Below are 60,948 nucleotides of genomic sequence, written 5' to 3'. Positions count from 1 at the left end.
AATTCTTCCTCTGTATATTTATTCAACTCAAATAATATTTTTTTTCACAATTGTTGTGCCAAATTTCAGTAGTAAGTCAGACTTTGTGCAGGTTTAACTATATTACGAGCAATTTGAAAATTCTAAACTTCTTCGCGGATGAAAGAGTGACCCAGAAAAATTAATAACGGGCTTCTATTATTACCAACGTTTTGTGTTCAAATAAAAGTCATCAATACCTTTTAGTGCCTGTCATGCCTGTCAACTTAAAACGAAGTGGGCAAGGATTTATATACATTGTTTATTTGGTCAATAATGCGCAAAAATCATACTGAAAACACGTACTGACGTAAAGCCATAAAATTTATCAATTTACGTTTGTTTACTTTGAAAAATGGTTACCATGAAAATCATTAATAATAGCTAATGTCTTCTTCGATGACTGAGGAAGTTTCGAGTCAAAAACTATAAAACGTTCCTCAAGGTTAAAATATAATTGTCCGTAGCCAAATATGATCTTAGTCCTATCGTTGATAATACATCCTTGGTTTAACACTGGATCGTGGAGAGACTTAAGGAATATGTTATTAAAAAATGGCTAATTTAGACCATTTAGTCGAAATTTACATCATTTTCAGCGGTTTTGCGAAGGGAAGAATAATGTTGCATAACACCTGGTACGTATTTTGTTGAATATTTTTCTTAATATTATCCTCTCAGCTCACCTCCCACAACAAGGAGCCCAAACAGGAACAAGGAAGTTCTCTTTACGTGTTAACTATTATTATGGCTTGAAGCCAATTTCTATTCCTTAAATTAAGAATCTACATTTCCCTGCATCTCCTCAACGTATTTCTGCTTCCTATAACTACATAGGGTTTTCTTCACTCTGGAAAGAGGGTTCAGGAAATTTTTTACGGTAATTTTCTTTTAAACAGCTCACATAACCAGTTTTAATATTTACTTTTCTTACTGCTTTGTTTATTCTCTGTAAACCTCTGCATGATTATTTATTTATGAGATACTTATGGCACCAGTAAGATGTATATTTCTCCCTTTACCTCAAAAACAGGCAAAATGTTTTAATTTGTTGCAATCGCACAAGAAATTCCTTTAAATGATAAATACGTTTTTGAACGATTGAGGGGTGATTATTTGTCTGAGGGCGAGCGTTATGTTTTGATCCATTTTCCCCTTTTGGTCGCTGAACTGAACTTCCAAATGTGTATAGAACAACAGCATTAAAATTGGAGTCAGCCAATTTGGCAAAGCCATCTTCGCTTTTATCTTTCTTTACAGCTATTAAAAACTAAGATAATCTAACGCGACGTAGAGGTGTAGTATTTTTCTTTAAAGCATTATAAACTGTATACTCACACTGCTGATGATGTTGTGTTTTCGCAAATTTCAGGCAACAGATTAAGGTGAAAATACTGTGATAAGAGGATAAAATAGAGCATCATTGACACAGTAGAAGTTAGGCGCTAGAGAACTTTTGCATCTTAAGGGTAAGAGACGAACATAGTTGATGCACTGCCAGGAACATTTCTATTCCTTAAGAATCTCCGTTTACTCGCATCTCCTAAATATATTTCTGAATCCTCGGACTTTATAAGAGAAGTTTTTCTCGACTCTCGAATTAATGTTTACTGAATTGTTGACGGCAAAGTTGCTTAAATGGACCACATAATCATAATTACTTTTTCTTTTTATACTATCTAAACCTCTGCATGATTATTTCTTTACCTGTTAACCATACAGCCAACGTGGCTAAAATTTTGAGCCGGTCAAAATGTTGAATTTGTTGCAATCGGACAAGAAATTCTTTTAAATGGTAAATGGGTTTCTGAAAACTTGAAGGGTGATTATTTGTTAAAAGGTTAATCTTATGTTTGGATCGATTTCTCCTTTTTGTCACCGAACTAATTAGTAAAACAAGGCCTGGAAAAAACACTTCTAAATGTGAGTACAACATCAGTATCTAAATAGTAATAAAATCAGTCTCTAAATTGCAAAACTACTGCTGCATTTTAAAACAAACCAAACCATATTACATCATATTGTGGTGATAAAGGGTTGGAAGACACACCAGAAATTCTTAGGTGGTATGATTTGCGAGCAACCTACATCATAAATTTAAGGAACGAGAGGATAAAAGAACTTGAACACGTTAGATGACAAAAAAGAACCTGTCACATTTGCAGCGTCATTAACTTAAATGAACTTCACAGTCGCCGAATTGTTCGTGCATATCTGAGTGGTAAGTAATTAAAAATGTTTTGTTTTTTAAACATTTTGTTGCATTTCCGTAGACTTTTTCTGCAATTTACTTGGCCTGATCCTGAACTTAAATTCGAATTGTAGCTTCATCTCTGCACTCAAGTTTGTATGTCGTTCTCGAATAATGGAATCTTGTTTACTATGAATAATTAAACTGCATCACAAATCATCAATATTAACTCGAAGTCCCCAGTCTAAAATTATACAACAGTGCACAAATGGAATAGACAATTTGTTAATTAATTTTCATTAAATTTTCCTTAACTTATGTACGAGTGTATTTAGTTAGGCAATGGACAATGGAAAAATGAGAGGGATACGTTATCAAAACTCAAAACTTTTCGTACTCCTAAAAGCTGATTTTAAATTAGCTTCCGTAAGTTTGAAATCAAAATTTACCAATTTAGCCTAAAAGCTAATAATTTATACCGATAAAATTTGATTTTCAAATTAATGATATAAGTATCTTCGCCATTGGTTGGCGAACATTGCAAACAGATTAACTTTAACTTCGGGCCTGAATTTTGTTGAATTCATTGCTTGCGAGGAGCCAGAATAGAAATGATGATGTTCTTTTTTCATGTTAATCATTATACATTGGCTTAACGCAAATAATCGGTATCGTATCATAGTTATAATACCTTGATGAAAGAAAGCATTTTTAACTCGGTAACAATCAGGTGATTGAGGACCGCATTTCTTATATTTATCAGCTCCAGAGTTGCGTAGAGTAAGTTTAATTTGCTTAAATCTCAAAATAGGTTTTGGAAAATTTTTAACTAACTACGGCTGCTTTGCAACAGACTAGACCATCAATTTTAGGATTTAGTTTTCAAATATCACCCATGATTGCTATCCATAGAAGACCTGTGTATTTGTTTTAACACGATGATGGTCGAATTCTACTTCGTTTCTACTTTCTCTCCGCGGTTTTGAGGTTTTTCGGTGCCTTGAAAGGGATCAAATGAAAAAAATGTGCCAAATGTCGTGCGGGTACTTGCTTTATTCTGTGCAGAAGGCTGGAGTAGTCTTTCAGGCCATAAGAAATAAAAAATTGAGAGCGTTCATGTAAGTTTGGACAAGGACGTAATCACGAGGGTAACTTTGGATAAGTGATTGGAGACAACTCTTCACTCCATTGTTGATAACTGAGTTGAGATAAAGGTGATTTGAAATAAATAGTAAGAGAATAAGTTCTAAATTGCTTGACCGATTGTACTTCGTTTCTGCTTTGAGAAGTGGAATCATCAGGACTTAATTATCTTCAAGCTGCACAGGTGTTGTCAGTCGGTTATAATTTGCGTCCACGAGGCGCCTTTCCTACAATAGAAACCTCATAAGGAGGTTGGGGCAATTTCCATTCTCTAAGCTGATAAAAAATTAATGTCCTTAATGCATCAACATGTCAAATTCATAATATTTGGTCACGACACCATAGTTAAAACAATTTTATCAAGGACTTATCAAGGACTTATCTCGGACTCAAGTTTCAAGGCGCAAAGGCTATGCATTAAGAAACCAAGTTTCTTGGCAACGATTTGACGCAAAGTGCCGATCTAATTTCTGGAGGGCTTTTCTTAATTGTTTCTACACATTATTCTGAAATGTTTGAGGGCACTCGTTATTGAGCAGAGGCGAATTATATATCTTTTAGGCTTAAAGGATTCTGAGAGCTGATAATCAAGTCTCCTTGACGTTGGTGAGTGCGGGGGTTCTAAGGGATAATTGCGTTTTTATCGTCTATTGTCGTTGATATAAGAAAAAAAGTTTGTTCTCTATGCTAATACAAAGATAATCGAACGTGCTTTATCCGTGTATTGATACATTAAATTTAAAATTCCAAGCGTTTACGCCCAAACATATGGTGGAAAATATTTTATTGAGGACTTCAAATGAGCCAGCTCTCATCTTCTACCAACGCACCCTAAATTGTTCATCACAGCTTGGCACATACATGTAGCTGCAAAATGACAAATATTGATAACACAATCATTTCAAAGGTTTTCAGTCCTCTTTCAGGACGCAACTCTAAACTGATATTGGTATGAGACCACATCCAACTGGGAAAGAAAAAGTCTGTTGTGTTTATGAATAAGATTCCAACCTTGTTATATTTGCTTTCTCGAACTGAATAAAAAAAATGAAACTAAAAAATTAAAAACAAATTGCATCCAAACAAACAATTGACAATATGATTTTTTGCCTCTAAAGAACAACTTAGAGAGCCGTGTAAACGGTACAGAAATCATGTGAAGAGTTCGGACGTGTTTAACGTTAAAGATAGAGTCGAAATACTAAAGTTAGAATAGAATGGATAACGGATGTTTTATCTCATTTATCTTGGCTTTTAGATGCCGAAACGTGTACAATGAAAGGCAGTTTTGTTTCCCATAGGACATGCCTTTTAGATCTCTGTGTGTGCACGCCCCGCGAGCTCGAGTCTGGGACATTTCGATTAGCTTGAATTGTGTGGTAATAACTTTCTTTTTGCTCATTGTATTTTAGTTTTTGCGAGATTTCAAGTATAATGAATATATTGAGATTGATAGACGCTTGGAGGTTACGTTTGTATAAAACATTTCTCCGAAGCGGCGTAGATAGAATCGATTAATGTCAGCGTCTGTCCCGTTACGGGAAGTGATTCTGCGAATCAGACGAGGAATTCCTTTAAGTAAAAAATATGTCATTCGTGAGCTTGGAAGTCCGCATTGGACTCAAGATCTCGGCCACAGTTTTTCCCAATACGGACCGATCTAGGGTGGTGAATAACATTTTTATTTTTTTCTCTTAAACTTAACAAAATTCTTCCCAAGAAGAGTGAATAAGGGTGGTGAATAACATTTTTATTTTTTTCTCTTAAACTTAACAAAATTCTTCCCAAAAGAAATTGAATGATTTGGGGCTTTAATTACAGCAAGATCTTCCATAAACTGAAAATTTTTGAGCGAGTGAATGGTAGTTAAAATAGAGGTACTGCAAATTAAAGAGAGCTGCTGCTTCACCGAAACGACAGTGTTTTCTTCAACTTACGGAAAGTATTATTCACTCTCATCGACGATTAATTAATTATTAATTAATAAGGAAAGTAAAAGTAAGTCAATTCGATTTTTTTGTTATTTTTTATTTTGAGGTTATTTTGTTCACTACGAACAAATTGTTTGAAAGAATTCAGATATTATAAGAATGAAAATTCCATCGATTAATTCGATTGTGACCAAAATACCAAATATCCCACGTTTTCATCTTTTTGTGATGGATTAAAATTAACTACAGACTGTTTTTAGGCCGCTTGTCAACTAATTCAACGAGGCTTTTGCTCATACAAATTCCTTTCCAATATTTTTCTGTCAACCGAAGTGATTTGAGAGAGTAAAAAGAAAGGATTAATAAGTTATTTATCGGCTTGAGGTAGTGACCGACGTCTTTGCTTAAAAATACTGCCCAGCCGGAAAAAAGAGATATGTTTATGTAAAGTGACAACGAAAGCAGAGATGTACTCGGCGACTCACGAAAGCGTTACCGTTGCCCGTGGGCAGAGACAGGAAAATACGGACCGCGCAAAGAACCAATATTGCAGGATTCGTTATCGTGGCCTCTGAGAAAAAAATGAACCAGTTTATTGAACAAGCGGCACTGAAAGACGAAAAGAGAATTTCAATTGATAGTCTCTTGGAAGTATTATATATTATAGGGCATAGTTTTGCTGTTTGGATCTATTTTCTACCTTTGAATACTGAACTGTTTTGCTAATAAGTAAAGAAAACGCACACACACATTCTTAGATTTATTTCTTTCCCGAAAAATGTGGATTATTAACAGCAATTATGGATTGCTTTTGGTGAGTTTTCAAGCAACAAATTTTAATCAAAATTTGCATATACTGTGATTGTTATGTCTTGAGTTTTTTTTGAAAGACACCTCTTTTTTTCCCTTTAAAGGTAGACTGTCGTGAGGCAGGAATATAACATCTTTTAGGGAATGATCCTCGATATTTTCAAATTCAATAAAAGCGAAGAGTTATGTATTGGCTATTCCGAAATTTGAGATTCCTTTTCTTGGCTTCTACCATGGAATTTGTCACAGCTAATGATCAATGCAAGACAGAAGTAAACATACAAGGAATGGCTCTCAAACGCTCTGTCTTTAAAAGATGGTCAGTGGCGACTCCTCACCTTTGCGATGTCAAATGTGGACAAGAGATCGCGTGCCAAAGTTATAACTACAATCGAAAATACCAAATATGTGAACTAAATAACCGCACCAAGGAGGCGAGACCAGAGAATTTCCTTTCAGCCCCCTCTTGGTTTTACATCAGGCGATTGAACGGCAGAGGTAAGAATTCAGAAGTCTATGTGTCCCGCTGATTTTTGTTTCTCTAGATTTTCTCCTCACTTAGCCAACCTTGTTCCCTTTCATCTATAATTGAGAAATAAGAATAGGACGAAAACAAAACTTTTATTTTTACTGCAGCTCCTTTGGGTTCTATTCCTGAGTTACCGGCGATATCCTGTCTCGAAATAAAGGCGAGTGAAGGTAAAAACACCATCAGCGGCAAGTACTGGCTGGATCCAACAGGAACTGGGAAGGCAATATTGATTAACTGTGATATGGCTAGCGGGGGTAGGTCTTTACGAGTTAACTTAATTTTATACCACAAATTATATTAATGTTATTTTTATTTTTATCACTAATATTTGTTTGGTTTGGTTATATTTATCAGCTCCAGAGTTGCGTAGAGTAAGTTTAATTTGCTTAAATCTCAAAATAGGTTTTGGAAAATTTTTAACTAACTACGGCTGCTTTGCAACAGACTAGACCATCAATTTTAGGATTTAGTTTTCAAATATCACCCATGATTGCTATCCATAGAAGACCTGTGTATTTGTTATTTTTATTTTTATCACTAATATTTGTTTGGTTAATATCAGTTCTAGCGTGGATACCCTATTCACTTCGTTTTATTTTATTCTTTGCCTTTATTCTAATTTTTAGATATGGATGAATGTAAATATAACATCAGTGACTGCGATGTGAATGCAAACTGCACTAATACGTACGTTTCTTACAAATGCACTTGTAAAGCGGGATACACTGGCGATGGACACTCATGTTCAGGTACACTTAATTTCGTCATCCAAGATGACCATGAATGTGTTTCTCCATCAACTGTTTTAGCTCACCGCTATGCGGAGTCTTCTCATGATGCTGAGTTCAGCTACCGATTAAAGCAAATTTATAGCGTTGACGTAGTTGATGAATGCAGGAATACATCAAGGTTATATCAAACACTTGCATTGGAGGCAAAAGGAAACATGCATAACGCTGTGTTTGTAGATATTTTTTTGGAGTGAAGCGATTCTAAAAACGTCTGTGACATTAATACGAAACAAACCAAAAAAAGTCATCGTCCACATCACTGCCAAGAAATCGCCACCATCATCCACCATCATCCACCATCATCACTTTGATCATCATCATTACAAACACTTTTGTTTACATATATATATCGATGAATGCAACGAAAAATCCATGTTTGTGACGTGAATGAAAAGTGCACTAATACCAATGGCTTTCATAACTACACTGCACGGATGGATTATTACTGGAATTTCCAATTCTTTAAAGTTCAAAGAATAGGCTGATCACTGCATAAGAATATACTTCTGTTCCTCGCGCAACTGCAGTTCTAAGGAATGCTAGATTGAGGATCGAAAAGCGTTGAGAATAGCTTAGACATCTGAAGCAACAAATTGTTTATAAAAGTGGAAATTGTGGGTTCCCATTTTTTTTATTACATGCACAGTATTTACTAAGTGAAAGATATGACTGCAACAGAAGTACTAGTTAGGTGACAGCTGAGTAACACTTGAGCCCAATTTTTCTTCTGCCCATTTTTTTTCTTTCTATTTAATTTCCTTTTTTACATCGCATGTACTTGTAGATGTCGATGAATGCAGCAATGGAGACCATGTTTGTGACGAGAATGCAAACTGCACCAACAGCAAAGGCTCTCACTTTTGTACCTGCATGGAGGGATATACTGGGAACGGAAAATCATGCCAAGGTACATTATTAAATTAGCACACGAGCTTTAGCCCATTTCCGAGTGTTACTTCTCTCCGACAAGGCAAATAGGCTCGCATTTGCACGACTCGCTAGAATAGCTCTAGCATCAAACAGAATAATTTTTCTCAAGTAAGCCATGCTTATTCCCGTGGATATCGCCACCATCTCCAGTTTCTATTTCGTGAATCAGAAACCTTTATTCTATTTTTTTATGATATATTTCAGGCAGTTACGCTACTGAGAAGCTAAGAGTCTTTGTGTGCATTTTAGCGGCAAAATAGTTTCTCACTTCCTCTGTGAAAGCGACTGGTACTGGTTGAGCTCCACGCTGGCGTCCAGATTTTGAACAAAGGAGTCGCCGTCAAACCAAAATTTACCATACATAATGTTAAAAACGAGGTTTCCTTTTCTTTATGCAAGTACCAGCCTTGATACAAAAACAGTTTTATACAAAACACTTGCCTCGATTCGCCATTTTGAAAGCTGTATGTTGATTCGTTGTCTTCCTCCTCAGCACATTTTGCAGTTTTTCCAAAATTTTCCGCGGGTTTTTTCTTTGCCTTTGGCAACTTTGCTCATTATTGTGTTGTCCTCTTTGACGTTCCACTTAGCGATCAAGATAAAAAAAAAAAAAAAAAAAAAACCTGTCTGCAATGGGTTTCTCTTCCTAGGAAATCTTGATCCATTGTCAGTGACGCTTGGAGGTTGCGTTGTCCTATTGGTATAGGAGGCGAGATAATCTCCTGGCGTGGGGCAACTTATTTGCGAACCCTTATGAGCTAAAATCTCGCATTTGAGTTTGGGAGGAATACAACCACTTTGAGCGAATTTATAGGGTTATATATGACCGATTTTTGTCAAATTTCGCCAAAATATCCGAGGAATAATTGATTGATGCCTGGTGAATGAGACTGTGCAGCCAATTAGCTCGTGCCGCAGCGTCTCATACCCGATAAATTCAAAAGAAGAACCTTGAGTCGTTTCACGCCTTACCTACTCCTGACTCTTCCTTTAAAGAAAAGTCGCTTAAATTTTATTTTCATTGTAAACTACATTTTTAAGCTTCCTTCTGAGATAGAGTTGCTAGGATTTTTAGTGAAACTTGCGCGTCAACGAATTTTTTCCCGAAGGACGCTCGCGAAGGTGGGAAGTAACCTTAATGCTAAGGACCTCTTAGGTAATGTTCCTGATTTTTAAAAGAACAATTTTGGTGGCTGATGCATTGATATTCTGTTTTAGATTTAACCTTATAACAATGATTGAAAAAAGCATGAATATAAAATCGCTCGTTTGGCTCTGAACCTGTGCACAGGATATGTAAGTGATTCTCCATGGCGCAACGTTTTGTTGACGCTTAAGATATATTTGCGTGAAAAAATGTTAAAAATTATTATCATCAAGTTTAAATAATCAAGATACTACGAGTGCCCTGATTGGTCAAAAAACAATCGTTGATTGCACTTGTAAATCCATGGAAAATTGAAGTTTATGTTACTACAGTAACTTTCACTTTCTATCGGTTTAAAAGAGTAGTAAACGTTTCCAGATGTTGGGAAACAATTCGAAAAATAAAGTAAATAAATCAACTCCAGCTCGGAATTACAAACTTTTCTTGTGTTCTCACAAAATCCCGCGTGGGTTATCTCGCCAGTAGACCGATAGAAAGAGCGATGAATAAAGGGGGTAAGGTTCTAAAGAAACTGTGGTACTGCGTCTGAGGTTTACGGTCAAGTCGCCCGAAAGTCATCTCGCCCGAAGTCATGTCGCCCGAAACCAGAGTCATGTTGCCCGAAATTCATAGTCATGTCGACCAAAATACTAGGTCATGTCGCCCGAAATTTCATCGAGTGTTTAAACTCGAAGAAAAGTAGCATCTTAAGCAAATTGCAGGGAATAAAGTCGTAAAATGTTGACTCGTGAAACTCAGGTTGTTCGTTTCGCTGTCGTCCGATATCACGGAGATAGTAATCCTAAAATAGAACACACCATCTTGAATACAGCACGTGCTCAAGAATCATCACATGGTTGCCAAGCAAGATTTTGACGTTTCGGTAAATTCAGACATGCATTAATACAAACACATTTATCGCTAGCAACTAAACCTAGTTACATGCGAGGACGTGTGGGTTGTCCAAGTGACACCCGCCCCTTGAAAACAAATTTAAATGCCCACTTAAGGTAAGTTCGTTATTAAAAAAAAAAAATACCTATTACATATCTGTCTTTTTCTTTATCGTGATAAAATAAACTATTCCTTTCAAACTGGAATAATAATAATAATAATAATAACAATAATAAAAATAAAATTAATATCATTACTTTCCTAAATGCAAGCAAAACTAAAGAAAACTAATCTGTACGAACTGGTCCATGTACTAAGCGAGAGCATGATTTAAGGAGTCGCCTACTTGAAATGTTATTCGCGGTGTAGCCCTCCCAGTAGCCAAAGATTCTTGCTTGAAGTGCGCGATATTTTTTACGCTGGATCCTTTGCATTTTTCTGACGTTGACGAGTCTAACTTGGACAGTGCACACAGAGGACTCTCGGTGGAGCAGCTGAATCAGTAGATAGAAATTAAAGGCGGATACTCTGGAGAAAGGTCTGCAAAGCAAAAATAAAACCGCATTTTTATCGTAAACTTGTTTAAGGAAAAAAACGTTTAAGATAAGACTTGGGCTAGAAAGGTTAAAATTATTTCAGGGACAAACAGTGGACTCAAAATTTCCGTACCTTGGGTGAAGTCAGTTCTTGTGCTCTCGGCAGCGGGGACCTGGTCACTTGGGTTCGATGCCGCAAGAGAACATGCAACGCACAACCAATCTATTCTTCCTCTGATTATTGCCAAACGGTAGATGGCTTGGTCGATAACAGTCCCGCTGATACGATGCTACCAAAAGCCGCAATCATCGCACTGAAGGGCTTGCTGGCTTGGTCGAACTTCATTTCCGCACTCGATACAGGGATGAAGGTTCATTGTATAATTGATTATCTTGGAATGAGGTGGCTGTTATTAATTTACCCTTTTATATATGGATCAAACTTTACATGCGACCGGCTGAGGAAACAAGGAACAACTGAACAAGTCGCGATAATTTACGCCGCGTCTGATCCTAAGGGGAATGATGCTAACACGCTTTGTTCGCGTGGTTAACAATAAACAAAAAAAAACCGCTGTAAAAGTTTCAGGTTGTTTTTTATACGACAAATCAAACTAAGAGAACTTGATGTATTTTTCTGATATATGCGAAAAATTCTGATAAATGAAAGTGTTCCGCTCATAATTATTAGAATCTGTAGAATGGGCAGTTAAGTTCATAGCAACGAACAACGGTGAAATGAACAGCGATATTTGAGTCTGTTTTACTTCATATTCGCATAGATTAGCGGACGAAAACATTTTACGAGTTTAATCCTTGCGATTGTTACTTTTCTTCAATCTGTACTGTAGAATGAGCAGTTCACTTCATAGCAACGATTAAGGCTGAAATGAACAGTGATATTTGAGTCTTTGTTTGACTTCATATTTGCATAGGTTAGCGGACGAAAACATTTTACGAGTTTATTCCTTGCGATTGTTACTTTTCTTCAAGATTAAACACTCTATAAAATTTCGGGCGACATGACTATGAATTTCGGGCAACATGACTCTGGTTCTGGGCGACATGACTTGGGGCGAGATGACTTTCGGGCGACTTTACCAGTTACTGCGTCGGTGGGAGAGTATAACAGAGTAATTTAGTATTATAAACTGAGTTGTCAACGTAAATTGGCCACCGTAAAGAGTTTTAAAGCTAACACTCGAAACGTCAGCTTCGTAATTCTTTACGGTGGCCAATTTACATTATCAACTCAGTTGATGAAACCAAATTATCTCACTAATCAGATTCATGACAAAAGCGAAAATATAATATTAAAAAAAGGGAATTCCAGTTGAGATACAAACAACTCAGGCTTTGATGGGCGATTAAAGTAAGAGAAAACAACTCTTTATAATGCTATCGTTTCATTTTAGCTCCTTTGTACATCATCATTGTCCAACGCAAATCCTTCTTTAAAATTTACTGAATGCATAGTTGTTCTTGTAAAACACAAGTCCTGTGTGGTTATTGTGGAACTGATTGACTGGAAAAATGTCAACAAAAATATGTAATTTTTGATACTACAATCTTTTTGTGATGTTCATTAAATTTAATAGCCGACCCATGTTACAGTTATCAAAATCTGGAATAGAAAGAGCAGTTACGTTGCAACGCAATTTGGTCCAGTGTTTTGTGATGACTTACTCCCCGAGGGATGTTTTCGTTCCGTTTGGGAACTGCAGGAACGAGCCAGTAATTTTCAGAGCCGTCAGCTTGATAAATTGAAATATTCGTAATGTATACACGTTTCAAACATCTCATTCGAAAAACACAAAGAAGAGAAATATTTGTTTTATTATTTACAATTATCAAAGGAATTATACGACTGAGAGTTCGCCCATTTTAAAGTGACAAACATGATAAATTGCAAATATATATATGGTTTCTCAGATATTGACGAATGTAAAGGAAATAATAATAATAATAATAATAAGGACTTTATTTATAGAGGGGGACACGTAACAGCTGAAAAGCTGACAAACCTGTGGCCCTCTAACTAGATTATACAGCATTACAAAATAATACTAATAAATAGATAAATATACAAATAATTACAAAATTCTATGATAGAAATAGCAGGATATATTAAAAATATTCAGAAAGATAAAATTAATTTATAAAAAATTAAAATTAGATAATGTGCTATTGCTTAATATTGTTTCAAAGTTGTCCAGGTTTCTATATGAGCTTATAAAATACTTTTTCACAGCTGTTTTGAATAGTTTTATACTAGGCTTATTTTTGATATTATGGGGAAGGCTGTTCCATAACTTAACTGCGTCAACACTGAATGCCTTGCCACCATCGTTATTTCTTAGGTATTTGGGACACACTAAATTTAAATTGCCATGTCTAGTAGACCTATTGTGTACAGAACTGTTCGTCTTGAGCAAGTCTCTGATGTAAATCGGAACATCGCCTTTAAGGCTCTTAAAAATCATTGTACACTTATTTAGTTTGATTTCATCAAAAAAAGGCAACCAGCCTAGTTTACTAAAGTTTATAACACTTCTAGAATAAGAGTCAACTCCAAGAATTACTCGGGCAGCCCTTTTCTGTAACCTTAGGAGACAGTGGAGTTCTTTAGCGTCGCAGATATTCCAAACCATGCTCCCATACATAAGGACGGGTTTAATCAAGGCGTTATAGTATAAGAGTCTTTCTTTTATTGTAAGGTATCTCTTTATCTTCTTCAATAAACCAATACGCTGAGAAAGCTTGGCCTTTAGACTAGAAATGTGGTCGCTAAATGTAAGATCTTGATCGAGTGTTACACCAAGCAATTTATAAGAAGTTACTTGTTCTATTTCGGCCCCATCAAGGGTTATTGACAGGTGATTGCCATCCGCTAATGATGAATGTAGCCTCTTTCCGGTGATAAGTAATGCATTGGTTTTAACGGCGTTTAGGACCATCCCATTTTCGCTAGACCATTTACTTAATTTATCCATGTATTCTTGAAGACGTCGTTCCAATTCCAAAGGTGCATTATCGATATTAGCGCTGGCTTTAAATGTGGTGTCATCCGCGTAAGCATGAATAGTTGAGTCCGATCCAACAGCTTCGGGAAGATCATTGACGAAAATTAAAAACAGTAGAGGTCCTAATATGCTACCTTGAGGAACTCCATTGGTTAGCGTAAGTTGTGACGAAGTCGAGTTATTTACAGTAACACACTGTTTGCGATTGAGTAGATAGCTCTGCAATAGCTTTACAACATTATCTGGAAATCTATATGATCTTAACTTTACCAGGAGAATGTCATGATTGATCAAGTCGAATGCCTTGCTATAGTCCACAAAAACTAAGCCGCTGACGTTGTTCTTATCAAGGTCAAGAAGGACTTGGTCCAGAAGAAACAACAAAGCAGTATCCGTGGAGTGGTTTTTACGGAACCCTGATTGGAAGCGGTATAAAAGTGAATTTTCTGTTAAGTAGGTGTTCACAGCATTGAAGATGTGTCTTTCAAAGACTTTAGAAAGAATAGGCAAAATGCTAATAGGACGATAGTTTTGAATATCTTGCTTGTTTCCTTGATTCTTGAAAAGAGGTTTAACCTTTGCTATTTTCCATTGTGAGGGAAATGTACAAGTTTCAATACAGTGATTTATAATTTTAGCTATGGAGCATGATATTTCAGGAGCTGCAATCCTTAGAACTCTGGCACCAAGCCCATCGATTCCCGTGGCTTTGTGTGTAGGTATACTTAGAAGATAATCGTTAACCTCACTAGGAGTTATTTGCGGAATAAGATTTTCAATTTGACTGTTAGATTTGTCTGGTGGACCAGGAAGAGCATCATAATGAAGTACAGGTGTCGACTTTATGAGACGTTTATATACATCAACGAAGAAGCGGTTAAAGCGTTCAGCGATTGAATGGTCATCCTTTATCAAGTTGTTGTTTTCGTCAGCAATAGGGACGGAGTCGTCGTTATTCTTTGTATCTTTAGATAGGTCTTTAATTAAAGACCAAAGTTTCTTTGGACATTTTTGATTTTTACTGAACTGAGTTTTAAAGTACTGTTCCTTCGCATTTCTTAGTTTCCTCGTCACTTTGTTTTTAACCAGTTTAAAAGCAGACCAATCTTGCTTATTTTGTGTTCTCCTGGCCCTCTTTAGAAGATTATCGCGTTTATTTATTTCGTTGTATAGATCATTAGTGAACCATTTTGGCTGATTGATTTTCTTCACACTCTTGGACTTTAAAGGTGCGTGATTATCAAGAATGTCATTAAAGATTTTGTACCAAGATTCAACAATGTCATCGGCATCTCGAAAAACAAAGGAGATATCCCAAGGGGCTTCTCTTAGGTCTCGCAGAAAGCACTCTTTGTTGATTTTGTCGATATTTCTGTATTTGATTTTGGAATGTTGTTTACGTTGTGCATCCATGGTTTTGTAGCACCTCAAGATGGTGACCGGAAGGTGATCGGAAAGTCCAGATTTACCTATGGATACTTCTCTAATTCTAGCAGGATGACTAGGATAAATATGGTCTAATCACGCATCAGAGGCAGGTCTTGTTACCCCATTTACCATCTGCGTTAGTCCAAGACTGTTCAGTGCCTTTGCGAGACAATGTTTTGAATAACAGTTGAAATCAATATAATCCAAATTAAAGTCTCCCAGAATAATCAATTCATTGTTTTGGAGATGGGCATTTTCAATATTTTTACCCAAGCTCTCATTATAATCTTTGTTGGCTGAAGGTGGACGGTAAACACCAGATATCAAAATCGGTCTCTTTGATTTATGAGGACAAATTTGAAGCCAGAGAGTTTCAAGATCATCCAGTTCCAAATCTCTTCGACGTAAAGCCATAACTTTCTCATTTACATACGCAAATATGCCGCCACCTTTCTTCCCGATTCGATCTTTTCTGTGTAATGTGTAGCCGGGTATCATGTAATAGCTGTCTGGAATTTTACTTGATCCGAACGTCTCAGTGAGAATTAAGACGTCGAGTTTAGCAGCACTGTTGTTGTTCGAGGTGAGCATTAGCGATAGTTCTTCCAATTTGGTGTCAGTCAGTCGTTGGATGTTCCAGTGGCAGACTGATAAACCTCTGAAGCCTGCAGGTGGTTGAAGATTATTAGGCCCTGGATTGACGGCAATATCGCCAGATAGAAGAATGCACAGACAAAATTGGCCAAGCTTGATGAACCGCAACAACGCGTGAAGCTTCAAATTCAATTCGCAAGGTGTGCATTTCGAAGGCTTTGACTTACAGTTGAACGTATGTGGAGCAGATATTTCCTTCCCAATGAAGAGTGTAACTGTAGAGCGATCGAATTCAGGTGTAATTGAAGTAAATTGGCCAAGTAAAACGCTGAAAATAGTCAATAGAAGCACGACTGCAAAAATATGTCTGCACGCCATGACTAATTTATTCATATCACTCTTGTCACATGAATGCTACCTGCACGAACACCGACGGATCCTATATTTGTGAATGCCACCCTATATTTTATGGAAATGGTCAAAGCTGCACAGGTGAATTTAATCTCTTTGCTATAATATTTAGAATATTCCTACTCGAACCTAGCCTGAGGCTGCTGAGGTGGCCACTGTCGGCCATATCATAAGTTTCTCATATGTAAACGATACTGGTTTGCCTTAAGTCTGCCTGGAGCTGTTCTTTAATGCGCTGACTAAGAAAGAAGGAGCTCAGATTCGGATCCTGCTGAATTCATTAGGATCTCCAATATCACTGTTTTAGCCTCTTGGAGTGATGATATCCTACACACGTACTACTTGACCCCTTAATTAATGCATAGTCATTTTTCTTGTTGAGTACAAATTTCATCTCTGATTGGCGAGCTGCAAGAATTATAACACATTAGAAAAGATCTTGAACCATCGATTTTAATACTCACAGTCCTTTTGCAAATTTCATTTCACCTCGTAGCCGATCCTTGCTATCATTATCAAAACCTGAGTGAAGCCAATAGAAAGATAACTTACGTAACACCTCACGGTTCAGGATTGTGTGACAAACAGCTCCCTGAGGGATGGTATCGTTTTGTGGGAGCTGCAGGAACAAAAATGCCAACAACGCGTGTGCCAGCATACAGATGTGGTACAGACTGGTCAGGCTGGTTGACAACTGCTCATCCTACAGTGGAAGATGGTGAAGTTCGAAGAAGAGTCTGCTTTAGCGATCGCTCTACTGGTTGCAAATACGATCTAAATATTGTTTTAAGAAACTGTGGATCCTACTTCATTTACAAACTTTACCCACCTGCTTGTCCCTCACGCTACTGTGGCATAGACTGAATGTGAAGCAAATATACTTGGTGTAGTAAGAGGTTTCAAAAATCGCTCCGTAGGTACATGTGTATAAGGTTTTTAACATGTGACATAGTTAACCTGTCATCTCTACAGTAAACATTATCAGCAGACTTTAACCTTGGTGGCAAACAGGTGTATAGTTCATTAGAATGATAATTCTCATCAGATAGCCTCTGTCATCGAAGAGAGTTGCCCGAAGGATCTTCATATAAAATCTGCAAGACACAAACTTCGAGCCCTTTATTTATATATTAGTTTTATTTCGTTTTTTTTATTATTTTTTATTACTTCTTTTGCTGTGATTATTAACCATGGTTATTTTAGCGTAAGTCAATGGAATACAAGCAGGCGCTATCTTACGATACAGGCGTAGGAAAAAAAAAACCACTCCTCACCCTCACCCCCAAAGATATGAGCTGGGTCACTATGTGGCTCAACTTCTTGAGTGTTGTAAATAGAAGGGTATCGTGCATGTTATCTCATTATTTCACAAAAACTGCGTATATCTTTGTAGATACATTTACTTAACACGGACTGCTTTCAGATGACTTTCATAACATAAACACGAGAGTGAATGTTAAGGGCAGTGTAGTCCATAGGCTAGAGTAGGTTCTCGTTACCACTCATCTGATAAAAGGTTTTGTGAAAGACTTCAAGCAAATTCGCTTGATAGCAATTGCGAAAGAGTAGCTTTCACAATTTTTTTTCGGTGGACTTAATATCAATAACGTGAGAAAAATAACAACAACAAGGAAATGTTCGGGAAAATGCATGAAACCAGAACCCAGTGAAGTAAAAACAGATCAATCAATCAAAACAGATTTTAACTTTAAATCACAACGATTCAGAAACAAATGGAGAAGGTTATTTAAAAAGATCGTAGCGTAAGGAACAGAGAAACGAGAACAAAGTAATTTTTTTTTTTTACAATTAACTAAATTAACTATATTTTTTTAATAATTAACCTGATATTGAACATCTTTCAAGTATCGTTAGAATTCAATTGTCAATTCTTAAAAAGTAAATAATAATTCAAAAAACCTTGCAAAAAGGCATTTCTTACAGTTTTTTGCCTTTGTTGATGCTAAGGGATGTAAATTAATTTGCCATAGCCGGATTCCATTATTTATTCTGTCGATGTCATCTGTTCGGCAAAAGGAAGTAAATAACGTTTTCGTTCACCACGAATGTGAGTGCACAAGCTGGCTTACTCTAATTAACAACAACAACAAAACAGAACAAACAATATGTAGTAAAATCAAAAATAAATTTAAACGTCTTTACACCGCACACCTCACACCTTTTCTTTAATACGTTACGGTTATTGTTATTATAGAGGTGAATTGCCAATCGGTTGGCATTCTATGACCAGAGATATTCTTAAGCTTTACTTTGAGCCTTACTGGTCAAATGAGAGTGACTTTACTCTGGGCTGAGAATTCATTACATTTTATCAAAATTAACACACCTGACATCTCCACAAATGTTCAAAAAAGCCGGCGGGGCAAGGAACAAAAGACCACGCCTCCCCTTAGCTCAAGGTGTAGACCCGCCACTGAAGATTCTTTAGGACTTGAAGTTATAGGACCTCACAATTCTAACTTAATTTAATGATTTTAAATAAAATTTTGTTCAAAACTTCCCTTCTATTGTTCAGTCGCATGTCACACTAAGACGATGTTAAAAAGATTGAGCAGCCCCGCGTAAAAAAGAACAAGCAACCTAGAAAAACATGAAAGCGAATATTCATTAGTATACAAGTTTTGTATTCAGATGATGGTCATTAATAGCTTTTAGGATCTGTCATGCCTCTCATTTTTAAATAAACTATATAACACCATACCATATTGTGACTAAGAAGGGATTGGAAGACACGCTAGAAATTCTCCAGTGATATAATTTGGGAGCAACCTACATCATAAATTTAAGTAATGTAAGGATAAAAAGACGTTGAACACGTTAAATGGCAAAAAAAAAAATTGTCACATTTGCAGCGTCATTAACATAAATGAACTCTAATTTCGCCGAATTGTTAGTGCATGTCTACGAACGACTAAAATTTCTACAATTTCGTAAGTTTGTTTGCATCTCCCTAAAATTTTGCTAGATTTACTTAGCCTTATCCTAAACTTAAATTCGAATTGTAGCTTCTTCTCTGCACTCAAGCTTTTACGCCGTTCTCGAATTATGGAATCTTGTTTACTATGAATAAATGAACTGTATCGAAGTCCCTAGTCTAAAATTATACAACAGTGCACAAATGGAATAGTCAATTTGACGTTCCTCAATGTTAATTAAATTTTCCTTAGCTTATGGATGAGTGTCTTAGTTAGGAAATGGATAATGGAAAAACGAGAGGGATATGTTATTTAAATGCTCCTAAGAACAGATTTTACCTTAGCTTTCGCAAGTTTGCAGTCAAAATTTACCAATTTAGCCTAAAAGCTAATAATTTATACCGATAAAATTTGATTTTCAAATTAATAATATGAGTATATTCGCCATTGGTTGGCAAACATCGCAAACAGATTAACTTTAATTCGGGCCTGAATTTTGTTGAATTCATTGTATGCGAGGAGCCAAAATTGAAATGATGGAGTTCTTTTTTCATATTAATTATTATACATCGACTTAAAGCAAACAATCGGTATCGTAATCATAGTTATAATACCTTGATGAAAAACAGCATTTTTGACTCGGTAGCAATCAGGTGGTTGAGGATGGCATTTCTTATATTTCTATATCTCTAAAGTTATGTAGAATAAGTTTAATTTGCTTAAATCCCAAAATAGGGTTTGGTAAATTTTTAACGGCAAACTAACTACGGCTGCTTTGCAACAGACCAGACCATCAATTTTAGGATTTAGTTTCCAAATACCACCTTTGATTTCCATCCATAGAAGACCTGTGTATTTGTTTTAACACGATGATGGTCGAATTCTACTTTGGTTCAACTTTCCCTCCGCGGTTTTGAGGTTTTGCAGTTCCTTGAAAGAGATCGAATGAAAAATATTCAGGACTTAATCGTCATTTTCAACTCTGAACCTTGTGTTTCTGTACTGTCAGAATATTATTTAATGTTTTTTTTTCTTTCAGTCACAAGTATAAAAGGCTGAGTTCCTGTATTTCCACTATACTACTAATTCTCTGTGCCCTCTGTTCACTGATCCTCTGTAACCACTCACTTTACCCTCCTGCTACACCTATCTGTTAATTATTAGTTATTTCAGAACCCGGTATATGAGAGACTACCCCATTCTTTACATGTAGTTTAGGATCTGGAATTTGGTGGCCAATCAAACTCAATCCCTTAGTTGATAATTTGTGTGAATTTGGAATGCTTTGGTGTTGTGAGCATTCATATTACTCCCACGAGGAGTGAAAGGGTCAAATCATACGGTTATGGAATACTTACTCGGAAGATTTTTTTGTGAGGGAACATTTATTACCCTCTGCTACCTTAGACAAAAATTTTCACTGAGAACTTATAGGCTCCTGTCGTAACTTTGAATTCTCTCAGAGAAATCCTGGCAACAGATTGCAATGGCACATCCAAACAATAGAGATGAGTGTCCTAAAGTGATCGTTCTATAAGAAGTTACCAGCTGATATAGATAAAGGACAATATTCATGGAGAAAAGTATGGTTTAAATCCTGGTTAAGGATTTTGTTATAAAAAAGAGAAAGCTTTCAATTATTATATAATTTGGTTAGTAAGGATGAATAGTTTTGTTTGTGGTCAAATAAATTGCTTGTTAAGTGGAAAAGGTATAGCTAAGTTGCTTTGACTGGAGCAAAGGTGACAGTTTGTAGCATTCTTAATGATTATAATAAAACATATTTTACAACAAGTCTGAAAAAGCTTCAACACTTAAACTTTAGGGTAATATGATGCGGTAACTAGGAAAGCTTAATATTTTCCACATTTTGCAGAGAGAAAAAATTTTTCCCAACACCTAAACTAAGCCTTTTAGACTTGTGACTGAAAGGAAAAAACATTAAATAATATTCTGACAGTACAAAAACACAAGGTTCAGAGTTGAAAAATTATTTGCTACCTTATATGAATAATTTTAAATGCAGCCATAAGATTTCAACAACTTTGGGTGTCTTCTAGCACTGTCTCATCTGGTGCCTTCATGTCCTCTGTTCCCACTTTTTCTCTGGTCCTCTGTACCCACTGGTCCTCTGATCCCGCTGTTCCTCTGGTCCTCTGTACTCACTGGTCCTCTGTGCCCACTGGTCCTCTGGTCCTCTGTTCCAACTGTTCTTCTGGTCCTCTGTATCCACTGGTTCTCAGTTCCCACTGTTCCCCTGGTCGTCTGTTCCCTCTGGTCCTCTCTTTCCACTGTTCCTCTGATCCTCTGCACCCTCTGGTCCTCTGTACCCACTGGTCCTCCCTTCCCATCGTTCCTCTGGTCCTCTGTTCCCATTGTTCCTTTGGTCCACTGGTCCTCTGTACACACTGGTCCTCTGGTCCTCTGTACCCACTGGTCCTCTGGTCCTCTGTACCCACTGGTCCTCTGGTCCTCTGTACCCACTGTTCCTCTGGTCCTCTGTACCCACTGGTCCTCTGGTCCTGTGTTCCCACTGTTTCTCTTGTCCTCTGTACCCACTGGTCCTCTGTACCCACTGGTCCTCTGGCCCTCTGTTCCCACTGTTCCCCTGGTCGTCTGTTCCCTCTGGTCCTCTCTTCCCACTGTTCCTCTGATCCTCTGTACTCTATGGTCCTCTGGTACTCTGTACACACTGGTCCTCTGGTCCTGTGTTCCCACTGTTCCCCTGGTCATCTGTTCCCTCTGGTCCTCCCTTCCCACTGGTCCTCTGGTCCTCTGTTCCCACTGTTCCTCTGGTCCTCTGTACCCACTGGTCCTCTGGTCCTCTGGTCCTCTGTACCCACTGGTCCTCTGGTTCTCTGTTCCCACTGTTCCCCTAGTCGTCTCTTCCCTCTGGTCTTCCCTTCCCACTGTTCCTCTGGTCCTCCGTTCCCATTGTTCCTCTAATCCTCTGGATCTCTGGTCCTTTGTGCCCACTGGTCCTCTGGACCTCTGTACCCACAAGTCCTCTGGTCCTCTGTACCCACTGGTCCTCTGGTCCTCTGTTCCAACTGTTCTTCTGTTCTTTTGTACCCGCTGGTCCTCTGTTCCCACTGTTCGCCTGGTCGTCTGTTCCCTCTGGTCCTCTTTCCCCTCTGTTCCTCTCATCCTCTGTACCCTCTGGTTCTCTGTACCCACTGGTCCTCCCTTCCCATTGTTCCTCTGGTCCTCTGTTCCCATTGTTCCTCTGGTCCTCTGGTCTTCTGTGCCCACCGATCCTCTAGTCCTTTGTACCCACTGGTCCTCTGCTCCTCTGTACCTACTGTTTCTCTGCTCCTCTATACCCACTGGTCCTCTGGTCCTCTGTACCCACTGGTCCTCTGGTTCTCTGTTCCCCCTCTTCCTCTGGTCCTCTGTACCCACTGGCCCTCTGGTCCTCTGGTCCTCTGTACCCCCTCTGGGCCCACTGTTTCTCTGGTCCTCTGTACCCACCGGTCCTCTGTTCTCACTGTTCCGCTGATCCTCTGTTCCCACTGGTCCTCTGTACCAACCGTTCCTCTCACCCACTATTCCTCAGGTCTACTGTGCCCACTGGTCCTTTCACCCACTGGTCCTCTGTGCCCACTGTTTCTCTGGTTCTCAGTACCCACCGGTCCTCTGTTCCCACTATTCCTCTGGTCCTCTGTACCCACTGGTCCTCTGTACCCACTGGTCCTCTGTTCGCACTGTTTCTCTGGTCCTCTGTGCCCAGTGTTCCACTGGTCCTCTGTTCCCACTATTCCTCTGTTCCCACTGGTCCTCTGGTCCTCTGTACTCACTGGTCCCACTCACTTTACCCTTCTGCTACATCCATTAGCTAATTATCAACTGATAACGGGAATTCTTTGTTTTAATCTTGACCTAAACCCGCAGGCGAGAAACCGTTTTTGTCAGTCTTCGTCGAAATCTTCGTTTGATGCACGCGTTTCTCCTTCGTAGGACTGAACCGTAGTCACAACTTCCATTTCTTCTCTACTACTTGAGTATGATGTATCACAACTCTCGTTAAGGCTTGGTGAAGGTAGGCATACATCACTATCGGACTTCATTTTAAATGTATTTCAACGCTGACTGATAAAAAATCACAAGAGATATGGGAGATTTGTAGGTGTCAACTGAGAGTTTTCACAGTTTTCTTCGTCATCACCCGCTTATTCGTTACCAGTCCAAGGGACACTTTTACGAAAAATTAAGAGCACTTAAGGGCCCAAAAAACCGAGTTTTAAGTTGTATGAAATTTTCCTGCTATTGTAATTGGTTTCTACATACGATAAGCTAAATATTTACGCACAAAAAAAATTGTTTGCTATTTTGTGTAGCAAAAATTAAGCAATCAATTTTCTGCAGAAACGTGAAACTACTTACGATTCCTTAGTGCTCATCGATCGACATTTGGTATCAGTAATTCCAGTAAAACTAAAGAGGGGAGTGCGGACTACAGAGACGGAAAACAGAATACTTGATAAAGAACACTGACTGGTCTATGTGAGATACGGGCAGCATTTGCGAAAGTTTGATTAATTTTTTTCTTTGTTTGTGTTGTTGTTGTTGTTTTTTTTTTCTCACTACAAATCTTTTAGATTTTCCTTCTGAAATATTGGGCTTAAAGTCGGTCTTTCAAGTCTCTCAAGTCTTTGTGTTCTTACCGAAAAAGCTTTGAAAATCCCCTAGAACAATGGATAAGATCATTAATAACGTCACTGTCAAACCTTAAATTATATCGATGTTTGACTGCGGAGTCACAGATTAAAATGGATTGCGTGTCTGGTTCTAAATATCTACAACGTTATTCATTGATTCGGGATTTTTGGCAAATCTTTACCCTTATGAATAAATCAATGATTGAAGGAAGATAATTGGATTTAGAGCGATTGGCGTTTGATAGATTAATGACAGGTCTTCTAAACGGATAGTCTCCGGCGGTTGTCATAGTGCAGATACAATCCATTTTGCTGAAAGGTGGCAGCAATCGCATAGTTCGAATTAATTGATACTTAATTAATTGATACTTAATTAATCTTACCAAACACCCTTGAACCATCAACAGAGCTAACAGGGCAACTGGGAGCTTATCAGTTTGTTGGTTCATAGTAAACCCGTGAAGTGAAGAATCAATGGCTGTGAATATGAGAAAATCATCTATATGAACTGCGGATCAATAAATGAATATCACACCCTCGCACCCAGGAAGGCTATAGTCCACAGCGGTAAGGTTCGGGCGGTAGAGTTTGGCCCCCGCCCTAAGATCTCTGTTGCTACGTTTTTCACAAAATTTAGAGTTGATGCAAATTCCTATTACCTTATGGATAACAATAAAAAATATAGCCTGAAATTTGGCAATTTGCTAGAACTGAACATAATTAAAAAAAAAGGATTATTTGGAATCGACAGCCGAATTGGTACGGCACTATTGATTGCCACAGTGAAAACTACATTTACTAAAACTTTGCAGAAAGAAGAAAGGAGCTTTGAATGGAACGTTCTGAAGAGGTGAAAAATAACCCAACATACTCAATCATTATTGCAAGACATTCTCAAGGCAAAGTTTGACATTTTTTTCTACTTTTAAAAATTTTTTAAATTTTTGTTTATTTCTCAAGAGAGAAATTCATCTTTATTATTTTTGTGACCTTCTTTAAAGTTCCCGGTAGGTCAATCGAGGGATTGTGATCAGCACACTGCTTTATATTTTTTATACCCTTTTTTTCATAATTAAAAAATTCAAACTGTATTTTTTGTAGAATAAATGAAAGAGAAATAAAGTTGTGAAATCGATCGATTTCTGTGTTGAGTGGAGTTGCAAATCATCTCAGAGACGCAGAGAGGTCTTTTTATAATCGCAAGGTGTATGTCTCACATTGAAAACTTTATTAGTAAAACGGTTGGAGTAACAAATATTTCAAGCCTTGCAGGCGCAACTTTTGGTCACGGCCGCTTCAAGTAGAGAAGTTTCTATTTGTGTTTCTAGTGAGTCTAAAAAACATTTAAACCGTTTTTCTGGACTTGCCTTAAATTCTTAGTGAAGTCTCTCGCTTCATCTCTCAAATTCATTTGCATTGCGTTTGTTTGAAATAAAGCACTAAAAAACAATATATAATTATAATGTATTTTGCACCTGACGTGAGTGGCGACACTTTCAAGGAACTAATAACAACATTTTATAGTCCAAGACGCATTACTTCACTCAATCCGTTGCTTTAGGTTAAACTCTTCACCTAGTATTATTTTAGCAATTTGGCTTTTAGTGGCAAGAGCCCAAACAGGAAGAGGGAAGTTCGTTCCTAATATTTATGATTATCTCGGCTCGAAGCCAAAAGTTTCTATCGTAACCATAGTTACGAGAAAGTTATAAAAGAAAACGCGTTTTACTTATTACACTAGAGTTTGGCACCAAAGAACGCGGGGAACTCATTGTTAGATCACAGGTCTCGTTAATCTTAAGTCTGCATCAATTTCATCTAACGGAGGAAAAAATGAAACTTTTTTCATAAATTAAAAGATACTTTAATGAAGGCGTTGAATGTTAGGTCCGATCCGGATGGTATGGCTAAATCCAATCTTAAATTACGGCACATCAATTTACTATTATCCTGGAGATCGAGGTTGCTCTTAAAACAACATTCAGAACCTCGTCTCACTAAGGCCCTTGATTAAATATAGCAGCTGTCTACTACTGGATCGTGCTCATTTATTATAAGGTATCTGATGGGTTCTGCCTCGAGACTCTGCCTGACACTTTTTAGCTAATAAGCTTAGCCAACCTGTCTGGTCCAACACACCGATTGCCATTATCCGTAAGATTTCGTGAGCGGGAAAGTCGCTACACAAGAGCTATTTTTATTACCATATTTTGTGAGTATTAATTTTCGTCAATTATTGACGCTTCGATCAATTTAGTAAGGTGTTTTCCCCTGCGAATAAAAAAAAACCTAAATCTATGCGTCGATCTTGTAAATTTGACGGTGTTATTTCTCAGAAACTGGACTGAACCTGGCTTTTTATGTCTGCGCTATCGGAGTATCTTCACCTATAATGTTCTTAAGAATACGTTTATATTGTTTGCGTCTTACACGCACTCCATTGACTGTATTATGAAGCAATTGAAGCCAATTTTATTGTAATTTGGGTGACAAAATTTCTGTTTTTAATCTGCTGGTGAGCACCGATAGAATCGTAGCCCCCTTCCCCTCCCTAAAACCAAAGTCTTTCTAACTGGAACAACGAAAGACATCGAAAACGTATTCATTCGCAGACATTAAAATGCGAGCTCACGTATGTTATTTGCATCAATAACTTTGTTGGGTCTAGACTGACATCTGTTAACTTTTTTAACATCCCATTTTCAATACAAAAAAGCCGGTTTCTTTTACTTGATCCATTATTGAATGCAGGTGTCGACACGAAATTGGTTGCATACTGGAGGCATCAATATTGAACTGCGTTGTCTTGAGAAAGCATGGAATTTTCAACGTTTCTTATATTCGCAGTCTGGATTTCATCAATGACTTACTTGACGTTTGCTAAAGGTGAATTGCAAAATGCATTTTCTATCCCCATATTCATACTTTAGCCCGTGTTATTTTATTTCCCATCACTCTTTATTTCTATTTCGCTGGTTCACAAAAGTTGATGCACTGAGCTTATAACGTGTCATTATCACAAAACTAAAAATCTGAACTCTAAAAACATGATTTTTAAAGAATGGAACCTCAGTCTTGTAAACTTCTTTTGTAGATATTAACAATATTTAACAAAGGCGTGTTATTATGATGGACCATATCGGAAATTTGCAGTTGTTACAAAAAAGCTAAGAACTGCTATGATGAAGAATTGCTTTATTTTTTCAAAACCACTTCAATCCTAACACTCAGCTCATATTTATGTGGACGGATATTAAATTCTATCAAAAACATTTCGTTGTTGTGTTGCAGACGGGAATTTGATAATTTGCAAGGAAGAAGATTTAGCTACTCTTAGCCAACTTGAGCGAGGTTATTTTTATAGAAGAACAATACTGGCATTTGGAATAGACCAATTTGCACTGGTTTTAGATATTTGTCTATCAAAATAGGGTAGCCTATCTTCATATAATATAACTATTGAGTGGGGTTGAAAAATAAAACCTCTGACGCAAAATCCTTTTAAATATTACTTTTCGAACTTGCCAAAGAACAAATAGCTTCATTGAGATGATACTTAACAAAAAGCACAGAAGCTTCGTGCAATTTTCCAATTTTGTGCTCTTTCGTAATCAATCTCACATTAAGGATTCCTTAGACTGAAATTTACACAAATATATATTTTTCAGTGTTTTTAAAACTCTGTTGCTGTGATCAATGCTTTTGCAACAGCAGAAAAATGATGTGGGTGGGCTTTACTCGACACGAGAAAAAAATTAATGAATTAAAACAATGAACAGTTAAACGAGTTGTTTTCAGAAAACAAGTAACGGAAATAAAGAGATCATTATATTTACCATAGCTAGGCAATTCAAAAAACTTACATTGACTTGCAAAAGTAAAAAAAATAAAATTTTCATTCTACATTTGTACGTTTAGAAACTTTCGAAAACGAATACAGATCTTCTCATTGACGCAAAACAGAATGTTTTTTCTCGGCTTAAATTTGCATGAATTCCCTTTGTACACGATAATCGTTCGAAGAAAAGAGCCGCTGAGGAGCTCTTTAGTTATACCTATTTTCAATAAACACTCAATAGTCAAGCTGTTTATATAAAGTGCAAAACCAAATTATAAAAAAAGCACTTTAAGACGATCCCTGGTCAAAATTTTTGAGATATTTAAGGCTCCCTATAAGAGCATTGAAACTGTGTAATTAATTAGACTTAATTCCCTTTGTATTAGGAAATGGTGATTGAACTGAGTGGAGTGCAATTTGGGCTGAAATCATACGCGTGATTTCAAAATTGAATGAGCGTGCAGCGCAAGTTCGATTTGAAATCACAAGTATGATTTCAGACCAAAATTGCACGACACAAGGTTCAATTACCACTCTATTGCATCCATTTTCAAATCGCCCAAATAAAGGACTTGGTTTGTTCCAACATTTTATTGATGCAATACTGAGCGGGTCTGAAATTAAATTCATTCATTTTTTGGGGGGAAGAAGTAAGAGTTTTGGAAACAAAAGTTACAAAATTTGCCACATGATACTCTGTCTTTCATTTTTCTGCAATTTGATCAGTTACTTTAAACAAGCCTTGAAATCTGATTAGTCGTTTCGTTCTTAGTGTAGCCTCCCCATTGCCTGGGAAAAAAAGATGCGATTTAAAGCAAAAAAAGGTGCGATTCGTGAATAAATCACATCAATTATAGCCAGTCAGATTACAGGGACCACAAGTGATTTCAAAATGGGTGTAATAAAGCCTAAAACAAGTAACGGATACAGTTATACATTTCTTTTAAATGGCACGTATGGTTATGGGTAACATAAGAAGTGTCCACATTGTACAAAGGGTTTTATCCCAAGGTGTTCTATTTGTTGAATCAATGTGTTAGATTTAACCTCTCAATCAAAACAATGAAAAATATATGAAAATATACAAAGAAAATAAAACCTTTTGAAGTAAATAATAATTAAAAGATAACTTTCTTTTACATGGACACAAAAAAGACCATATATTGGAATAGGAAAATTTGGAAGACTTTCATAAGAGTATCAAAATTTAAGCTTGCATCAAATTCAATACCTTACTTACAACCATGCCTACTTTGTTGAAAGGGTGGAATTAGCTTCCTTGAGTAATAGCTCCGTGATTCAATAGAACAGGGACCTTTTGTTTTAATTCTTGCTTTGCACTGAACAATAAGAACATTTAGAAGTATATTATACAGTAAATATACACGTTTTGTGGCAAAAACTTAAAATTTTTATATATTTTGATGATGAACAAGAAGCATAGAAACCAACCAAAAATTGAATCACTGATGTACATGTTGTTAGTGTTATAGGGAACTTGTTATGACTTGGAAATAAAAGTTAATGTTGGACATGCAATATTGAAGACTTCCAAAAGAGAGCAAAAATTTATGCCCATGTTTACTTTACTGAAATGTGCGGAAAAGGGTCCTTGGGTAAGAGCGCAGTGATTAAATAGAGTAGGGACCCTTTGGCTAATTCTTTCCATGCACTGAACAGAAAGCAAAGTTAGACGTTCATTACAAAATATATATATATATACACTTATGGCAACAAGTTAAAACTTATTTATATTTTTGATGATGACCAATAAGCACGGAACCCAAAAAATTCAGTAACTGATATATACGTTGTTATTGTTATGCAGTATTAGTTATCATTTGAAACTAAAAGTTAATGTTGCACATGCAGTATGGCCTGATTTACTTGTGTCAACTATTACTGTTTCTCGTATGTAATGATATACACTCCTCGTGTGAAGGACTTTGTCCTCTCTCTTGAACGTTTTCTTGTTGTTGTTGGTATTTGTTTTTGGAAAATTCTAATTTTAAAGAAACTGTTCACCTTGAGAATTATGGGCGTTAAGTTCACTAAAGATTAACACGACATAACATGTAATTAAAGGAGCACATTAGTTCATCAGACTGAATTTGAGACTCTTATCCCATCCGCCTCTATGGGTCGTACTACATTTTCCTTTGCTCTGCATTAACCGATGTTAAGCCTTGTACAAGTACCTAAAACAATTGTATACATTAAATAATATCAGCTTAACCGCTTTGTACCTGCGATGTAGCCTCCATTTTCGGCGGGTAAAACTTTTGGAAACCAAGAAACGAAAATTATCCTCTGTGCTTTCTCGCATTCCATCTATTCATCTCCCATTCACAACTTGTTTGCGGTTTCTTTTGGCATGAAATCACAGAAGCGCCCAATGAAGCTTTCCTACCTTCTGTTTTGTTCAATCGCTGAGCAATCAATGCGCCTGCAATCATTTGCTCAGTGGATTCTAGGAAAATGTAGTACGAAGACGATTATCAACCTGGAGGCAACATTGCCGACTTGTGAAATATAGAAATAGACTGAATCGTTTCGATTAGCTAAATGCAAACCATTTTATTGACCACAGACCCAAAAGAGGACAACCGGAGTGTAATGTGACATTACTAATGATGTAATGATTCACTAACTCAAACACTGTAAGCTTTGAGCTCTTTGAAGGCAATCTACTACTCAGAAGCAAAGAAGCACACTATCAATATGAAGATTAAAAAGGATTCTTTAGACAGTTGTAACGATATCTTGAAAATGTTGAACTTTCGCTGAGCAGATTGTTTTCGTGACCACAGAAGATGCGTTGCGAAAGTGGACAACTAACTATTATATGACTGTCTTGGTCATGCTTCACTAACTCAGCCCAAATAAACTTCGAGGGTAATTGAGAACAGTATGATATTAACGATGTGTAACTTTTAACTAACTCAAACCCTCACGCTTCAAGCTGTTTGAAGACGGTCATCAACCCAAAGGTAACATCTTGTACAGGTAAAACAAAGAATTAAACTGAGTCCTTTGACGTTTGTTAAGATGTATTGAAGAAGGTGGCATTTCGGTCAACTTAATGCAACCTATTTTATCGACCACATATTCGAAAAAGACGATCGAGTGTGACATTAGTTATAATATAACGAGTCACCAACTCAAATGCTGTAAGCTTCAAGCTGTTTGAAGACGATCAACGACTCGGAAGCAAAGTTTCATACTGATAACATAAACAGTAACAAGGATTCTTTAGACGGTTGTTAAGATATCTTGAAAGTGTTGACATTTCGCTGAGCCTAGTGCGCATTGTATCAGCGACTACATGCAGACAGGAAAGGTATGAAAAGCATTGCGAAAGAGGACAACTGAGTGTTGTATTGTTTAGACGCTAAGAAGTAGGTGACATTTTCAAGGATAAACGAAATGCGAATCAACAGAAAGTTGCCAGCTAAACATTAGCAACAACTTGAATTATATTGCAAAGAGTTCTCCATAAAATAGGTCTCATTTTCCTAGAAGTTTTTAAAAAGCTAAATACTCGGGAAAGGAATACGCTTTCATTTGCAGTAATCTAAAATTAAAAACTCAAGAAGGCAGGGTGGGCTCGATTTACTACGGATATCCTGTTGAGTGACAAAAGGTGCCGTAGTAGGCTCCCGTAATACTATGTTGAAATAAACTTCATAGTGTTTGGCTGATCAATATTCTACGTGGTAGTTGGTGGCTCGCGTGGCCACGAAATTAGTTACTGGTTTGGCCAATCAGCAAGCGGTTTAGGAAAACAATAGAGCTGTGGTCAAAATAGGAATTCCCGTGAAATAAATCGCGTTCGATCGATAACTCCTCCAAGATCGTACTCTGGTGTGTTGTTTAACGAGCCATGTTCTCTTCTGTCAAATCAATTTCATTAGATGGCTTGCTTGAACGTTGAATGCGTTCTAAGTATTTCAAAACAAGGCTTAATCTGTTGGGAATGAATTTTTACACAACACAGAGACAAACAGCAGTTATCTGTCTATTCCCCGCAAAAATTACATTATGGCGCGAAATGAGTGAATTCCGAGTTGAGACATCGTATGCGAGATGGAAGCGAAAACTACATTTGTAACAATGTAATTTCTTCTTAGAATTTGGAAAAGTTGAATTTCTCAGCATGAAAACTGAATGGAGAATGGCAAATTTCGCGATTTAAAAGACGTTCAAGTCCGGTAAGTTACTTTCATTGGATTGTTATAACACCTAAGATAATTTTCATTACAATAGCATTTGTTTATGGAATTTGTTAAACAGATTTGATTAATTCTCCTCGTAAGTACAGTAGTAATTAGTTGGTTTAAATTTCAGTAGCATGATTTGCTTCAACTAAGCATACATCCATTGCAAAAAAAAAATTGTAACGCAATCGTTGCCTGTAGCAAAACAGGGTGGAAAGGTAAGATGATAAGTTTCTCGTGCTTTTACGTAATAAGCGTTACGGTGTCACGATTACCGTAATGTCACTATCACATTCGTTACAGGAAAGCTTGTCAAATCTTCTTGCTTTTAAGAACGTTTACGAGTATAAAAAGGTTGCTAAGTTTTTTTTTTATTTTTTCATCACGCGGACACGATTATTTGCACGTTCACCGGAAATGAATTCACAGTCTTTTCAAAGGATAATGGTCATTTGATCGGTTTATTAGTATTCGGGCGCTGATAAAGAGCGCGCCAAAACCGTGGTAGCAATTTCTGTCGACGATTTCTGGCAATCGGGTGCGTTTCCATTGCTTTGTTAACCACGGAGTATTCGATATATTTCTAAAGTGAAATACACTGAATGTAACTTTGCTGCAAAATTACAACGGTGACAAAGCTTTACAAAAAGCTTCCACGCGTCTAGCGCTAATAAAATTAATACAACCTCGAACAAGAATAATTTAGTACAGATAGCATCCAATTTATGGTGAAACATTACTGCTCTTAAAGCAGAAATGCCCCATCTATTGTTGTCTGTGTTATTTGCTGTTGACAGAAATAAAACAGGCAAACCTTAATTTAGAAATGACCTGATCTACATTCTTCCATGTCATTGGTTTGCTGATGAACTTAGTTGCTGAAGAGTAAGTTTCATATTACAAACCAAATCTGATTGGTTGACACAAATGTATTTGAGATCTGATTGGTTCATTCAGGAACTAAAACACCTAAAATTTCGAGTTCACATTAAAATGGTGAAGTACGTATTTAAATGGGGAGGTGTTACATGTGATTTCAAATCGAACTTGCGCTGCGCGCTCATTTGATTTCAGCCCAAATTGCACTCCACTCAGTTCAATTACCATTATTTATTACACCCATTTTGAAATCACTGTTGGTCCCTGTAATCTGATTGGCTCTAATTGGTGCGATTTATTCTTGACTCGCACCATTTTTTGCTTTAACTCACATCTTTTTCCCAGTCAGTGAGGAGGCTTCACTAAAAACAAAACAACCAATCAGATTTCAAGGTTTACTGAAAACAACCGGTTAAATTGCAGGAAAATGAGAGACGACAAGTATCACGAGGCAAATTTTGCAACTTTTGTTTCCAAAACTCTTATCTTTTCCCCCCAAAAATGGATGAATTTAATTTCAAACTAGCTCAGTACTGCATTGAACTGACCAAGTTCTGTACTTGAGCAATTTCAAAATGGATGAAATCACGCGTATGATTTCAGCCCAAATTGCACTCCACTCAGTTCAATTACCATTATTAATATCTGTTAATGCAGAGTAAAGGAAAATGTAATATGATCCATACAAGTAAAGGGGATAAGAGACTTAGATTAAGTGTGATAAACATTTAAGGAACTAAAGAGTTCCTTTGACTACATGGTATTTGTGGCTAATTTTCAGGGAGCTTAACACCCATAAGTCTCAATGTGAACAGTTTCCTCAAAGTGAAATTTTTTCCTCAAAAAAATAAAAACAAAACAAAACAAAACAAAACAACAACAAAACCTTCAAGAGAGAGGACAAAGTCCTTCAAACGAGGAGCGTATATCACAACATACAAGAAATGGTAATAGCTGTCACAAGTAAACCATGCCATACTGCATGTGCAACATTAACCCTATAACTCCCATGAGTGACCAAGACAGAATTTCTCCTTACAATATTAACAAGATACATACATACATACATACATACTTTATTTATTCCAGAAGCAGATGATAACTATTATATACAAATAAAACTAAAAAGAAAATACTTCTAGAAAAGGAAGTTAAGAGGTTATCCCTGTGTAAAAACTCCCTTAAAAGAAAAGACAAAATATAAATCAAAATCATTACAATCAAATATTTAAGTACGATTTAAGATTAGATTTAAAATGCTGAAAGCTGTCAGCTTCCACTATATCACCCGGTAACTCGTTCCATAATTTGACAATCCTAATAAAAAAAGAATTTTTGTAACAATTAAGTCTAGCTGGTTTAATATAGAGTTTGTATTGATGATTTGCTCTCGTAGACCGAATCGTGGCAATATCAAAGAAGTCTTCAAAATTTAAATGATAAAAACCAAAAACTATCTTATAACATTCGACTAAAGATAAGTAAGTTCTACGGTCAGAGAGAGTGGGCCATTTTAACAGTTTGCATCGGTCTTCATAGGACATTTCTCCTTTGCGTTGATTTAAAGCGAGTCTTGAGGCTCTTCGCTGTACATTTTCAAGGGCATGGATGTCCTTAACAAGGTAAGGACACCAAACAGGTACCGCGTATTCCAAGATTGGCCGTACCAGAGACATGTACAGCATAGAAAAAACATTTGTGTTAGCGGTGCCTACTGAGCGTTTAATGGAACCTAAAACTTTGTTCGCTTTATTGACAGTGATACTTATGTGATGGCCCCATGAAAGATCTCTAGTTAGTGTGACACCGAGATCTTTAAAATTAGTCACGTCTTTCAGGGGCTTTTCTAAGAAATAATTAGTTACCGACTTATCGCGTAAATGCGTGATTCGCATAGATTCGCATTTGTCTGCGTTGAAACGTAGCTGCCACTTACGAGCCCATGCGCTAAGATTATTAAGATCATCCTGAAGAAGCTGACTATCTTTTATAGGGTCAATTATCTCTCTGTAGATCTTCGTGTCGTCTGCATATAATTTTACTGTAGATGATAGGAATTCAGATATGTCATTAATATACAATAAAGATAAGTGATGAGAATAAAGAAAAAGATCAATTGGGTGATAATTAGTAGATTCAATACTAAATTCTCTGAACTAACATTACAAGAATTGTATGGTTGACAGTGAATAGAATAACAAATTTGATCTGGGAGTTAAAGAGTTAACTTTTAATTTCAAATCATAACTAGTACTGCATAAAACTAACAACTTGTACATCAGTTACTGAAAAATTGAAAATCCAAAGGTAAACAAAAACAAAGGCGTGGCTGTCCAGGGTCCCTTTAATAGCCTTTTTTTTAACAACGGTCCTCCTTTTCCTTTTTTCTTTTTGCTGTTGTTCTCCTGTCCTTCTTTTTTCTTTTCCTTCCAAGTTTACCACCGGTATGTTCCTTCTCCTTTTCTTCTCTATGTTCCCTCTTTCTCTCTTCTTCTTCATCTTCTTCCTTCTCCTCCTCTTCAGTGTTAACTTGTCTTTTGGCTACTGGTACTTCCTGTCCTCCCTCTGGAACAAAAATATAATTTTAGAGGTTCTAGGTTGACCAATAATTGTCTTTTTCTTGCTGTTGATTTAAATTATATATTACCCTATTTCTAGGATTCCTAGATAGGACAGAAGTGCTTTATACATTTCCAGTTTAAGTAGGGGCCTAAGCAAAGAGGACCAGTAGGAAACACCCATAATCCATGGTCCCCTAGGCAATGACATTCCGTAACACATGTTTTCTAGTAGAGTATGATCATTTTGTGTGAATTACTGATTGATTTCTTTTGGCTTAATGAATTTTGTGATGAAAGACTGCCATTGCCTCATAACACAAGGAGCTGTAATGATATATTATTATGACATAATCCCATAAAATGCAGTAGAATGCTAGTGGATCAACTACTGTCAGGGCTGGCCGTTTTTACCAACATTACGATCATTTTTACCAACATTACAATCAAGATCCTCACTGGTAGGTTAAATACTGAGTATTATACTCTTAGCTATATGCTTCTTACTTGCTTCCGCAAGAACAATCCCAGGTACTGGGAGCAATTCCTGAAATGAGATAAAAAGAAAAGGGAAGTTTACCACCCACAGGAGTCACGTCTAACTTACTTTTAACAACTAACAACTTAGCCATTGCTCACAATAAAGATCAGCAATAGTTAAACCAAGATACGTTTGGCTCCAGCTCTTATTTCCCTTAATAACATGATCATTATAATAAAGAGATAGTATTACAAATTTAAATATAAAAAAGATAGATACTAATGAAACTTACATGAACTAATCTAATTCCATGACCTCATGTTTCAATGGTAAATTAAAGTGACACATTCAATACCATTTCTTAATTAAACACTCAGTAAAAGATGTTATTAAGCTAATTGCATAATAACATGATCTCTATTTCATTATGTCTCTAATTAACTTATGTTGATAAGGTGTTTATATAATGGCATGACCTTAATTAAAAAATTATGTGGTAATATATACTGTCAGTTGCTCAACCCTGCTGTTGTAAGTATTATTTGATTAGGTGTTAATGTTAGTGTTACGCAGGAGGAAGCCATGACAGTTCTTTTTATTCACAAAAGATCTTTGTTCATATGCTATTTGACATGTCTTCTATAAGTACTTCGGTCTAAATGTGTTTGGTTAACATAAGAACTGTTACAAGAGGAAAAAAGTCAAGTAAGTCTGCACCAAGTATTGCTGCTTAGGGAGAGCCTTGTCCCAAGAACCAGTCAGTGTGCCCAAAGTGTCAATGCTAAACTCAAGTTAGCCATCCCAAGAGACTTGTCAGTCTGCTCTAAGTGTCGCGACTCACGAAGAACCTCGTCTCAAGGGACCCGTCAGTCTGCCCCAAGTGTCGTGGCTCACGAAGAACCTCGTCCCAAGTGACCTGTCAGTCTGCCCTAAGTGTCAGCGTCATTAATTCTTGTTCGAATCATAGGAGTTACGTAAATTTTTCAACCAGATAAGTCGTATCATTTTTTTTTTCTTGTAGCAAAAACGTATACTTTGAAAAAATTCCGGAAAGCTGCCATACCAATATGTATTTGTCAACGTTTGATCCACTTTACGGAATTGTGAGGTAACCTAGTTATGAAACGAAAATTGTTTGTATAAACAGTAAACCACACTTTCTATCAGTTTACCAGCGTAAAAACCCAAGCATGATGTTGGGAGAACACGTGTAAATCACGAGTGATTTAAAGACTTTTCGGTTAGAACGTAGGTTATCCCTAAGAGAGTACCGTCTATTGCTTCTATAAAGTAAACTTAACATAAAACCCAGTATGTTCAAATTTTCTATGGGTTTACTGGTGAATAAAACGATAGGAACTGATCTATTGGGATGCTTGTAGGATCTCAGTTATTCTGTTATGATATCATGTTTTTATTACACCCATTTTGAAATCACTGGTGGTCTATGTAATCTGATTCGCTCTAATTGATGCGATTTATTCATGAATCGCACCATTTTTTTTTCTTTAAATCGCATCTTGTTCCCAGAACAAAGTTCAGCCAATCACACCTGAAGAAGAGTCAGTCCTGTCGGAAAAAAGGTCACTTGGGTGATTTTAATGGAAAGGTCTTGACCAATGTCAACTTCAAAAATTTGACGGAACAACTGGGATTTCGTGGTCGCCAAGAACACCACGAGGGCGCTTTCCTAGATGTTCTGCATCACAACTTCTACTACAACAACAAAAACTGGAGATCCCATAGCTGTGCAGTGTAGCTGTTTGTAGTGTTTACCGTTGTACCGAAAGTAACTTGACGTAAGGCAAAGGTTTAGTAAGTCCACAATGTCCTCTATCGGTAGCGGTAGAGGGTCGGTGGATAGTCAACATGTGTCAACCACTAACGGCACCATATAAACGACTCATTCACGACATTAACATTACAAACGAACAGAACAGAACGACCTAACTTTACTAGAGGATCGAGACCGACCAATCACGTTCGACTTACGCCACTTAAGTCTAACAGCCAATAACATCACGGCAAAACTGACCAATCAGTTTTATACAAACCAGACTTAGAACTATTCACTTGACTCTGATGACGACTTCCGCTCAGGTAGTCGAAACGTCAGTCACCACTACCGACAACAGTCCTTTTTTAGGACTACACTCACCCGGACTACACTATTACAAACCATGAAGTTACGAATAAATGACAGTGGATATATGAAAATCATATAAGCAAGGTATTGCACAGCTCATAGGTTCAAACCCCGCAAGGCCTGAATTTTTTCCGACCTTATTTTCGCTACTACTTAAGAAGTGTTGAATGCTTCGAAGATTGCTATCATATTTATTTCTTAATCCGCAGTTCACATATAAGATTTTTATATATCCACAGTCATTCTTGCTTTGTAGTCAAGAATCTCGGCTACGAAAACTTGAGAGAAATTTCTAAGCTTTTATGGCCTAAAACGAAATCAAAAGTAACAATTCCTTTTACTAAATACTCCGAAACGAGCCCACGCTCGCTGTTGCGCTGTGGTAAATATGCTAATTTGGGTACTCTCTCTCGCAGTTGGAGAATACTATGGTTCACAGCGGTAAGGTTTATGTGGTCAGTTTGGCCCCCGCCCTAAGATCTGTATTGCCACGTTTTTCACAGAATTTAAAGCTGAGACACATTTTTGTTCCCTTGTAGATAAAAGGAAAATAAAGCCCGGAATACTGCAATTTGCTAGAGCTGAACATGATAGTAAAAAAAAAAAAAAAAAAAAAAAATCAAAACTGAGTAAAAAGATACGAGACGGAGTTGACTCAAGGGTAAAATTGTTATTGAAGCTCCGGGTAATGGGCTTTTGTACGGTGCTTTTTTTTGCCACAGCGAAAACAACGCATACTAAAATTTTGCAGAAAAGAAGAAAGGTGCTTTGAATGGAGCAATTTGATAAAATGAAAAATAACCCAACACACTCTGTCATTATTGCATAACATGCTCATGGTAAAGGTTTAAATTTTTTTTGTAATTTTTTGCAAGAGAGAAATTCATCAATATTTTGTAAACTTCTTTAAAGTTTCCGGTCGGTCAATCTAGGAAATTTTGAGCAGATGATCATATCGCAGTGTGCAGCCTCGGATACATCACGCAATGTAGTCTGATGGCACCTGTTTGACGCCTTATTATAGTACAAACTGATGGTAGAAAATAATATAAAGACTCATGAAAGGAAAATAAACCCGTTTTAGACAATTATGGATGACTTAAAACGTCTGACAAAACTTCTGTCTTATCAGTCTCAATATATACTGTAACCGAAAATATAAAATTCACCAATTACCCTAGTCAATCTACTCTATTCACCTCGTTACTCTTGTCAATCCGTTTATTAGGTTAAATTATTCGCCCGATATTGTTTAACCAATTTAGCTTTTTATGCAAACAGCCCAAACAGGAAGAGGGAGGTTCATTTCTAAAATTAGTGATCATCTCGGTTTGAAACCAACAGTTTCTATCGTAACCATAGCTACCAGAGAGTAATAAAAGAAAATATGTTTGGCTCAATAACACTAGATTTGGACACAAAAGAACGTTAAATCTTCGAAGTTAATTTGAATTTCATCTCATGAGAAGATTTGATATCCTCCCTTAACTCCTCTATTTCTATGTAGTTGAAATTAAAAGGGGAAATGAAATATACCGAGATTTCAAACGTGGATATCACCAACATTTGGCGAGAAAACAGCGTCAGCCACTTGAAATAAACAAGATCCTTATCCTTGATTTCTAGTTTCCTACAACGGGTTTACTTCTTGAAGCTTTTCTCAGCGATATTTCTTTATGTTTATAATGACACCCCTTTGTATCTCCATCATCACCGTAAATAGAGAAAAGTACTACATTATAAAATGTCAGTGCTGGCGGTTCCAAGCTCCTCAAAACTTGTAAAAAATGGAAACGACAGGATATTCCACAAAACAACGATAGAGGATTTAATACAATGACGAAGCCTGCTGTTTGGGTTCAATTTATAATAAAGAAAAATAACGGTGGCGAAAACAATCTTCTGCATTTGAAATATCCAACTTGCCGAAAACTATGGTTGTTTTTGTTTTGTAATTATAAAGATTTACGTTCACAAATTGTTTTGTCTCATCCTTATCCTCAACTTAGATTGATATGCGGCTCGTTTGAATTCCGTTCAAATTATCGAAAAACATCCCATTTTCAATACAAAAATTTCGGTTTCTATTACTTAATCCATGATTGAATGCAGCTGGTCCACTCGAAATTTATGGCATACTGAGAGAATCAATATAGAGCTTCGTTGTCTTGAGGAAGCATGGAATTTTCAGCGTTACTTATATTCGCAGTCTAGACTTCATCGATGACTTACTTGACGTTTGGTAAAGGTAATCGAGTTGCAAAATGCAAATCATTTGCTATCCCTATGTTCCTACTTTAGCCCGTATAATCTTATTTCCCATCATTCTTTATTTCTATTTCGCTGATTCCCAACAGTTGATTCACTGAGCTTACAACGTGTCGCTATGACAAAACTAAAAACCTGAACTCAACAAAAATGATCTTTGAAGGGAAGGAACGTCAAACTTGTAAACTAGTTTTGTAGACATTGAATGGTATTGAAAGGTGTTTTATTATAATGGGCCATGTTGGAAATTTTAAAAGTGTGTTGTTACAAGATAATAAAACGACTTCAATCCTAATGTTCAGCTCATATTTACATGGACGGGTAATCAATTCTATCAAAAATATTTCGTTTTTGTTTCGCAGTCGGGAATTCGATAATTTGCATGGAAGAAAAATTGGCCGCTCTTAACTAACTTAAGCGAATTCATTTTTATACACGAACAGTGCTGGCATTTGGAGCAAACCACTCTTTCTGGTTTCAAGAAATTGTTTATAAAAATAGGGTAGCCGGTCTCATAAGCTTTTAGTCATTTTGTGGAATTGAAAAAAAATCTTCCAAGTGCTTATTTTTGAAGTGGAGGCTTTAAAACTTGCCAAATGAGAAATAGCTTAATTCAGATGATCCTTAAAAAACTTTTGCACAGAAGCTTCGTGCAATTTTTAAGTTTTTTGTTCTTCCAAAATTAATCTCACAGCAAAGATATCCTAGACTGAATAGACTGAAATTTATTCAAGTATATATTATTCAGTGTTTTAAAACGCTGTTGCTGTGATCACCATTATTCAACATTAGAAAAATTATGTAGGTGGACGTTTTCCAAAATGAGAAAAAGTAAATGAATAACTGAAAACAATGGAAAGATAAACGAGTTCTTTTTAGAAAACAAATGTCGGAAATAGAGACTTGATTATAATCACCTTAGCTGAGCAACTCTAACAACCTACATTGGTTAACACAAGCAAGAATTTAAAATTTTCATTCTAGATTTATACGTTTAGAAAAGTTTTCTAAACTAATATAAATCTGCTCATTAACGCAAGACAAGTATGTTTATTTTTTTCGGATTCAATTCGCACGAATTTCGCCTGCTCATGATGACCGTTCGAAGAAGAGAGACACAAGGAACCTCTTCAGTGATGCATTCCTTTAATAAATATTCAATAGCCTAGCAACTGTTTATTGAAACTGGTCCATGATTTTGTCGTGTATATGCCATTTCGTGCATTCGATCATTCAAGGGCAAAGATCATTTTGGTGCAAAGAACCCAAACAGGAAGAGGGAAGTTCATTTCTAATATTAATGATCATCTTGGCTTGAAACCAACTGCTTCTATCGTAACCATAGCTACCAGACAGTAATAAAAGAAAACACGTTTGGCTCAATAACACTAACGTTGGGCACCAAAGATTCAATTCGCGTGAATTTCCCCCGCTCATGATGACCGTTCGAAGAAGAGAGACACAAGGAACCTCTTCAGTGATACATTCCTTTAATAAATATTCAATAGTCAAGCAACTGTTTATTGACACTGGTCCTTGATTTTGTCATGTATATGCCATTTCGTGCATTCGGTCATTCAGGGGCAAAGATCATTTTGGTGCAAAGAACCCAAACAGGAAGAGGGAAGTTCATTTCTAATATTAATGATCATCTTGGCTTGAAACCAACAGCTTCTATCGTAACCATAGCTACCAGACAGTAATAAAAGAAAACACGTTTGGCTCAATAACACTAAAGTTGAGCACCAAGGAACGTTGGATCTTTGAAGGTAAGAAATGATTGTACTTAATGAAGGAATAACTTGCGTTTGACTTTTATCCCATGACAAGATTTGATATCCATCCTTAACTCCTCTATTTCTGTGTGGTTGAAATAAAAAGAAAATGACATTTACCGAGCTTCCAAATGTGGGTATAAAAAACTTTTGGCGAAAAAGCAGCTTCAGGTACTCGAAATAAACAAGATCATTATCCTTAATTTTTAGTTTTCTACAACGTGTTTACTTCTCGAACCTTTTCTCAGCAAAATTTGTTTTATGTTTATAATGACACTACTTCTCGAAATTGTAGTTCCATCATTAACGTAAATAGAGATAAGTACCAAATTATAAAAAGTCAGTGGTGGCGGTTCCAGGCTCGTCACAAATCGTGAAACTCGAAACGACGGGAAATTCCATGGAGCGATGACAGAGGATTTAAATCAGTGACAAAGCCCGCTGTTTGGGTTCAATTTGCGGTAAAGAAAAATAGAGTTGATGACAAAATTATGGTTTTTTTTTTCTGTACTTATAAAGATTTCCTTTCACAAATTGTTTTGTCCTGTTCCCAACTTAAACCGATATGCAGCTCGTTTGAATCCCGTTCATATTATGACAGAAGTAATGATTTGAAGTAGAAGAACCTTGAAAAATATGGAAGTTAATTTGCAAGGCTCCCCATAGGAATGAGTCGGGAACTAAATGTTGACTTGCAGGTCTCGTTTACCTTAAGTCTGCAGCAATTTTTATCTATTATCAACTATAATTTAAAAGATATTCCAATGAACGCCTTAGAAGCCAAAGACAATACTGGATGGTTCGGCTGAATCCAATCATAAATTACGGCACACCCTTTCTTAATGTCAATTTGCTATTATCCTTAAGATCAAGGTTGCGATTAACAACAACATTCAGAATTTCGTCTCATTAGGGCCCTGGACTAAGTATAGCGGCTTTCTTCACTGGATCATGCTCACTCAATTTAAGATATCTGATGGGTTCTGCCTCGACACTTTTTATGCAATCCTAATATATCGAGACACGAGGTTGTAGGTTTCTCCAAAAAAATGATGGGATTTCTGTAGTTTAACATCCACCGTTTACGGGAGATGTATTGTTTATTCAAACTAAAGAGCTTATTAGAACTCAACGGGATTCCTTTTTGAACCTTTTCTCAGTGATATTTCTTTAAGTTTATGATTACACCCCTTTTCGAAACCGTAGTTCCATCATTACCGTAAATAGAGAAAAGTGCCAAATTATGAAAAAGTCAATGCTGGCCGTTCCAAGCTCGTCTCACATTACGAAACTGGAAACGACAGGAGATTCTAAGGAGCGATGAGAGAGAATTTAATGCAGTGACGAAGCCCGCTGTTTGGGTTCAAATTACAGTAAAAAAATATAGAGTTGATGACAAAAATCTTCTTCATTTGAAATATTCAACTTGTCGAAAACTGTGGATGTTTTTTCTCTCCGTTCTTATGAAGATTTCCTTTCAAAAATGGTTTTGTCTTATCCCCCCAATAGTTGATGATTTTGAAATAGAAGAACCTTGAAAAATATGGAAGTTGATTTGCATGGCTTCTAATCAGAAAAGCGAGTCGGGAACTAATTGTTGGCTCACAGGTCCCGTAAAGTCTTTAGCAGCTTTATCTAACGAAGGAAAACCTGAAAATATTTTATAATTTAGAAGGTATTCTAGTGAAGGCCTTGGAGGCCAGATCCGATACTGAATGGTTTACCTGAGTCAAATCATAAATTACAGCACACATTTTCCAAATATCAGTTTGCTATTATCCTTGAGGTGGAGGTGGCGCTTCAAACAACGCTCAGAGCATCGACTCAACTGATTGATGCTCTTAAACCTTTTCTCAGCGATATTTGTTTATGTTTATAATGACGCCCCATGTAGAAATTGCAGTTCTATCATTACCGTAAATAGAGAGAAGTGCCAAATTATAAAAAAGTCAATGCTGGCGGTTCCAAGCTCGTCACAAATTGTGAAACCCGAAACGACAGGAAATTCCATAAAGTGATGAGAGAGGTATTACTGCAGTGACGAAGCCCGCTGTTTGGGTTCAATTTACGGTAAAGAAAAATAGAGTTGATGACAAAAATCTTCTTCATTTGAAATATCTAACTTGCCAAAAATTACAGTTGTTTTTTTCTGTACTTAGAAAGACTTCCTTTCACAGATTGTTTGGTCCTATCCCTCAACTTAGACCAATATGCAGCTCATTTGAATTCCGTTCATATTATGACAAAAGTGATTATTTTGAACAAGAAGAACCTCGAAAAAATATGGAAGTTGATTTAAATGGTTTCCCATCAGAAAAATAAGTCGGGAACCAAATGTTGGCTCACATGTCTCTTCAGGAAAACCTGAAAATGTCTTATAATTTAAAAGTTCTCCCAATGAAGGCCTTGGAAGCCAGATCCGATACTGAATGGTTTTGATGAATCCAATCATAAATTACGGTACACCTTTTCTAAACATCAATTTGCTATTATCTTTGAGATGAAAATGGCGCTTAAAACAACACTCAGGGGTTCTCCTTCGACAATCTATATTCAATCCTGATGTATCGAGACATAGGTCGTAAGTTGCTCAGAAAAAATGGAACTTTTTGTTGTTTAATATCCACCATCTACGGGAGATTTATTGTTTTTTTTAAACTAAAGAGCTTATTAGAACTCGTCATTAATCAATTTTGACGTTAATGAATGTCGGGGAAGATGAAATGGCTAATAACTTAGGACTTCAAATTATTGCGTTCCGGTATTATTTCGAGTAAGTAGGAGGGCTAAACGAGAAAATATTTTGCTCGCTGTAGTGAAGTGGGAGTTACAGCTTAACAACTTCAAACACGATATTAAAACTAAACTAATATATTAAATTGAGGTTCGAAATTGTTCTGCCATTTTTTAATGGCATATCACTCGTAATGAGAACTTAAACAATTTTAAGTGTAAATTGAAAATTCGAGTACCTTCGACCGAATATGTATATAAATATATATATATATATATTTTTTAATTTTAAATTTCTGTAATTGAAAAGTAAAAGCAAAACAAAGCAAAACAAATTCGCGTTTTCCACCGAAGAATTAGGCAAGCTGGAAAAAACATAAGAGATAATTTATTAATGAAGTAATTCCGTGTCTCATAGAAAGACATTAATAGCTCCTGGTATATTTGCCTTGTCTGTCATCTTGAACAAAACATTAACAATGTTGAATAATAAGGAAAATATGTATTGTTTATTCCGGTAAAAGTGCGCTTGAACTACGTTTTGAAACTACTAAACAGCGCGCGAAGCCGGCTAAATGTTTCATCATGTACAGATTGTTGCGATGGTTTCATCTTACGGACGGAAAACATTGTGCTTTTTGTCTAATTTGTGGTGACAAAGCCCTGGGAAGAAGAGCGAACGATTTGACAAAAATAGTCGGAAATTTTGCAATAATTTCGAGCCATTATTACGTATTGATTTAAATTTTCTTAAGACAAGAGAGTAGACAATTCAAATAAATATGAGTAATGTTGAAAGAACGCAAGCAAATTACAAGAACCTGCGTATCACGAAAAAGAAAAATAGTCATATTTGCAGCGCCATTAATCTATTTTAACTTCACTGTCGATGACTTATTAAAAACTTTCAAGCTCAGATATATTTAGCCATACATTCGCTGTATTTGGCGTATCAATGTAAATTTGCATCGCATTTTGTTTAATCTGCTTGTCCTCACTGTCAACTTGAATTTGTATTGTAGCTGAAAGTCCTTGAGGTTCGAGCAAATTGTTTGCGTTGCGTTTGCTTGAAGTCCGTGAATTATGGTCATTGCGGCTTTCGCGCAAAATGGATATAAATTAGACAGAAAAATCATTTCCAACAAGAATCGTCAGTATTTGGTCCAAGACTTCCCCGTGGCCAGAGTAAGTTTTCAAACTAAAATTACTCTACAGTTTGATGAAAGTCAAAACCATTTTTGCCGGACTTCCCTTGAATTCTTACTGAAGTCCATCGCTTTTCTCTCAAATTCATCTGCATTACGTTTGTTTGACATGAATTACAAAAAGTATCTATAAGTATAATGCCTTTTGCACGCGACGCAAGAGGCGACAGTTTTAAGGAATTAATACTAACATTTTATAGTCCAAATCGCATTCTCCAGTCAATCCGATCCATTAGGTTAAATTCTTTGCCGGCTATTATTTTACCAATTTAGTCTTTTTTTGTGTGTGTGTTTTTTTGTGCGAAGAGCCCAAACAGGAAGAGGGAAGTTCATTTCTAATATTAATGATCATCTTGGCTTGAAACCAACAGCTTCTATCGTAACCATAGCTACCAGACAGTAATAAAAGAAAACGCGTTTGGCTCAATAACACTAGAGTTGGGCACCAAAGAACGTTGGATCTTTGAAGGTAAGAAATGATTGTACTTAATGAAAGAATAACTTGATTTTGACTTTTATCCCATGACAAGATTTGATATCCATCCTTAACTCCTCTATTTCTGTGTGGTTGAAATAAAAAGAAAATGAAATTTACCGAGCTTCCAAATGTGGGTATTGTATAAAACGTATACAACAGGACAACTTCGAATAAAGACTGTATTCCAGAATAACAATATATAAGACAGCTTTCACGCATTCCTTTTCATTTCCCTTTCTAGAGTTTTCATCAAGAGTTCAAAGTTCAATTCGTGGGGGGTAAGAAACATACAAAAATCTACGTGACACTCTCGGTCCAGTTTTCAACAGGTATAACAAATTTTTGGCGAAAAAACATCTTCAGGTATTCGAAATAAACAAGATCATTATCCTTAATTTTTAGTTTTCTACAACGTGTTTACTTCTTGAACCTTTTCTCAGCGATATTTGTTTTATGTTTATAATGACACTACTTCTCGAAATTGTAGTTCCATCATTAACGCAAATAGAGAAAAGTGCCAAATTATAAAAAGTCAGTGCTGGCGGTTCCAGGCTTGTCACAAATTGTGAAACTCGAAACGACGGGAATTTCCACAGAGCGATGACTGAAGATTTAAAACAGTGACAAAACCCGCTGCTTGGGTTTAATTTGCGGTAAAGAAAAATGGAGTTGATGGCAAAAATCTTCTTCATTTGAAATATGCAACTTCCCAAACATTATGGGTTTTTTTTTCTGTGCTTAAAGATTTCCTTTCACAAATTGTTTTGTCCTGTCCTCATTTTAAACTGATATGCAGCTCGTTTGAATCCCGTTCATATTATGACAGAAGTGATGACTTGAAATAGAAGAACCTTGAAAAATATGGATGTTAATTTCCAAGGCTCCCAATAGCGATGAGTCGGGAACTAAATGTTGACCCGCAAGTCTCGCTTACCTTGAGTCTGCAGCAATTTTATCTATTATCAATTATAGTTTAAAAGATATTCCAATGAGCGCCTTGGACGCCAAATACAATACTGGATGGTTCGGCTGAATCCAATCCTAAATTACGGCACACCCTTTCTAAATATCAATTTGCTATTATCCTTAATATCAAGGTTGCGATCAACAACAACATTCAGAATTTCGTCTCATTAAGGCCCTGGATAAAGTAAAGCGGCTGTCTTCACTGGATCAAGTTCAATCAATATAAGATATCTGATGGGTTCTGCCTCGACACTTTTTATGCAATCCTAATGTATCGAGACATAGGTTGTAAGTTTCTCCAAAAAAATGATGGGATTTCTGTAGTTTAACATCCATTACGAGAGATTTATTGTTTATTCAAACTAAAGAGCTTATTAGAACTCAACGGGATTCCTTTTTTAATCTTTTCTCAGTGATATTTCTTTAAGTTTATAATTACACCCCTTTTCGAAACCGTAGTTCCATCGTTACCGTAAATAGAGAAAAGTGCCAAATTATGAAAAAGTCAGTGCTGGCCGTTCCGAGCTCGTCACAAATTGTGAAACTGGAAACGACAGGAAATTCCAAAGAGCGATGAGAGAGGATTTAATGCAGTGACGAAGCCCGCTGTTTGTAGACATTAATGGTATTTTGCGTTCCTGTATTATTTCGAATAATTAGGAGGGCCAAACGAGAAGATATTTTGCTCGACGTAGTGAAGTAGGTGGTCCATCAGAGAACGTGACTTATTTCATAATTTCAGATTTATTTCAAGATGAAGTGTAAATTAAGAATTCGTGTTTTTGGAAAATTAAAGCGAACTGTGCAAGTGAAGGGTTAACGTCTTTTCGGCAGATAATGTTACTCCAACCTGTTTGGTCCTTCACAGCGATTACCATATTTAATGAGAATTTTCTTTTCGTCAACTATCGACGCTTGAGTCAATCTTGAAAGGAGTGTTCCCCTAAGAGTGAAAAAAGAAACAAAAAAAACAAAAAAAAAAAAACACTGAATCTATCTATCTTAAAAATTTTAGGGTGTTGTTTCTCAGAAACCCGAGGGAACTTGGTTTTTTATATGACTGCATTATCTAGGCATGTTCACCTATTGTTCTTAAGAATATGTTTATAATGTTATTGTCTTAGACGCAAACTACGAATCGTTTTCAATCCCTATATTCATAATTCAGCCCGTGTTATCTTATTTCCCATCACTCTTTATTTCTATTTCGCTCTTAGCCAACTTAAGCGAAGTCACTTTTATAGACGAACAATGCTGGCATTTGGAACAAACCACTCTTTCTGGTTTTAAGAAATTGTTTATAAAAACAGGGTAGCCGGTCTCATAAGCTTTTAGTCATTTTGTGGAATCGAAAAAATCTTCCAAGTGATAATTTTCGAAGTGGAGGCTTTAAAACTTCCCAAATAACAAATAGCTAGATTCAGATGATCCTTAAAAACTTAAAAAAATTCCACGTAGAAATAGAATTTGTAGCGTGACTGCGTGACCTTTCATGGGAAGTAAAAATTGTTTTTCTTTTTTTTAAGAAGACACCTCCAGAAAGTTCTTTATCCTTCTTTCATCTTATTTGCCTGTTTTTTGACTGCAAATATCATCTGCATTTGCCATTATTTTCGCTGATTGTCATGGCCTTTCCTGCGTGCAGGTGCGAGCAAGTTCATATACAGCACTCTTTCGAGTTTCTTTGCGTGGTGTCGGGCATAAGTGTGTAGGTCTGGCCCAAAAGCTATCTGCGCGCTGCAACACGGGTTTCTATGTTTTCTCCTTTTTCTTTATTTGTATTTTTATTCTCCTCCTTGCATTATCACACATTTATGTTTTTTTTTTTATTCCCTCGGTGCGTTCCCTCAGATTTGGAAGTAGGCTATGAAAAGTCAATATTGACCAGAACTGAAACCTTTTCTATCACTATTTGTTTCAAAGAACCCCTGTTATTTATAACTTTATTTCTCAAGAGAATATGTTTTTATTTGCCATTTACTTCCATTAGTACATGAAACAAGGTCCCGATAAGTTTTTTTGTTTCGTGACTCCCAAAAGCTGTCTGCAACAACATCAATTGAGAAATCAAAAGCAATTACACCCGAGAAATTCGCTTGTAGCCTTCGACGCGCAGAATGCAAATCCATGTAATAAAGCTTTCTAAGACCTCTGTAAACTAGAGACATTATGTGACGTCGAGGGGTCAAATATTTACACTAAATATGTGACCCTCAAACAGATTACGTACTCGTATATCCACTGACTTCAATAGTAAAGAGACAACTTATTTACTATTTGTATATGAGCAAGCTTATTTACCCTACTTGTAAAACTCCTTTATGAAGTCTACTATTGTCAGACGAAATGCATGGGAGATAAATACAAGTTTTTACTTTCTCAGTTCGTGAAGTGAGTTCAACAGAAAAATTAAGCTCACCCTATCATAATCGATGATTTGATACCGTAAGTACCAATTTAAGTACATCATTGGGCTTTGATCACAATAATGAACAAAATGTGCGTTTCCCCACGCTCGCCACATTTATTCTTTGGAAAATTATTTTACTGGAGGGCGATGTCACTTAGCTTGGTGCGTCTTGACTCTCGCCGACGAAAATTATCGAGGTGAACCCCATGAAATTCTTGTCAAATGTTTTATAAACTTTGTCTACCCTTGATTTGCACGCAATAAAAGGCAAATTCCGAACGATATTTCAAAATATTTTATTCACTGGTCAATTTATGACCTGTTTTATAATATTTCATTTTTCCCAGTAAATTTAAGAGAGGGTCAATTTTTTGTGACAGCCAAAGATAGACATCTCTGAAAAGTCTCTGAAACTCTTAAAGAATTTACACTGCCGGTAATATTTTCCTCCTTCTCACAACAGCGCAACAGACATTTTCAATCCTTTGTAGTGTAGGTGTATCAGTTGTATTACGTCTTCATAGTGATGCCGTATAAGAAATCGAGTGTCTAAAAAGCTCCCAATTCTCGCGCTGGCCAGGGACGGCAACAGCTCACACCTCTAAACTCGTGGGTGTACAGCATAAAAAAAAAATTTAAAAAAAACATTTGAGAGACGTCAATGTATCCCAAACATGCGTTTCGACCGAGAAGAAGCTTATTCTAGCGCGTATTGGCTTATTTGGAGGTTGCGAAGGCCGCGATTTCACGATATGCCTCAAATATCGTGCACGACTTGGTATGATATTCAGACCTTCAGGTTTATAAATGCCAGTATCCTCGTCATAAAAATAGGACACGTAAAGTTGAGAGAGGTGAATCTGAAGATGGCAGAAGAAATCAAAGCTGGTGGCGAGTCTTCCTGGTGGCAAGGTGACTGTAAACCTAATAGAACGCGTACTGCAACTGCTATCTTAGAGTCAGCAATGAATAAGGAAGAAGGGCAAGAAGAGCGCTTATCTGAACATCAGTTTTCCTAACTAATGATTTGTGACTGAAATGAACTTTATATCATATGATTGCTAAGGATACGCAGGAACTGTAGAGACGCTCACATGAATAGAGGTGGGCTACCCTCCCTCTGACTTTAGAACTGCGACAAGTTTATAGCGAAGACCAACTGGCACAGTTTGGAGCACCTCAGGGTCTCACTAGGCTCATCGCATTAGAAACCTTCAGCAAACTAATCGTAGAAGTGGGTGGTTATCAGCAACGTACACGGATCCCTGAACGCGGGTCATCGCGAGAACTATATCCAATCCGTCACAGACAGAACAAGAAAGCGAGATATTCTTGCTAAGAGGAAGGATGTATCAAGACATTTCAGTCATTGGCTGCCATCCAAAAGCACCCTAACAAAGACAAACACAGTGAAACTGACAAAAAGATCCGCCTATGACAAGATCAGGAGAAAATGGACGAAGACCGGCTTGCCATTTTGAAGGGGGTGGTTACGTTCAAGGTTGGACCTCAGGTAAACTTCTGACGAAACATCCCTAAGTAGCTAAATGGACTTTGCATGGGCTCTTTGGAAAACACAAAAACCAGCCACCTTTTCTCAGAAAGCAAAGAATTATTTCCTTGCCATGAGCTGGACAGGGGAGGAAACTAGTAAGGCAACCGCCTCTAACAAGGCAGAAGATAAGGAGTGACCTTGCAAATTTAGACGAAGACTGCAGGAGAGGGTACAGCTGCTATTAAGCTAAAAAAAAATAATAAAGATCTTCGCATCTCACTTTTCAAAGTTGTCAAATATTTGGATGAATCGAAAAGTCTAAAAACTCAGTCGTTTATTTGCCTCTGTTGATTGACAAGCCGTCAATCAAATTGACTGATACTTGAGGTGGACATTAACTAAGGATCAAGAAAAAACGGGGGGTGGTCTATATCCCCCCCCCCCCCGGAAAAAACCAAAACAGAAACCAGTTTGTCTTTTTTAATTTGGGGTAGATCCTTTAACCTGGCAAAGTTTCGTTGAAATCGGTGAGATTGAATGTAGCACGACTGCCCGGTGCTACATGCCATTTTTCTCGATTTCTTCGACAACCTTAACCAACAGAATTCCAACCTACAGTTGGACTACACAAACATACTGTTTTACAGTGACAGTGGTAGAAATCTACAAAAGCAACCGAGCAAAATACCGAGGTTCATGCACAATTAAGCGAGTATTTTCATGCGACAACTACACGTTTCGAAGTGTGCGAAGATTTTATTTAGCTAACGCTCATGTATTTACAACACCATTAATAGTTACATGTAATTTACTCCAAAGTTATGCCAATGGGATAGATTGTAAATTTAAGAACAATGTATGCGACGGGCCAATTTCAGCTAAAAACACGTCGACAGAGCTGGTATCTTTGTAAACAGCAATTTGTTTATTTAGCACTCGAGTAAAGTCAACTCAAAAACTTTACCTAAAACGGTGGTTTGCTCACTTAACAATAAAGGTAGGTTAATTTTGAAGTTAAAATCGATATATTTAAATGAATCAAAACTGAAGTAGAGACCAAACACGTCGAGTTTTGTCCCAATAGCGTACGATTTGCCACGGAAATAAGTAGTAAAACAAAGCCTGGAAATACACTACCAATTGCATGTAAAACAACAGTATATAAATTTGAGTCAACCAATTTGGCAAAGCCATCTTCGCTTTTATCTTTCTTTGTTTCCTTTTTGGAAGTAACCTTATATGAGTATAATTAAACAGAAGCTGAAAACAGCTTTTAAAACTAAGATAATCTAACGCAAAATGAAGGTGCGCTTAATATTCTTCTTTGAACCATCATGTAGACTGTGTACTCACAGTATTTATGATGGTGTGTTTTCGCTAATTTTCTAGCAAAATTAAATTTAAAGCGCATGTATTGTGATTATTATGTCTTCGTCTGGTACGCAGCCAGTTTTTGTTGATTTCCTATTTTGAGGATATGACATCTACTCGTGGGGTTTCATTTTTTTTTTGTAGCCTCTGCACAAGCAAAGAAGCATGAATTGTTTATTCTTTCTCTTCGCCTCTGCCATAAAGTCTATTACAGCTCATGAACAGTGCAGGACAGAAGTAAACACACAAGGAATGGCTCTCAAACGCTCTGTCCTCAAAAGATGGTCAGTGGCGGCTCCTCACCTCTGCGATGTCAAATGCGGACAAGAGATTACGTGCCAAAGCTATAACTACAATAGAAAATACCAAATATGTGAACTAAATAACCGCACTAAGGAGGCGAGACCAGGTAATTTCCTTTCAGCGCCCGGGTGGTTTTACATCAGGCGACTGAACGGCAGAGGTAAGAAATCAAAAGTCTATGTACTTCGCTGTTTTTGTTTTTTTCTCTAGATTTTCTCCACACTCAGCCAACCTTGTTCCCTCTCACTTATAATTAAGAAATAAAAATAGGACGAAAACAAAACTCTTATTTTCACTGCAGCTCCTTTAGGTTCTATCCCCGAATTACCGGCGATATCCTGTCTCGAAATAAAGGCGAGTGAAGGTAAAAATACCATCAGCGGGGAGTACTGGCTGGATCCTACAGGCACAGGGAAGGCGATATTGATTAACTGTGATATGGCTAGCGGGGGTAGGTCTTTTTCTTTTACGAGTTAACTTAATTTTACCTCAAAATTATAGTAATGGTATTTTTATTGTTATCACTATGATTTGTTTGTTTAATATCAGTTTTAGCGTGGATACCCTTTTTACTTCGTTTTACTTTATTCATTGCTTTCATTCTAAATTCTAGATATGGATGAATGTAAATATAACATCAGTGACTGCGATGTGAATGCAAACTGCACTAATACGTACAGTTCTTACAAATGCACATGTAAAGCTGGATACACTGGCGATGGACAGTCATGTTCAGGTACAGTTAATTTTCCTCACCCAAGATGACCATGAATGTGTTTCTCCATTAATTGTTTTAGCTCACCTCTATGCAAGGTTTCCTCATGATACTGAGTTCAGCTACAGATTAAAGCAGAATTTATAGTTTTGACGTAGTTAATGAATGCAGGAATAAGCACAAGCACTTGCATCGGAGGCAAAGGAAACATGTTTAAAACTGTGTTATGTACATATTATTTTGAGCGAAGCGATGCTAAAAAGACTTGTGACATTAATACGAAATAAACTGACCAAAGAAAGTTATCGTCAACATCATTGCCAAAAAATTGCCATCATCATTCACCATCATCCTCGTCACCACCACTTTGACCATCATCATTACGAACACTTTTGTTTACATATATCGATGAATGCAGCGAGAAAATCCATGTTGTGATGTGAATGCAAAGTGCACTAATACTAATGGCTCTCATAACTGCACTCGTACGGATGGATTATTACTGGAATTTCCAATTCTTTAAAGTTCAAAGAATTGGCTTATCACTGCATAAGAATATACTTCTGTTCCTCGCACAACTGCAGTTCTAAGGAATGATAGATTGAGGAACGATCAATGTTAAGAATAGCTTAAACATCTGAAGCAAAAAATTGTTCATAAAAGTGGAAATTGTGGGTTCCCATTTTTTTTTTTCATTACATGCACAGTATTTAATTAGTGAAAGATATGACTGCAACAGAAGTACTAGTTAGGTGACAGCTGAGTGATACTTGAGCCCAATTTTTCTTCTGCCCTTTTTTTTTTCTTTCTATTTAATTTCCTTTTTTACATCACGTGTACTTCTAGATATCGATGAATGCAGCAATGGAGGTCATGCTTGTGATGAGAATGCAAATTGCACCAACACCAAAGGCTCTCACTTTTGTGCCTGTGAGGAGGGATATACTGGGACCGGAAAGTCATGCCAAGGTACATTATTAAATTAGCATACGAACTTTAGCGCATTTCCGACTGTTACTCCCCTTCGACAAAGCAAGTAGGCCCGCAGTTGCACGCCACGTTAGATTAGCTCTAGCATCAGACAGAATCATTTGGCACAAGTAAGCCATGTTTATTCCCGTGGATAGCGCCCCCATCTCCAGTTTCTATTTTGTAAATCAGAAACCTTTATTCTATTTTTTATAATATATTTCGGGCTGTTACACTACTAAGAAAGTAAGAGTCTTTGAGTGAATTTTAGCGGAAAAATAGTTTCTCACGAAGTTTCGACCAAACTTCGGTCATTTTCAATTGAATAATAACAATGTCACTATGAATAATTGGTGACATCGACACCATTGTATTGACCCTTTCACTCCTAAAATCACATGAGTATTTCTCCTTACTTTCTGCCATAGAATTTGTAGGATGCTAGCTCTGTGAATTTGGTAGTGAATCAACTAATACATTGTACAAAAAAGAGATGAGTAAAGTGCTGAAGACAATGGTGACATCGACACCATTGTATTGGCCCTTTCACTCCCAAAATCACATTAGTAATTCTCCTTACTGTCTGCCATAGAATTTGTAGGATGCTAGCTCTGTGAATTTGGTAGTGAATCAACTAATACTCCCCTAAAGGATATTTTTCTTCATTCTCATCACTTGTCTGTTTGATATTGTATTGATTTGGTAAGGAGAAATTCTGTCTTGGTCACTCATGGGAGTTAAAGGGTTAAATAAATATTTAGTGGTAAAAATCTCAACTGGCAATTGGAGACTTGATGGAATTAGGCTTACAGGACAGAACAACAGATTTGAACTTGGGGGAACCGAGAAATAAAATCTGGTGAGTGGCAATATGAAGTGCTTGCGTCTACAAACACAAGGCAGAAAGAATCAGGTATCTAAACTTATGCTCGGCAAATTTTGATTTATTTATGATTTTACAGATATTGACGAGTGTAAAGGAAATCACTCTTGTCACTTAAATGCTACCTGCACAAACATCCTTGGATCACATGTATGTGAATGTAACCCTGGATATACTGGAAATGGACGAAACTGCACAGGTGAATTCAATTTCCTCGCTACATGTATTCTGTGCTTAGAGTAGTCCTGCATGACACGTTCGACTACAGCACCGCACCATTCAGCCGCGATGCAGGATAATTAGATCATTTATCACCCATAACTCGTTTTAATTTAAGGCTACTTCCCACCTCCAGAGGCCGAAAAAATCGATTTTTCTTTTATTTAGAAAAACGTATTTCAAATAAAAGTTAATGATTAAAGAAGTTGTCATAATCTCGGACCTGCGCGAATCCTCTGGGGGACGTTTCGCGGCAACCGCTCATGTTGAGGCTCGATTTTCATGTTATTTTCATATTTTGTTTACATCGCGCCCTTTACAGAATTCGCACGTGAAAGCTTTTTGTTTCAGGAAAATCTTTGCTCATGGAAAAATAAAAAGCGGAAGAAAGTCGTTGGTGAAAAAAAAAAAAAAAAAGAAACAGCTCAAAGAAGAAAGAAAGGTACTAATCTGTCAAGAAAAGAAAAAAACTTCCACTGTGAAAGTGACTGGTACTGACAAAGAAGTCGCTGTCAAACCAAAATTTACCATACATAATGTTAAAAACGAGCTTTGCGTTTCTTTATGCAAGTACCAGCCTTGATACAAAAGCATTTGTATACTAAACAGTTGCCTCGAATCGCAATTTTGAAGGCTGTATGTCGATTCGTAGTCTTGCTCCACAGCATATTTTGCATTTTTTTTTAATTGTTACCGCGGGTTTTTTCTTTGCCTTTGGAAACTTTGTTCATCATTGTGTCGTCCTCCTTAACGCTCCACTTAGCGATCGAGATTAAAGAAAAAAAAAAAAAAAACGTGTCAGCAATGGGTTTCTTTTCCCGGAAAATCTTGATCCATAGTCAGTGACGTTAGGAGGTCCCGTTGTCCTATTGGTCTGCGGTTCCAGGAGGCGAGATAATCGCCTGGCTGTTTGCGAATCCTTATGACCTAAAATCTCGCATTTGAGTTTGGGAGGAATACAACCACTTTGAGTGAATTTATGGGGTGTGTGGATTTGACCGGTTTTTGACAATGGCAAACGAAAATGTGTCGGTAAATTTTGATATCTGAAATATTTGTCCGGTCGCGACCATTTACGCAACACGACCCGCGTATTTTTAGCTAGCCCAATATAAAGGTGCCGATATTTAGAAAATCAATCAGAATGTCGAAAAAAGCTTACATACTTTTATTTATTGATACCTTGTGAATAACACTGTGCAGCCAATTAGATCGTGCTGCGGCATCCCATACCCAATAAATTCAATAGAAGAACCTGCAGTCTTTTCACGCCTTACCGGCTCCTGACACTTTCGTAAAAGAAAAGTCGCTTAAATTCTATTTTCAGCGTAAACTACATTTTCATGCTTTCTTCTGGTATATAGTTTGCTAGGATTTTAGTGAAACTAGCGAACGAAATTTTTCCCGAAGGACACACCCGAAGGTGGGAAGTAACCTTAATGCTGATGACTTCTTAGGTAGTGTTCCTGACTTTTAAATGAACAATTTTGGATACTAATGCGTGCTTCTGCCTTAAAATTAACCTTATCACAAAGATTGACAGAAGCATGAAAATAAAATTGCTCGTTTGGCTCTGACCCCTGTGCACAGAGTGCATATGTTAGTGATTTTCCATGGCACTACGTTTTGTTGACGCTTAGGATATATTTGAGTGAAAAAGTTGAAAATTATTATCATCAATTTAAAAAAGTCAAGATAATACGAGTGCCCTGATTGGTCAGAAAACAATCGTTAATTGCACTTGCAAATCCATGAAAAATTAAAATTTATGTTATTATAGTAACAGACAGCGCTCTCTATCAGTTAACTAGCGTAGTAAACGTGTCCAGATGTTGGGAAACCATTTGAAAAAAAAAGTAAATCACTCACCTCCAGCTCGGAATTACAAACTTTTCTCGTGTTCTCACAACATCCCGCGTGGGTTATCTCGCCAGTAAATTGATAGAATAAGCGATGAATAAAGGGGGTAAGTTTCTAAAGAAACTCTGATGCTGCGTCGGTGGGGGAGCATAACAGAATAATTTAGTATTATAAACTGAGTTGGTAACGTAAATTGGCCACCGTTTATAGTTTTAAAGCTGACGCTCGAAACGTCAGCTTCGTAATTCTTTATAGTGGCCAATTTACATTATCAATTCAGCTGATGAAACCAAACTATTTCACTTATCAGATTCATGACAAATGCGAAAATATAATGAAACAAAAGGGAGTTCTCGATAATCACATTCATATTTATAGATATTTAAAAAATTAAAAAAAAGGGAATTCCAGAGGAGGTACATACAACTCAGGCTTTGATGGGCGATTTAAGCGAGAGGAAACAACTCTTTTCAGTGCCATCACTTCATTTTAGCTCCTTTGTACATCATCATTGTCTAAGGCAAGTCTTTCTTCAAAATTTACTGAATGTATAGTTGTTCTTGTAAAACACAAGTCCTGTCTGCTTGTTGTCGAACTGATTGACTAGAAAAATGTCAACAAAAATATGTTACCTTTGATACCACTATCTTTTTGTAATTTCTATTAAATTTAATAGCCGACCCATGTTATAATTATCAAAATCTAGAATAGAAAGAGCAGTTACGCTACACCGTAATTTGGTCCAATGTTTTATGATGACTTACCCCCCGAAAGATAGTATTGTTTTGTGGGAGCTGCAGGAACAAGCCAGTTGTTTCAGAGCTGTCAGCTTGTTAAGTTGAAATATTCGCGATGAAATATATGTTTGAAACATCTGATTTGTGAAACACACAAAAAAGGAAACTTTGTTGTATTATTTATAATTATCAAAGTAATTACACGACTGAGAGTCCGCCCATTTTTAAAGTGACAATCATAATAAAGTACATATGTGTTTTCTCAGATATTGACGAATGTAAAGGAAATCACTCTTGTCACGTGAGTGCTACCTGCACGAACACCAACGGATCCTATGTTTGTGAATGCCGCCCTGGATTTAATGGAAATGGTCAAAACTGCACAGGTGAATTTAATCTTTTTGCTGTAATATTTAGAATATTCCTACTCGAATCTAACCTGACGCTGCTGAGGTGGTCACTGTCGGCCATATTATTAGGTTGTCATATGTAAACGATACTGGTTGTGCCTTAAGTCTACCTAGAGCTGTCTTTTAATGCGCTGTCTGAGAAAGAAGGAGCTCAAATTTGGATCCAGCTGAATTCATTTGGTTAATATCACTGTTTTAGCCTCTTGGAGTGATGCTATCCTACACATGTACTACTTGGCCCCTTAATTAATATAAAATCGTTTGTCTTCTTGAGTACAAGTTTCACCACTGATTGACAAGCTGCCAGAGTTATAAGACTTTAGAAAAGATCTTGAACCATTGATGTTAATAACCTAAGTCCTGTTGCAATTATTATTTCATTTTGTAGCCGATCCTTGCTATCATTATAAAGATCTGAGTGATGCTAATAGAAAGATGAGTTACTCAACACCTCCAGGTCTAGCGTTCTGTGACAGCGTACTCCTTGTGGGGTGGTATCGTTTTGTGGGAGCTGCAGGAACAAAAATGCCAACAACTCGTGTGCCAGCATTCAGATGTGGCACAGTCTGGTCAGGCTGGTTGATAACTGCTCATCCTACAGTAGAAGATGGTGAAGTTCCTGGAAGAGTCTGCTTTAGCGATCGCTCTACTGGTTGCAAATACGATCATGGTATTGTTTTAAAAAACTGTGGATCCTACTTCATCTACAAACTTTACCCACCTGTTTGTTACTCACGCTACTGTGGCATAGACTGAATGTGAAGCAAATATACTTGGTGTAGTAAGAGGTTTCAAAAATCGCTCCGTAGGTACGTGTGTATAAGGTTTTTAACATGTGACGTAGTTAACCTGTCATCTCTACAGTAAACATTATCAGCAGACTTTAACCTTGGTGGCAAACAGGTGTATAGTTCATTAGAATGATAATTCTCATCAGATAGCCTCTGTCATCGAAGAGAGTTGCCCGAAGGATCTTCATATAAAATCTGCAAGACACAAACTTCGAGCCCTTTACTTATATATTAGTTTTTTTCGTTTTTTTAATTTTTATTTTTTATTATTTCTTTTGCTGCGTTATTAACCATGGTTATTTTAGCGTAAGTCAATGGAATACAAGCAGGCGCTATCTTAAGTTACAGGCGTAGGAAAAAAAAAACCACCCCTCACCCCCAAAGATATGAGCTGGGTCACTATGTGGCTCAGCTTCTTGAGTGTTGTAAATAGAAGGGCATCGTGTATGTTATCTCATTATTTAACAAAAACTGCGTATATCTTTGTAGATACATTTACTTAACACGGACTGCTTTCAGATGACTTTCATAACATAAACACGAGAGTGAATGTTAAGGGCAGTGTAGTCCATAGGCTAGAGTAGGTTCTCGTTACCACTCATCTGATAAAAGGTTTCGTGAAAGACTTCAAGCAAATTCGCTTGATAGCAATTGCGAAAGAGTAGCTTTCACAATTTTTTTTCGGTGGACTTGATATCAATAACGAGAGAAAAATAACAACAACAACAAGGAAATGTTCGGGAAAATGCATGAAACCAGAACCCAGTGAAGTAAAAACAGATCAATCAATCAAAACAGATTTTAACTTTAAATCACAACGATTCAGTAACAAATGGAGAAGGTTATTTAAAAAGATCGTAGCGTAAGGAACAGAGAAACGAGAACAAAGTAATTTTTTTTTACAATTAACCAAATTAACTAAATTTTTTTTAATAATTAACCTAACATTGAACATCTTTCAAGTATCGTTAGAATTCAATTGTCAATTCTTAAAAAGTAAATGATAATTCAAAAAACCTTGCAAAAAGGCATTTCTTACAGTTTTTGCCTTTGTTAATGCTAAGGGATGTAAATTAATTTGCTACCCATGGCCGGATTCCATTATTTATCCTGTCGATGTCATCTGTTCGGCAAAAGGAAGTAAATAACGTTTTCGTTCACCACGAATGTGAGTGCACAAGCTGGCTTACTCTAATTAACAACAACAACAAAACAGAACAAACAATATGTAGTAAAATCAAAAATAAATTCAAACGTCTTTACACATA

The 60,948-nt window shown here is 36.8% G+C and overlaps 4 protein-coding genes and 1 long non-coding RNA gene across 6 annotated transcripts; 4 read left to right on the top strand and 1 right to left on the bottom strand.

The window, feature by feature from the left end:
* The first annotated feature begins 814 nt into the window (after positions 1–814).
* On the top strand, positions 815–6,232 carry LOC136280935 (uncharacterized). Its single transcript, XR_010717478.1, has 3 exons — positions 815–898; positions 1,391–1,487; positions 6,198–6,232. It is a non-coding gene; the product is annotated as an uncharacterized lncRNA (long non-coding RNA).
* Positions 6,233–6,236: 4 nt separating this feature from the next.
* Positions 6,237–8,678, top strand: LOC136280930 (uncharacterized). Of its 2 annotated transcripts, none has more exons than XM_066166800.1 (5): positions 6,237–6,591; positions 6,730–6,879; positions 7,342–7,374; positions 8,201–8,323; positions 8,551–8,678. In XM_066166800.1, the coding sequence occupies exons 1-5, from the start codon at positions 6,279–6,281 to the stop codon at positions 8,604–8,606; spliced, it is 675 nt and encodes a 224-aa protein (XP_066022897.1). In that variant the 5' UTR covers positions 6,237–6,278; the 3' UTR covers positions 8,607–8,678. The 2 variants fall into 2 exon arrangements, with proteins under 2 accessions (XP_066022897.1, XP_066022896.1); XM_066166799.1 differs by having other exon boundaries at positions 7,252–7,374.
* Positions 8,679–16,375: 7,697 nt separating this feature from the next.
* On the top strand, positions 16,376–17,243 carry LOC131781945 (uromodulin-like). Its single transcript, XM_066166329.1, has 2 exons — positions 16,376–16,460; positions 16,876–17,243. Exons 1-2 carry the CDS (start codon positions 16,376–16,378, stop codon positions 17,241–17,243), a joined length of 453 nt encoding a protein of 150 aa, XP_066022426.1.
* Positions 17,244–21,382: 4,139 nt separating this feature from the next.
* On the bottom strand, positions 21,383–26,122 carry LOC136280681 (S-antigen protein-like). The gene is made up of 5 exons (XM_066166328.1): positions 26,095–26,122; positions 24,357–24,451; positions 23,980–24,000; positions 22,983–23,137; positions 21,383–22,835 (listed from the first exon to the last, which is right to left on the bottom strand). The coding sequence occupies exons 1-5, from the start codon at positions 26,120–26,122 to the stop codon at positions 21,383–21,385; spliced, it is 1,752 nt and encodes a 583-aa protein (XP_066022425.1).
* A 26,923-nt stretch (positions 26,123–53,045) lies between these two features.
* LOC131788620 (uromodulin-like) lies at positions 53,046–59,645 on the top strand. Its single transcript, XM_066166327.1, has 7 exons — positions 53,046–53,256; positions 53,398–53,547; positions 53,710–53,832; positions 54,658–54,780; positions 55,743–55,862; positions 58,746–58,865; positions 59,278–59,645. Exons 1-7 carry the CDS (start codon positions 53,046–53,048, stop codon positions 59,643–59,645), a joined length of 1,215 nt encoding a protein of 404 aa, XP_066022424.1.
* Positions 59,646–60,948: the final 1,303 nt, after the last annotated feature.

This window comes from Pocillopora verrucosa, chromosome 5 (assembly GCF_036669915.1).
Source record: "Pocillopora verrucosa isolate sample1 chromosome 5, ASM3666991v2, whole genome shotgun sequence".
Lineage (NCBI taxonomy): Eukaryota > Metazoa > Cnidaria > Anthozoa > Scleractinia > Pocilloporidae > Pocillopora > Pocillopora verrucosa.
This window is presented reverse-complemented; position numbering and strand designations above follow the sequence as displayed.

Bases quoted from the DNA above. Each gene is read 5' to 3' on its own strand.
- LOC136280930 (XM_066166799.1), top strand. From the start codon at position 6,279: ATGTATTGGCTATTCCGAAATTTGAGATTCCTTTTCTTGGCTTCTACC. The intron at 6,880-7,251 runs GTAGGTCTTTAC...TCTAATTTTTAG, and splicing joins CTGTGATATGGCTAGCGGGG to ATATGGATGAATGTAAATAT. The intron at 8,324-8,550 runs GTACATTATTAA...GATATATTTCAG, and splicing joins GAACGGAAAATCATGCCAAG to GCAGTTACGCTACTGAGAAG.
- LOC131788620 (XM_066166327.1), top strand. From the start codon at position 53,046: ATGGCTCTCAAACGCTCTGTCCTCAAAAGATGGTCAGTGGCGGCTCCT. The intron at 53,833-54,657 runs GTACAGTTAATT...GTGTACTTCTAG, and splicing joins CGATGGACAGTCATGTTCAG to ATATCGATGAATGCAGCAAT. The intron at 54,781-55,742 runs GTACATTATTAA...ATGATTTTACAG, and splicing joins GACCGGAAAGTCATGCCAAG to ATATTGACGAGTGTAAAGGA.
- LOC131781945 (XM_066166329.1), top strand. From the start codon at position 16,376: ATGAATGCTACCTGCACGAACACCGACGGATCCTATATTTGTGAATGC. The intron at 16,461-16,875 runs GTGAATTTAATC...TTCACCTCGTAG, and splicing joins AAATGGTCAAAGCTGCACAG to CCGATCCTTGCTATCATTAT.
- LOC136280681 (XM_066166328.1), bottom strand. From the start codon at position 26,122: ATGGCAATCGGTGTGTTGGACCAGACAG. The intron at 24,452-26,094 runs GTTGGCTAAGCT...TCATATTCACAG, and splicing joins CGGTGTGTTGGACCAGACAG to CCATTGATTCTTCACTTCAC. The intron at 23,138-23,979 runs GTAAGAACACAA...TAATGGATGTAG, and splicing joins GGATTTTCAAAGCTTTTTCG to CAGAAGGGTAAAGTGAGTGG.